The 72,089-nt window shown below is 34.1% G+C and overlaps 6 protein-coding genes across 8 annotated transcripts; 2 read left to right on the top strand and 4 right to left on the bottom strand.

Moving 5' to 3' along the window:
* Positions 1-4,780: 4,780 nt before the first annotated feature.
* On the bottom strand, positions 4,781-5,161 carry LOC120218956 (plant UBX domain-containing protein 5-like). Its single transcript, XM_039215827.1, has one exon. It carries the CDS (start codon positions 5,159-5,161, stop codon positions 4,781-4,783), a length of 381 nt encoding a protein of 126 aa, XP_039071758.1.
* A 6,349-nt stretch (positions 5,162-11,510) lies between these two features.
* On the top strand, positions 11,511-19,501 carry LOC120219012 (eukaryotic translation initiation factor-like). 2 transcript variants are annotated; one of them, XM_039215875.1, is made up of 10 exons: positions 11,512-11,880; positions 12,329-12,400; positions 12,732-12,827; positions 12,978-13,116; positions 13,171-13,187; positions 13,763-13,860; positions 14,215-14,302; positions 17,288-17,638; positions 17,738-17,980; positions 18,085-19,501. In XM_039215875.1, exons 1-10 carry the CDS (start codon positions 11,710-11,712, stop codon positions 19,108-19,110), a joined length of 2,301 nt encoding a protein of 766 aa, XP_039071806.1. In that variant the 5' UTR covers positions 11,512-11,709; the 3' UTR covers positions 19,111-19,501. The 2 variants fall into 2 exon arrangements, with proteins under 2 accessions (XP_039071805.1, XP_039071806.1); XM_039215874.1 differs by having other exon boundaries at positions 11,511-11,880; positions 12,978-13,187.
* A 17,468-nt stretch (positions 19,502-36,969) lies between these two features.
* Positions 36,970-44,618, top strand: LOC120219014 (adenine nucleotide transporter BT1, chloroplastic/mitochondrial-like). The gene is made up of 2 exons (XM_039215878.1): positions 36,970-37,001; positions 44,123-44,618. Exon 2 carries the CDS (start codon positions 44,129-44,131, stop codon positions 44,465-44,467), a length of 339 nt encoding a protein of 112 aa, XP_039071809.1. The 5' UTR covers positions 36,970-37,001; positions 44,123-44,128; the 3' UTR covers positions 44,468-44,618.
* Positions 44,619-45,003: 385 nt separating this feature from the next.
* Positions 45,004-46,749, bottom strand: LOC120219013 (uncharacterized protein At2g34160-like). 2 transcript variants are annotated; one of them, XM_039215876.1, is made up of 5 exons: positions 46,437-46,749; positions 46,150-46,198; positions 45,623-45,685; positions 45,465-45,529; positions 45,004-45,253 (listed from the first exon to the last, which is right to left on the bottom strand). In XM_039215876.1, exons 1-5 carry the CDS (start codon positions 46,545-46,547, stop codon positions 45,173-45,175), a joined length of 369 nt encoding a protein of 122 aa, XP_039071807.1. In that variant the 5' UTR covers positions 46,548-46,749; the 3' UTR covers positions 45,004-45,172. The 2 variants fall into 2 exon arrangements, with proteins under 2 accessions (XP_039071807.1, XP_039071808.1); XM_039215877.1 differs by lacking the exon at positions 45,004-45,253 and adding an exon at positions 45,337-45,374 and having other exon boundaries at positions 45,450-45,529.
* A 1,324-nt stretch (positions 46,750-48,073) lies between these two features.
* Positions 48,074-54,215, bottom strand: LOC120219011 (cellulose synthase A catalytic subunit 1 [UDP-forming]-like). The gene is made up of 14 exons (XM_039215873.1): positions 54,135-54,215; positions 53,502-53,697; positions 53,220-53,401; positions 52,745-52,859; positions 52,475-52,661; positions 51,900-52,166; positions 51,418-51,763; positions 50,809-50,946; positions 50,575-50,700; positions 50,176-50,388; positions 49,818-50,082; positions 49,295-49,491; positions 48,847-49,197; positions 48,074-48,737 (listed from the first exon to the last, which is right to left on the bottom strand). Exons 1-14 carry the CDS (start codon positions 54,213-54,215, stop codon positions 48,150-48,152), a joined length of 3,252 nt encoding a protein of 1,083 aa, XP_039071804.1. The 3' UTR covers positions 48,074-48,149.
* A 16,834-nt stretch (positions 54,216-71,049) lies between these two features.
* LOC120219009 (TATA-binding protein-associated factor 2N-like) lies at positions 71,050-71,806 on the bottom strand. The gene is made up of 3 exons (XM_039215870.1): positions 71,776-71,806; positions 71,273-71,658; positions 71,050-71,171 (listed from the first exon to the last, which is right to left on the bottom strand). Exons 2-3 carry the CDS (start codon positions 71,650-71,652, stop codon positions 71,081-71,083), a joined length of 471 nt encoding a protein of 156 aa, XP_039071801.1. The 5' UTR covers positions 71,653-71,658; positions 71,776-71,806; the 3' UTR covers positions 71,050-71,080.
* Positions 71,807-72,089: the final 283 nt, after the last annotated feature.

The following is a 72,089-nucleotide window of genomic DNA, read 5'->3' as shown; positions in this document are numbered from 1 at the left end:
CTTTTAGTCGTAAAGAGATCCTTCAAAAACCGGGCATACCTTAGAACCTTCCGAATAACCTCAAGGAGAGGTATATTAACTTTCACCTTCCGAAATACGTATAATATTTCCTTTTCCTTAGTTTTTTTTATCCTTTTTAACTAACCTTGATGGAAAATGTGGTGGCACGTCATAGGGAGATGGCGTCGGGTCGTCTATTTGTTCTTCGTTATTCTCTTTCTGGGACCCTGAATCATCAGTCTTTTTCTCCTTTTGGGTTGCTTCGTTTGATGGAATAGGTGGTGCCACTACTGTACCGCTCTGAAGAGTGATGGCGCTGATGTTCCCCATCGGGTTTACTTCAGTTTGAGATGAAAGTTTACCTTGTGATTCCAAACGACCTACGGTTTGAGCCAGTTGGCTCATCTTCTTGTCTATATCTTGTAAATGGGCTTCAGTATGATTCTAGAATTTTTCCTGGGAAAGTGCTAACCTCTCGACAATTGATTCTAATAATGCTTCTGCCGGTTGTTGAGGTGGTGGAGGTCTCGCTTGATAGCCCTGATTCAGTCTCGAGTTCTGAGCATAACTGAAGTTCGAATGATCCCTCCATCCTGGGTTGTATGTATTACCATAATGATTATAAACTCATTGGGGAGGTCCCAGAAAATTCCTGACTGCATTGGTTTGAGCTGATGTGTTGTCTTGAATCAGTGGACAACCGTCTGTCGGATGATCAGGTAATGCACATATTCTGCATAATCGATTTTGTCCTGTTTTTCCTGCAACAAGAGAGTTTACGATTTCAGTTAACTTATCTATTTTATTTTCTAATGAAGATGAACTTATCTCATGAACCCTTCGAGAAGGTTCATTATTTGTGCGAAACTGTTGGGAATTTGTAGCCATCGTCGATATTAAGTTCCTAGCTTCAGTAGGAGTCATATTTACCAAGGCTCCGCCGCTGGCAGCATCGATCATCTTCATTTCTAGGGGAAATAATCCTTTGTAAAAGTGTTGAAGGAGTGTTTGTAACCCCCTCAGACCAATACGAGTAGCCCGATCCAATTCGGGAAGTCACATTAGGGCCACCGGAGCGACCCACCGTAAAAATAGTGGAAATTTTAAAACTTTTTATCAGAACATATAAACTTATAAAATCATTTATCACTATTTAAAAATAAAACAGATTTCCAAACTCGTATATAAATCAAAATACAATTACATACCCCCTAATCACAAGTACCATACTCTGCAACCACGCCGGAAGAACTCCCTTACTGAAGTCGATAGATGCACTGGTACAATTGTTTTAACCTGAAAATGTGAGTAATAGAGTGAGCTTTGGAAAGCTCAGTAATACAGAACTACCAGATGATGCTACATGACATGTAGATAAATGGAAAGCCATATAATTTCCTTATTGAATCATATGTATACCAGCTTGCAGAATAATTTGGGGTTCCCTTAGAAGTTCATCGAGTAGAAGCCATGAATCTCAGTTCATAAGAAACCTTTCAAAGTATGACATTTTCAGGAGATCGAATAGGATGTCTAGTGTGTTCCAACAGTATAATAAAATCATAATAGGTACAAATCATAGTCCAATAAATCTCACAATTTCGTAAAAGAGTTTAACTTTTGAAAATCATAGTTTAAACCCTTTTCTGGTACACCATCAGTAGTTCCCAAAAATTATTTTCCATATAGCTTACTTTATGCACATAGCAAAAAGAAAGCCGACTTAAGGATAGGCTATGAAGCTTGTATCCTTAAGCCCAAGTCAATAAGTCCATATAGCTTACCCTAAGCACACAACAAAGGAAAGCCGACCTAATGAAACATCTTGGGGCCCTCAAGAGTCACATTAGGCCCATTTAGCTTGATCAGAGCTATTCCATCGTAATTCAATTCCAAAATTCAATTGCACCGTGACATAAATTCCATAAATCCAAAAACATGGTAATTATATACCATTTCAAAACAAAAATTAGATAGCAGCCATATTCCATAAATTGTCACATTAAATTGGTGCATCCATAAAACAATAACCAATGAATTTGGTGTACCACATATTAAAACAAATAAAACAGTTCAATAATAAGTAGGGAACACACTAGAGAATCCAAGTATTTCCAGAGGCCATTGTAGTTATCATTTTGGATAACATGAAACTTATGAAATTTGAACGAATTCCTGGAACAAGGTCCTATTGAGGAGAATCGATTACTAACCGATCTAGCCAGACATTTAATGTTGATACATTAGAATCCCACTATATTTTCGTGTGCTTTAGGAAAACGTTCATGAACCTTTATACATAATAATTCTAAATTCAGATTTACTGCGAGTGATTCCATTACCCAAACAATCAGGGGTATTCAGGAATATACTTTAAATTCATAGGATTTCAGCCCAATTGAACCAAATGAGATATTCAGAATCTTTTCCATCTGCGTTACTTGTTTTTTTTTTCAAACATGACCGAAGTGATTTTAGATGAAATATAGAATCGAAGATTTAAGTCATTTACAATCTACGACTATCGATCATATTATCAAACAACTCGAGTTACACAACTCTCAAACTGATGCATGTCAACAAGTCAATTCATTATCCTTCCAGTGTATTCACTCTTTAATACCATAGTGCAGATCCATAGATCATCCCCATAATCATCACTGAATAAATCTTCCAACGGTCTTTATTTCATTTCCACGTTTCAACAATATCAGGAAATACTGACGTACTTGATCCATGGCTCATAACCCATAATGATAATTCATCATGTAAGTTCAACAGTGTTTCCAAACTCATCAAATCACCTATTTAATCCTTAGTCATTGATGTTACTTAGTTCGTTTGGTAAGCAAGTCTATCCCGATTACTTTAAAGTTTTCCAGTATAATTCAGACGTTTCTGAATTTCAAATACACGTTGTACTTCATTTCATTTCAATTTATTCATATAATAAAGTCATTCTGGTATTCGTGGTTGATTTGACTAACGACTACCCACTTATTAGTACTGTATGCGCTCTAGAGTTGAGTTGCGCCAAGTACTTCCAGAATTATCATCGATCCAAATTTGAGAAGATGAACAAACATTCAAGTGATACTTATATCATTCAGGTAATGATATAGTACTAACGTTGGTTAATCACTTAAGTTGCGTTCCACAACTTTTACTGGTAGCACAACATCCATGTTTATTTAGATTTCTTAATTAATCCAAGACATTTACTTATTCTAGGTCATAAGGGCATTTTGGTCATTTTGGTGCTTAACATTTTTTTTTTCTATTCATTTCAAAGCTTGAGTATATCCATTCATTCTTGAGCTTGGTGACATTCTTGAGTCATTTCCATTCCAGGGGTAATTTGGTCATTTTATAATTCTAGAATATTTCAATCATTTCCTTCCATCCGGTCTTATTATTTAATTCAATCATATCATTTACTTCAGTCCTTTCAAACAATTCTATCAGCAGAATACCTCCGATAAATTACTCTTCAAGTATTTACTCCTTATTCGAATATTTTCGGGTCAAGTGTCTTCTCAGATTTTACAAACGGAATATTATAAATTTTTCTGTACAAAGACATGATCTTAACAATTAAATTCGTACTTAATCGAGTTAAGTAAAAATCCTCAAAGTACTCTCTTATTCAGGGTCAATTCAGACTATTTTTATCTCTCAAGGGCATTTTCGTAATTTCTTAACCAGATAATTTCAATATTAGCTCTTAACGAAAATAATTATACTTTAGAGATCCAATGGTTAATTTCTTTCCCGAACATTCTTTGATCTCGAAATGATTTCTTAACAGACTTCTCGTATCTTGCATAAACCTTATTGGGTTAAAACCCGGTTATCCAAATTTTCTAAGCAAACTAGTATTTCTTATGCACATCTTTAGTTTCTCAGATCAATATATCCTTTCAGAGTTATTAGTCATCTTCTAGGGGACAATTCTTATCATCTTACAATATAAGGGTATTTCTATAATTTTACCCTACCAGAATATTCTCATAATTTCCCATCCAAGTACCTTTGATGAAATAATTTATATGTTACAGATCCAAGATGATTCTTTTATCACTAACCATAGAACTTGAAATTTTAATTCTAACAATCCACCAATTTCTTATAAAAGTCATCTGAACCATAATCAGTTACCGAATTTTTATCGTATTCTGATCGAGTGTAGAAATTACTTAACTACATGTATGAGACCAATGTTATCATATTCATGCATTTACCAATATTCACATGTTCCATAAAGCATAAAGAGGTAGTAAAGTATTACCTCGATTTTCTGTGCCATACTGGTCGACCATTTAAATTCCATTTGAACGCCCTCGATCTTTAATTCAACTTCCAATATTTTCCTAACGATCCAGGCCATTAAAATTACTAACTCGTATCCAAATAATTTCTCTTGCCCTAAAAAAAATAACTTATTAGAATCTAAATAATAATTTGAGGACTCAATTGATAAAATTGAAAATTGACGTTGCCATCAGAATAGTTAATTACTTAAATTAGTGACTAAATTGATCTTGAAAAAAAACTATTATGTCATAACTATAATCACTTGGAACTAAGAGACAAGGTAAAGATCTCACCAAACTTGGGTGACTTACCTTGTGATTTACCACTTTATTTTCCTAGACATCTCCCACGTGATTTTTCATATTGGAATCATAACCCCATTTTCCTTTATCTTCATGTGCATTCATAAACTTATCTCTTTCATCAAAGGGTATTGAAACACTTATCACCAAGAATAAGTTTGACACTAGCTCAAGCTTTGCGGCCGAAACCATGGCCGTTGTGCATCAACGAACCCACGGACATCTCTGATTGTATGATGGTAATTGAAGCGTGAGACCATGAGCGTACCCTCCGAAAACCTTATCTGAATAGAGGTTGTTGGCAACGTTGAATCCATAACAAGCCCCATAGATTGGGGTGGTGCAGTGGTAATACTACTGGCAGCAACAGTTGGCTTAGAAGGAGTAGAGCTTGAGTTGTTACTTCCAAGAGTTCTTCCAACACCATGAAATGCACTTTGGGGCTTATTCGGTTCAAAATAGTTTTCATCCCGTCTAAGGAGATGAAGTTCCACTTTTGTTCTCGGATCAGCTGGTTGAAACTCTTTTGGACATTGAGACTGCATCACACTTTTGGTGTGATCCCATAACCGAGAACCAACTGGTTATGTGTTGAGACATGAGCAACTCTCAATCTCCCTCCAACCTCGCTGGCGACCACCTCGTGCTCCCACTGTCAAGGTAAATTTTGATACTTGATTTTTTTTTGTTCCATCAGAAGGTAGTTTGGTCAGGGGTGTTTGTAAGAAATGAATGAGGTCATATTAAGTTCAATTCAAAATGAGACCAAGATGTTGAATTTTGTAAAGAGTTACCAACTTGAGGAAACGCCTTTCATGGCCAAAAAGGAGGCAACAGACTCATTCTTTTGTGCGTAAAGATGAAATAATAGAGAGGGACGATGATAAAGAAAACTCTTGTTGGACTTGAAAGATAGAACCGGAAGAGTGAGGTCTGAGTGATTTAAGGTAGAGGTGGCGTGTGCTATCATCAATGAGAATAAAGGTGCGGTGCATGTAGCCATTATTACAAGTTCATGATGTGTCTATAAGTTATAGCTTCTTTTCTAACGTTTTTTTTAATAAAAACCAAACTGTCCTCACTTAAAACAAATATCTCTTATCTTATTGAGTGGTACTCAATTTCTTTAATAAAATAACAGTATGATTGAACCATTATTTGCCAACTACTTCATATCATTTCACAATAATGCACTAACGTATTTTATAATTCTCTTAAATTTATAATAAACAAGGGAGGAAAATTATAACTAATGTCCATGAATTTTCTCCATAATTCTTTTGAACATAATACTTTATAAATCTAAAACTTTTAGCCCCTAAATTGGGATGTGACAGTGTTTGCTCGGTTAACCCATGTTGTGGGCAACTAGAATATAATTTCTTAAACGCTCCAATAGTCGTAAAGTGACTCTCCATCAAGCTGCTTGATTCAAGTATTCTCCTTCGTAGTTCTCTTACTTTTGCCGCAGGAAAAAACTGGCAAGAAAAAGACGAGTCATTTGAGCCCATGTAGTAACAGAATTAGGAGGAAGATAAAATAACCACTCCTTAGCCGATTCGGCTAAGGAGAATGGAAAAACTCTAAGTTTTATTTGGTCTTCGGTTACTCTCTGTGGTCTCATCCTGGAGCAGACCATATGAAATTCCTTGAGATGTTTGTGTGGATCCTCGTTTGGTAGTCCGCGGAATGTAGGGAGAAGATTAATAAGGCCGGTTTTCAACTGGTACGAAGTTTCGCCTTGGGGAAAATCAATGCTCAAAGGCACTTGTTCAGTAGGTGTCGCAGCTAACTCTTGGATAGTAAGATCGGACATCGGATTTATATTACCTGAATTCGATTCTTCTTCTGGATTTGTTTGTTGTCTCATTCATTCCCGAAGTGTCTGTGCGTGGAGTCTCTTAGCTTTGACTTCAATCTTTGGGTCGTACTCCACTAATGCGCCCGGATTAGTCCTGGTTATAAATAAAAAAAAACAAAAATTAATAACTTTGGCGAAGTCCCCGACAACGGCGTCAATTTGACAACTGTCGTTTTCGATGTCAAAATAAATTCATTCTTCTCGGTTAATAAATAAGGAAATTCGTAGTAAAGAGAAGTAAGGGTCGAATCCACATGGACTTAGAAAATCACAAATTAATGTTTGAATGGTTTTAACCAGGCGAAAAATAGTAAAATGGGGGGTTTGATAAAATAAAATTAAAATGGTAAAAATAAATAAAAGCAATTTAAATCAAAAAATAAGAGAATAAAGTTTGTGAATAAATACGGTGAAAATAGCCTCAAGCTTCGCTTTTACTCAATTTCCTTTAGATCATCAAATAAGATTTTCTCTTCGGGATTAACGTCGGTTACTTTGTCTACAAGGGCTATCCCCGTGACTTTATCTTGTATACCGAATACCCAAGGCAATCTTTGATTTCGGCTTCGGTAATTGAATCTAACAACATCAATTGTCACATATCAATTACCGTTTAAATTCGTGGCGTCCAACTCAGATTGTTGCTTCAATAACCATCAATTCCGATCTCAATTCCCTCTTGGCGAAGCCATCTTGCCAAGTGTGTTCCCAGGAAGTCGAATTACTTTCTATAAGTCGAATCTTCATCCCACACATTTAATCGCAACAACCTCTTGACCAAAGTCAATCTTTGATTTTGAAAACTGTTTTGATTTTGAAAAATAAGCGTAAAGATTGAGAGAGATATTCCGAAGATATTAAGGGCCTGTTTTAATTCTCCCGATAGAATTGAGTCATCGCGACAGCTCTCAGCTTATGAAAAGTTTAGCTAAGCATGACAAAAGTCATACTTAGCATTTGAAAACAAAGCTTGAAAAATAAAAGAAAAATAAAAGAAAAATGAAAAGAATTTGAAAAGTAAAAAGAGAAAGCTTTTATAAAAACTAGAGAGAAAATAAGATTGTAATCCGAATGATGAGTTTAAGCTTACCCCAAGTGGGTATTTATACCCTCTAAAAGCCTAAAGGATAAACAAAGAAAATAAATAAAATAATCCTAAAGATAATTATTTTTTAATTTAAATTCAAACTTAAACTAATCTCCTAATGCAACTCTGCTCGTCAATCTTCCAGAAGGCGTGCGGAGGAAGTCTTCTAGAAACTGTCGTTGACTGGACCTTCTAGAAACTGCCACGTCAAACCGCGTCATGCCCATAGTTGTGCTCATGTCTCCAGCCGTAACCAAATAATAATAAAAAATGCAGAATGCGTCCGTTTTGTCACTAATTCTGGAAAGTAAGGACCTGGACGAAAATAAACATAACATGACCAATTTAGCAATAATAAATCCTCAAAACTGAAGAAATAACGAGCAAAGATTAACGATTCTGAACACTCGTCATATTCATATAATATCTTTTGATTTAAAAATGAAAGAGATTTAAATAGTTTATAATTTTATATAAGAAAATTAATTTTAAATATTACTTCAAAGAAATGTATTTCTCATTAACAATGATATTCAAACAAGTGAATATTTTGAATGCATTAAATGGTTTCAATGGTGAAAGAGAAAATAGAAGGTCCACAATATCTAGTGCATATTGACGTTGCATTGGAGAAGGGGAGACAATAGCTGCACCCTTATGGAAAACTCTTATGAAGTATTGTGGTTTGTTTAGGATCAGGACCCTAATATGGTTAATTTGTCGAGGATGTCTCCTGACAAATGCGGAGCGTCACCGATGATACTTAACTAACGATGTCAGTTGTGGTTGGTGCGGGGCAGCCATTGAAACTTTGTCACATGTATTCCGAGATTGCACGATTGTTCGACCGATCTGGGCAGAAATTGTTAAACCTGAACTACTTAAGGAGTTCCTTTGTATGGAAATCGAAAAATGGATTTAAATGAACCTACAACAGCCGCGATATTTTTCAATCAGTGAAGAAGAATGGGACCTATTGTTTGAATCGATTTTATGGTACTTATGGTATCGAATAAACAAACTAATCTTTGAACCAAAGTACTTAGAAGCAGAGATTATACTATCTCGAGGCCGCAGGTTCGTCTTGAAAGCAAAATATGCTATTGTTGCATACGTCGAAGAACGCTAATCGACCATCAAATGATGTGTACCCTTCAAGATGGAAGGCACCACTAACGGGATGGTGCAAGCTAAATACGGATGGAGCACGAAGGCCGACCAATGGACTCGTCACATGCGGAGGAGTGTTGAGAGATGATAGAGAAAACTGGATCGTGAGATTTACAAAGTCAGTCGTATGCTGCTCAATATTGGATGTGAAGTTGTGGGGGGGGGTATATGAAGGCTTGCAAGTAGCTTGGGAAATTAAAAACAAGGTCATCATCGTTGAGACGGACAACAAAGAGGTGTGGTTGTTGCTAGGGCAAATAGAGAACATGGAAAGGATGTTGTCAATGATACCACATATAGCGAAATTTCTATTACGAAACTGGAAACTGGAAACTTATGTTTCGATATGTCCCCCGAAGTGGAAATAAGGTAGCAGATGGAATGACCAAAATAGCCTGGAACCTCCCGTTTGGTTTTCGTGTGTTCCATCACCCCCTGATGCAACCTATATGTTGATTTAGGTTGACAAACGCGAGGGCGGAGCGTAATTTGTGTTAGTTTTAGTTTAGCTCTAGCCCTACTCCTTAGTATTAAAAAGAAAAAAGAGAATGTTACTTAAAAAAAAATTGGGTTCGAACAACTATGTGTCTACATGGCATGTATGTTATTAATATACTAAAATGATTATGAATCTATATTATTTTATAATTACCTCAAACTATTTAAAAAAAGTGAACGTCTTATCATACACTAAATTTATTGTAATATAAATTATTTATGACCATGGTCAAGGCTACTTAATAAAATTAATGAAATTATCATATTATTGTATTAAAGTTTTATTTAATATATTGATTATGTAAATATATATTATTGGTAAATAAAATATAAATCTTACAAATTCTTAATTGATCTAATGTCATTTAAGGGATAAATTATAATTAATAATAAGAGATAAAATAAAATAAATAAAATTGAGAGCCCAACTATGTATATATATTTTGTTTTTTTATTTATTTATAATTTTTAACATGAAAATAGGAATACATGTCTCAAGTTAAAGGGTAATTTCGGTCTAATGCGATAAAATATTATATTCTTAAATAAAATTTATGATTCTCAAATTATATTTATGATCACATAATTATAATTATAATTATAAATATTTTGAAGATGAAATTTTCTTGAAGAAATAGCATGTAATTAACATTGGGATTACACATGAATTTATTTCTTTATTATATTTTGATACAAAAAACTATTATTATATGACATAAAATTTAGATTTAAAATTAATTAAAATAAAAATAATGATGTTTGTCAATATATTACAAGTGTGATCGATAGTATCATAACGAGTTATTAAACACGTGGATATATATAGAATATTTATTTTTATAATTATATTTTAATCTTAATATTTATTTCCTATTAATTCTTATACCATTAAATTCTTTCTAAACTATAATGATATCCTATTAATTCTTGATATTTGAAAAATAACTTAATTATAAAACCTATACAGTGTTACTATAAAATAAAATAAAATAAGAAGATTTTTTAAAAATAAATATATAAATAAAGATAGAAAATTATATTATTATTTAAATAAATATGTGAATAATATCCTATTCTTGGAATTCTTTTATTAATTATGAATGAAGGGAGAAGAATTTACGATTTTTTCAACAACAAAAAAAAACTTTACAAGAAGAGGCTATTATTCGTAATATTAAAGAAATCATAAGATATACAGTGTTAATAATAGAAACTTTTTGTATTACAATTGAATTTTGAATATGATTGATTTATTTTGTTTTGTTGTATAGGTTGAACTATTGGTTTGTACTGTCTTGTTCTATATAAATAAAAGTATGCATTTATCATAAAAAATGTATATTGCTTTCTTAAAATTTTATATTTATAAATACAAGAGTATGTAAATTGTAAAACTTTCATACTGACTAACATTACAATTTTAAATAAACCTAGCGCCGCTGTATGCTCTATTTAGACTCTCTCCAATTGTTTTCGTTATTTTTTTATATCATATCTTTGTTTTATTTTAATTTTTAATAAATTTATTTTTATAGTATGTTTTTTTTCTGTTTTTATGATACGTTATCGATCGTTTGATCGTTATTTTCTTTTGTTTTTTTTTTGGGTTGGATTTGATAACACATTGACTGATCAAGATGACGCTTATTTGTTATCATGTTAATCTTCCCTACTTTGGATTATTAGATTAGATTTTGATATGTAGTTTGCGTTGATGGATATTTTTCTCACATTGTTCGATTTTAATTTGCAGTTTATCAGTGGACTTTCAATAGTTTGATCAATTTTATTGTTTATTTATCGATGCAGTCATATTTATTCGTATCTATCTTTTGTTCGAATTTTCGATTACATTTGAACATTTTACTTATATGGTACATATATAATTTTAAGTGCTTAGTTTCTTTCTTGTGTTAATAGTTAATAAAAAATGTCATAATTATATATTTAATTTACTATTATAATTATAACTATTTATTATTATTTTAAATATTTTATCTTTATAATAAAATTAGTTACTTTTTATTAAAAAACATTACAATTTTAATAATAAAATACACCACATTTTTATATAATAACGTAAAGTTTTAATCCTAATAACTATATAAAAATAATAAATATTTATTTGGCTATAAACGTATATGTCGTTTTTATTTCATAAAATGCACTTGCGATAATACTATAACGTATATGTCGGTTTTGAAAAGATAAAATTAAGTAGTAATTTAAAGGAAAAACCCTTTTCAAATCAGGGGTTTGTTTTTCATCTCTACCGTCGTTTCTCTTTCTCTTCTATGCGCTCTTGCAGAAGAGAGAGAAAAACAAGAAACTTTCTCGCATCTCGTCACACTCTAAATATCCAACCTCCTTTTTGTTGTTGTTTCTCTTTTTAAAGATTCAGATTCAGCGTTTTACATATCGCTGAGTTGTTTGGCTATTTTTTTTATTCTGACGGCGGAGATTGGATAGATCGAGGTATGCAGCAGAATCAGACGGTGTTGAGCTTAAGACCTGGTGGTGGTCGAGGGAACAGACTCCTTGGTGGTTCTTCATCCTCTTCTTCTTCTTCTTTATCCTTTGGTTCCCTTTCTTCTGACCTTCCTCTTTTTCGTCCCCACGGCGGTGCTTCTCCTTCGTTTTCCATTAAGGTTTTATCTTTTCTTTTATAATTTTTGTTCAAAATTAATATCTCAGTTTTTTTTCTAGATCCAGTCTTTTATTTAGTTGGATTTATTTTAGATGCTTTATTATTGGATTTATATCAATTATCTTTTCAAATTGTTAGTGTAGCGGCCGTTCCGTGTTGCTCTCTTGATATTGACTACTTTGGTAGTTGATTTGATTTTATCAATGTTATTGTTTTTTCATGAATGTTCTAAGATAGCTTTTATTGTTGAACATCTATATACTTTATCCTTTCCGTTTAGTAGCACACTTTCTATTTTCTCAAATGATTGTGTCGTTATTTACAACGAATTCGCAGATTTTTTATAGTTTATTTTTCACACCTTCCTAATTGTTAAAGAATAACTTATATAACTTAATGTTTTTTGGGGGTAATAAGTTACTAAGTTGTTAATTCCTTTACTGTTCTAGGCTGGAGACTCACGATTTGAGGGACGAGAACGAGTGCGGTACACAAGGGATCAGCTTCTACAGCTTAGGGAGGTAATTGCATGACCTTGTGCATTTTACTCCTAAAAACCAAAAGAAAAGAACAAGTAGGCCTTTTATTTGCATGCAAGGAGGTTGTTCAATGTTAGCATTCTGCTTCAATTATATTAAGCTGGCCTTGCAAATACGTTGTTCAGCATTGTCCTAATTGTTTTCGGTTCTATTGGGTTCATCACTTTTCCTAATTATTTTCGGTTCTACTGGGTTGTTCAGTATTTTTCCTAATTAGTTTCGTTCTACTGGTACTGGGTTGAAATTAATGGTACTTTGACTTTTCTTGATAGAATATCTGATTATGTTGTTTGCCATTGTGCCATCCCTTTAGCTGGTAGAAGCTTCTGATGAGATTCTTAAAATCAAACGGGAAATTGAAGTGGAACTCTTTGGTGAAGATCAGAACTGGAGTCGTAGAGAAAGCAATGTAAACTCCAAGTACTCTTTTGCATTTTTCTTTTTGAATGTCTTATTTTGGTAGCTAATAACCACCTTGATAAAATTCATGTACTTCCAAATATTACTGCTAAGGAATTGGTCTTTGTTAATACTTGTTTATTTTCTTAATTTTTGCTAGCCAACGAATCAGAGTCAAACTCGTTACTCTGAGCCTGACAATCGTGATTGGCGTAACCGCCCAGCACAGTTTCCTTCTACTGGAGAGGAGAGGTCTTGGGAGTCACTACGGGATAGAGAATCTGGAAACCAATATGAAGAAAATCAATTTAATCGTCAAGATCAACTCAACTCGCAGTTCTCGAGGGCTCAATTCTCTTCTAACCAAGGGGTAATTCTCTTTAAAGAGATAAGACTCTTTTTGTCTATAAAAGATTTCCTTTGTCTTAATGTTTGTGGTGGATGTTACCGAAATTATTAGCATACTACTTCTTGGAGTTGTTAGGTGGGTATCCAAGGCATGTTGTGACGTTTGTAAGTCAATATAACCTCCTATAGGTGAATTTACACCAGGAGATTCTTCACCTCTAGCTCTAGGTATTTAGGTTTATAAAAATATGGTTCATTAAGTTTGTCAATAATACCTTCAAAAAAAATAATAGAAAAATAAGTTCGCCAATATTTTTAAAAATGGTTTATGTATAATAATAAGATGGATCAACAGACTTAATAATCTTACATTGGGTTTTTTATTTTATTTTGTTTATCAACTCATCCGCTAATTTTCATTGCATTGTTTTCAGTATTCTATGGTGATAGCGTTCTAGGAACTCTGCTACTTATGTTGTCTTCATGTTAACTTCTTTGTATTTATTCCTGTTATTGTAAGAACCAAGTTTACCCCTCTAGTAATCTATGTATGTAATTTGGCTTTCACTTCAAGATTTGTTTCCTTTGTTGAACCAGGGAGGACCAGCTCCAGCCTTGATCAAGGCTGAGGTGCCATGGTCAGTTAGAAGGGAGAATCTTTCTGAGAAGGAGTGTGTTCTAAAGGCTGTAAAAGGGTAAATATATTGAAAATATGTATCTTGAATCTTATGTGTTCTATTTACTGGAGTGAGGCATTTCCATGAATTTCATTGGAATCTGTTATGGTCTATCAAGTTCTTGAAATTCTGAGTTAAACAGTTTTTAGAATGGCTGGTATAGATGTGCATTCATTTTTACAATTTGACAACAGTGAGAAATGCAAATGTATCTTATGATTCCTCCATTTTGCCATGGCTTCCATTTTGTAAAAAAAATTGTGAACTTGTTTAGTGGTTTTGATTTTGTGGAGTATGATCTTTTTTCCACAACAAATTTATGATTTTACTAATGAACTGATGTTATTCTGAATGGTTGTGTTATATGTGCAGAATACTGAACAAATTGACTCCTGAGAAGTATGATCTTCTAAAGGGTCAACTTATTGATTCTGGTATCATGTCAGCCGATATCTTAAAGGTTATTGCTTTTTAGCGTCTCTATTCTTTTTTATTACATGTGTGTATAATTTTATTTATATAAAGGTATAAACTCACACACTTTATGTAGAATTCAGAGTAATTCTCTGTAATTTCTTATTCTTTTCAATATGACAGATTACATATTTATATACAAAATATCTCTCTAAAGTAGGAAACTCTAAGAAAAAATAATAATAATCCTAGGATATGATCTCTTAAAATAAGAGATTGTAGAAATCTATTTACAAAATCATATCTCTATAGGAATGGTAACAAATCATATCTCTATAGGAATGGTAACAAATCATCTCTATAATTCCTACATTACCCCTCAAGCTGGAGAATATACATTGTATAATCCCAGCTTGAATAGGAATTTATTGAAAACAGGCTTTGGCAAAGCCTTAGTAAGACTGTCTGCAACTTGTTCTTCTGAAGGAATGTATGAAAGTGTGGCTGTCTTTTTGTTAACTTGATCAACAATAAAGTGCCTATCAATCTCAACATGCTTTGTCCGATCATGTTGAACTGGGTTCTTGGCAATTTGAATAGCAAATTGATTATCACACAAAACTTCAAAGTGATCCTCTTGATTAATGACAAGTTCTTTCAGTAGTATAAGTAGCCAAATTCCTTCGCATATTCCCAATGCTAGTGCTCTAAATTCAACTTCAGCACTACTTCTTGAAACGACATATTGTTTCTTACTTCTCCAAGTTGTAAGGTTTCCCCAAACAAAGGTGCAGTAGCCACTAGTGGATCTCCTTTCAGTAAGGTCTCCGGCCCAACTAGAATCTGTAAAGATCTTAACAGTTCTGTCTTCTGTCTTCTTAAACATTAAACCGTGTCCTGGAGTTTTCTTCAAGTACTTGAGAATTCTATTTGCTGCTGCCATGTGCTCTTCAATAGGATTAGTCATGTGTTGACTTATCACATTTACAGGAAATGCTATATCTGGCCTTGTCAAGGATAAATAAATTAGTTTCCCAACTAATCTTTGAAATTTCTCTTTGTCTACCAAGGACCCATCTTCTTTGTTAAATTTCAAGCTTGCCTCCACTGGTGTATCAATCGGCTTACAATCAAGAAAACCAGTTTCTTTGAGTAAATCAAGTACATATTTTCTTTGGTTGATCACAAGTCCTTCTTTTGACCTTGCCACCTCCATTCCTAGGAAATACCTTAGCTTTCCCAAGTCTTAGTTTCGAATTCCTTATTTAACAACTTCTTCAAATTGCAAATCTCTTTTTCATCATCTCCGGTAAGAATTATGTCGTCCACGTACACAATAAGGATAGCTTTCTTATTTGTAGAAGTTACCTTGATGAAAAGAGTGTGATCGGCGAGGGATTGCTTGTAGCCGTTTTTTAGGATGACTTTAGTGAACCTCTCGAACCAAGCTCTGGGTGATTGTTTTAACCCGTATAGAGACTTGTTGAGCTTGCACACCTTGTTACTTCCTTCAACAGACTTTAAGTCAGGTGGCAACTTCATATAGACTTCTTCTTCTAGCTTGCCATTAAGAAAAACGTTTTTTACATCAAGTTGGTGTAATTTCCAATCGCAATTTACAACCAAACTTAGGAGTACTCGAACAGTATTCAACTTCGCCACAGGTGCAAAAGTTTCTGTGAAATCTATCCCATATGTTTGTGTAAAGCCTCTGGCCACTAGTCTCGCTTTGTATCGTTGGATGCTACAATTTGAGTTATACTTTACAGTAAAGATCCATTTACAGTCAACAACCTTTTTTCCTTGAGGAAGGTCCGTAACAGTCCAAGTAGCATTTTTCTCCAGTGCACAAATTTCCTCTTCAACAACCCTTCTCCATTTTGAATCCTTTAGAGCTTCAGCTATGCTTGTGGGAATCTGTTCTTTATCCAAGTTTGCTATAAATGCTTGAAAAGACGGCATCAATGAATTATAACCAGCAAATTTTTCAATAGGATGCTTGGTGCACTGTCTAACCCCTTTTCTAATAGCAATAGGAAAGTCATCTAGAGTAGGGGAAGTGGACTTACTGATTTTTTCTTCTATTTCGGCAGCTGGACCCAAATCCAATTCTCGGCAAGCATCAGATTGCAAAACAGACTCAGGAATATGTTTTCTTTTCCTTGTATAGAAACAAAGCTGTTTGATTGGTGTTTGTGGAATATTTTGAATGGAGTAGGTGTATTTTCAGGAAAGGTATTTAAAGTGGGTATGGGTGAAGTAGTGATAGGTACTACCGGTGGATCAATGGGAGTAGTTACAGGTGACAAATCTGTAGGTAAGGACAAAATTGGTGGCAATTCTGAAGGATGAGAATGAAGAGTATGAGGAGATACCTGATGTGGTTGAAAATTCTTCCATGTCTCCCCTGAATTTCAGCCTGAGTGAAATAGGGATCCTGCTCATAAAATGTTATATCCATAGTGGTAAAAAATCGTTTTGAAGGAGGATGATAGCATTTATAACCCTTCTTAAGTGAAGAATACCCAACCAGTACACACTTTAATGATTTAAGATTTAACTTAGACTTATTAGGAGCAATGTTTTGGATAAAAACAGTACAACCAAATATTTTAAGTGGAAGAATGGAGGAGATAGGTTTAAAATGGGGAAAGTATTGCGCAGCGGAAGCATGGTGGGCCCATAACCCATAGGTCCCAGGATCGTAACCTGGCTCTGATACCATATAGAATTCAGCGTAATTCTCTGTAATTTCTTATTCTTTTCAATATGACAGATTACATATTTATATACAAAATATCTTTCTAAAGTAGGAAACTCTAAGAAAGGAAAAATAATAATCCTAGGATATGATCCCTTAAAATAAGGGATTGTAGAAATCTATTTACAAAATCATATCTCTATAGGAATGATAACAAATCATATCTCTATAGGAATGGTAACTAATCATCTCTATAATTCCTACACTTTATTTTCTTCCTTGCATCTTTAGTTATAATATATTACTGATGATGTCTCCCTCTCTTTATAGGGTGTTATTTCTCTGATTTTCGACAAGGCTGTTTTGGAGCCCACATTTTGTCCTATGTATGCACTTTTGTGTTCTGATCTTAACGATAAGCTCCCTTCATTCCCATCTGATGAACCTGGCGGAAAAGAAATCACTTTTAAGCGAGTCCTCTTGAATAACTGTCAGGAGGCATTTGAGGGAGCTGGCAAGATCAGGCAAGAAGTGGGACAGATGATTTCTCCTGAACAAGAGATGGAGCGTAGAGATAAAGAAAGGATAGTCAAACTTCGAACTCTTGGCAACATCCGTTTAATTGGTGAGCTTCTGAAGCAGAAAATGGTGCCTGAGAAGATAGTGCATCACATTGTACAGGTTATTGACAGTACTTTGTTTCTCATGGCCATGAATCAAACTTTGGTTTAAGTAATTTACTAATATATATGAGTGTATTTTGCTTATTCTGGTGAACAGGAGCTTTTGGGTCCTGATACCAAAGTTTGTCCTGCTGAGGAAAATGTTGAAGCCATTTGTCAGTTTTTCAACATTATTGGTAAGCAGCTTGATGAGAGTCCAAAATCACGGCGTATAAATGATGTCTACTTCAACAGACTGAAGGAATTGACTACAAATCCTCAGCTTGCACCAAGATTGAGATTTATGGTTCGTGATGTTCTTGATCTGCGTGCAAACAACTGGGTTCCCAGACGTGAGGAGGTAACTCATAAAGGCCATTGATGTTTCTGTCTTTGATTAGATACACTGTTGATATATCCATTTTAATGGGTTTTGGTATCTCCTTTTTTAATTGATTTTTGTAGATAAAAGCCAAAACAATTACAGAAATCCATTCGGAAGCTGAAAAAAATCTTGGGCTTCGTCCAGGCGCTACTGCAGGTATGAGGAATAGTCGTGTTGTTTCTGCTGGTCCAGTGAGTCCTGGTCCTGAGGGGTTTCCTATCAATCGTCCTGGTAGTGGGGGTATGATGCCTGGAATGCCAGGAACTAGGAGGATGCCTGGGATGGACAATGATAATTGGGAGGTTCCCAAAACCCGGTCAATGCCAAGGGGTGATGGACAGGGTACACAGCCTGGAGGGCGTGTCCCGTCGCCATTAACCAATAAGTCGACACCAACGAATCCAAGGTTGTTACCTCAAGGTAGCGGTGGCCTGGTGATTGGTAGGACAAGTGCCCTGTTGCAGGGTAGTTCAACTCCTGCTGCTAGGCCATCCAACTCGATTTTAGGTGCTGAGCCTGTTGCACAACCTTCTATTTCTGCCAAACCTGCTCCGGTGGCTGCTGTGTCTCCACCACCTACTCAGGCAGACAGATTTAATCCAGATGTTCTACTAAGAAAAACACAGGCACTGTTGGAGGAATATTTCAGCATTAGACTGCTGGATGAAGCATTGCAGTGCGTGGAGGAACTAAAATCTCCAGCATACCATCCTGAGGTTGTTAAAGAAGCAATCTTGATTGCATTAGAGAAAAGCCCACCTTGTGTTGAGCCAGCTTCACAGCTTCTGGAATACTTGTTTACAAAGAAAGTTCTCACGGCTAGAGACATTGGCGCTGGATGCCTGCTCTATGGTGCCTTGTTGGACGATGTTGGCATTGACTTACCAAAAGCACCAAATAATTTTGGAGAAATAATTGGGAAACTTGTTTTGGCTGGGGGTTTAGATTTCAGGGCGGTGAAGGAAATTCTCAAGAAGATTGAAGATGACTTCTACCAGAAAGCTGTATTTGATGCAATAATAAGAATTGTTAGCTCAAATCCTTCGGGGAAAGTGCTGTTGGATGCACAGGCAACCGACGTTGAGGCCTGTAAGAGTCTATCCTAGATTTTGGATTCTACTTTTAGTTACTATATCCGTCCGTCCATCCGTGCACACGGACTGGTGCTTTTTTAGCATCACTCACCGGTTTCCCCCCTTTTTGAGGCGAGAAACCATCCAATGACGGGTAGATTTTCATTGAGTTGTATATTTTTCTCCGGGTTTGCCAAGATGTGTTTTATTAAGGGGAAAAATCGTAAGTGTTATGTATTTTGCCCTTTGGCTAATACATGTTCCCGGGGGGGGGGGGGAATGCTCACCCTTCCTAAAAGAGGATCCAGTTGTTTGCTACTTTACAGTTTTTTTTACCGAGTTATTTATTTAGTTTGTTTTGGAACTTTGTTGTCTCATTAATCTTCAGTTTTTATATAACAATCTCTTGTATTTTATTTTTATGTATTTAATGTGTGCAAGTTCTAGTTCTTGCATTTTATTTTTATGCATTCGTATGGGAGTCGTTTGGGAAATAATTCAAGTTCTATCTTCTATCTTTTCAGAAACTAACTTGACGTCGATAGAATTTTACTAGTCTGATATTGATGAATTTGGTTTGTATTTGTTGATTTATCATTCAAAATTGAACTGAACCGAATATTTAACATGAACCCAACTTTGATTGAATAGAACGGGTACGAGGATGATATCCTTGCTATACGTGTACGAATCACAAGCAGGTTATTGCGGCGATGTTCTGTTCTCCCTGCTTGGTTTTCTTTATCCTATTTCGGGCGAAAATTTTCAAATTTGTATTCTCTATCCAATGTTGGGGCGTAAATTCTAACTGAAACTAAAATTATTGTATAAGAGAGGTGGAGTTTGAACAAACATTAATAAAAATTAAAAACATAGTATCTTTAAAAAAAATCTAAAAGACAGCTCAATAAAAAAAATATATGTGAAAGGATAACTTCGATAACAAATAAAAAAATCAATAGTTAAATGATGAAAGTAGAAATATAATAAAAAAGTGACCAAATAATTTACAGTAAAATAATAGCACTAAATTGGTGCTAATATATATATAAGGTCCAAAGCCAGCTATGGGGGTGGAGCCAAAAGAGGGGATTGTCTCAGGAAAGGCAGTTAATATACGGTTAATATACGGTATTACCGGATACATTAAAATGTATTTAATAAATTCGGTTTAGCGGTACCTATTATGTTGACAACTAATAATGTTTTAGGTAGAAAATATGAAAAACTATTAAAAATTTTGGTAACCGGTAAACTTTGGTTATCGGTAAGTATCTATCCTTTTTATAAAAGTGTCCATATTTTTAACATATCAAGTAAATTTTACCGGTTTTGTCATAATGAATCTGATTTTGTCATATTTTTACCTGTTATATTGTAAAGTATCTATCCTTTTTATAAAAGTGTCCATACTTATTTCACAGTGAAAATATATTTATTATTATCTTTGGTTAATATTGTTAAATTTAAATTCTAAATAATATTTTATAAAATATCAAAACAATCAAATAATTTTTTGTGTAAATGAAATTATTAAATTAATATTGTAGGTGGAAAACATGAAACACTATTAAAAAAAATTGAAACATAAATTACATAACTTTAAACAAAGTATATATCATTTTTATAAAAGTGTCTATACTTATAAAGTAGGTCTAAGTCATGAAGAAATATTAAAAAATTATACTACCGGTTCGTGTCGATCCAAATTAAAAATGTGTCGATCCAAAACGATATAACAGGTAAAACTATGACAAAACCGGTATAGAAATGATAAAACCGGTAAAGCGCTACCAGATACATTTAAAGTGTCGGTACTTTAATATAAGGATCGACACTTCGTGAATTTAAAAGAGAAGCAGTTTTAAATCCTATAAAGTGTCGATACTTTTAAAAAATGTATCGATCCAAAACGATATACCAGGTAAAAATATGATAAAACCGGTAACAAAATGATAAAACCGGTAAAACGTTACCGGATATATTGAAAGTGTCGATACTTTATATAAGGATCGACACTTTGTAAATTTAAAAGAGAAGCAGTTTTAGCACCTATAATGTGTTGATACTTTAAAAAAATATCGATCCAAAACGATATAACAGGTAAAAATATGATAAAACCGGTATCAAAATGATAAAACCGGTAAAATGATACCGGATATATTGAAAGTGTCGATACTTTCGTAAGTACGTGTAATAAATTATCGACACTTTCAAAGAAATAGGTAATTATCCTTTCGAAAGTATCGACACCTGACATAAAAGTATCGACACTTTTGTATTTGTATCGATTAAATATAAATAACATATCCGATGAAAATATAAGCTAAATATCCTCTGAAAATAGATAGAACGGACGAGTTTTTGAAATCGAAGCGTAATTGTTGCTGCATTTCTGAAGGCGTTTCTAAAGCGAAGTTTGTTTGTTTGTTGCTGCAGTCGAATCGAAAAGTATGTTGTCAAAACCTTATTTTTTTTATTATTACAATAATCGCGATAAGGTTTTTATGTTTTGGGGTTTTGGAGTAAAGTAGCATTTGGGACCGATTGCAGGTAGAAAGTGATATTCAAAGAAAAATATAAATGTCGATACTTTTATTAAATATTATAGGTAGAAAATTATATTATAGGTTGTATAAATGTGCCGACACATTTTGGTGTGGCCATTCAAATTCTTTTGAAGAAAACCGTTTTACCACAAGAGTAGTTATCTATATTTGTATATTGAATAAAGTGTATGTAACAAAATAATTTGATTTGCGTAAACTGATATATGAAGGAAAAATGGAGTCAATGGGTTGGAAAATTGTTGGTGGAGCAGATGACTTTGAAATTGAGGCCGAGACTCGAAAGTAACCAAATGGTGGATATATGTACTTCTAGTAAGTATCAATGTCTTTTTGTTATTATTGTTGAAATGGTAATTGGATTAAAGTATCGATAAACTTTAAATTAATTACAAATTTTAAATGTTGACAGTATGACTGAATGCAAAAGGATGAAGGAAGATGGCACACAGAGCGGTTCGGTATGTAAAATGAAATTGACATTAAGTAGTATTTAGTGTTAATGTATTGATTAAGAAACGTTTATGTTTTATATTAGGTGACAAAAGATGTGAGGTCCAAATGGAATTCAATGAGTGATGCTGAAAAGGAACCTTACATCACACAGTCAAGGAATGATAGTAAAGAATACAAAGAACGGAGGAAAGCACATGAAAATAAGGTATTCATTAAACTTGTAAATACGTTGATACAAAATATATAAGAACTATAACATTATATATTGTTAAAAAATGTAGGAAGTGTCGACAAGATGCAGCATTAAAAGGGTGAATTTATTAATTAAACACCTTAAGGAGAATTGTTCAGTTGAATGTGCTGGGAGAAATAGGTTTTGGATCGTTGGTAGGAGTAAGGGATCGACCTATTCGGAGGGAATTGTGTCGATCCTTGATGGCGCAATTTGATGTCAGTCAATGTATTGCTAAATATGGTGATTTTTCATTTCCTCTCGGGATCCCATGTGCTGCAGCCGTATTGGGGGTAGAAAATGAAGGCAAAAGTGTTGTAGAAGTCTGTAAGAGTAAGGACTGGAAAGCACTTGCCTCCAAATATGGTTTGAAGCATAAGGTGACATATGCTGAAATTGAAGAGGAAATAAAAAGTGGATCTTACGTTGGGGATGAGCTGAAGGCCAGAGTTCTATTATACCTTGTCGGTATCTTTCTTTGTCCAACGGGTAATACGTCAACGAACAAAGAACATATGAAGCTCATTTGTGATGAAGGCTTGAAGGGTGAATTCAATTGGGCTGAATATATCCATTCGAGATTGATTGAATCAATAATCACCTTTAAAAAGGGCAGCCAGAGATACCTCAAAGGGTGCATAGCAATCTTAGAGGTAAATGAGTTGAATAACTTTTTTGTGTTTTTATATAAAAATATAAATTTTATTATAAATGCAGGTTGCACTGTTCGATTTTTGGTCGGGCTGTGAGGCAGTGCCGGCTTATGAAAGAACCGGAGTGGCACGCATCCGTGCATGGGGGAAGGAAGAGGTGGTTAGAGTGATAGTGAAGTTGAAGTTGGATAGAGCGAAGAAGCAAGAAAGGGTAATAAATGTAATTAAATAATATTAAGAATATAATCAATGTCTTAATATTGTAATTTAATTTTGAAGGTTATTGGCAAGGATGTAGAGGAGGCAGTGGAGGCAGAGGAGAAGAAAGGAGGGATGGTTGTATTAGGGGATGACGGTGAGTGGGACGACGGTGAGGGAAAACATAGTAACTTCGACATTTTGATGTCTGAATTGGCTGATATCAAAAAAATCTAATTTGAAATCATGCAAAGACAATCAAGAGTCGAAGAGAAACTTGATAGAGTCGAATAGAAACTTGAGAGAGTCGAAGATACACTTGAGAGGCATAAGGGGGTAGTGGAAGGAAAAATAGATGGAGTGGTGAAAGAAGTAGAGGTGTTGAGGGGTGAAGTGGTGAAAGAAGTTGGGGTGTTAAGGGGTGATATTAAGATGGTGACGGGTGAAAAATTTGAGGGAGTGGTGAAGGAGGTTGTGGAATTGAGGAGTGAACTTACGGGGGTGAAGGGGGTGGTTGATAAATACTTGGATGAAGGAGATCAATTGAAGGGTGAAATAAAAGAGATGAAGAGCTATGTAGAAAAAAATACGATGAACTGAAAAATATGAAGAAGAAAAGAGGGAGGAGGAAGAAGAAGAGATGGAAGAAATGAGGAGGAAGGAAGTCGATGTCATTTATACACCGGAGAGTGTTATAGCAGCAGATTTGGATTCGGAATGTCCTGCACCCCAGAAGAAGAAGCAGAAGGTAAGTTGAATAAAAGAAAACTTAATTTGATTTTTATTATGTTGTTGTGATAAAAATTTGTATACAAAATTGTAGGTTGAAAAAGCGGATATTCCAAGCGGAATTGATGACATCGAAGCTGCAATTTGTGATTATTTATGGAATAGCGAGTTAGAATCGGAGTAAGTGAAATATATTGCTTTGTGAGTTATATTTAAATATTTCATGACAACATATTAATCCTAATGATTCATACAGGTATTATTAATATCAATGGGAAATCAATTCGCTAGTGTATACGACGTTGCAACGTTGAAGCCTACGGAATGGGTTGGCGGTGTGGTAAGTAGAAAGTAGAAAATGTTAAAACTTATTTAATATGTTCTGATTGTGTAATTAATTTTGTTAGGTTATTGATTTGCTCGCCTGGACAGTATGCTACGATTCTCAGAAGTCACTCCGGAGGATTGGCTACCTTCCATACCACTTAGCGGTGAGTTAAATTAATAAATGGAGATAAGTAGTGTTATAGACGGTAAATTAATAATGTTTGTTGCGTAATTGCAGCAGCAGGCGTTGGATGCCAACAGCAAAGAAAGTGTTGAGGGTATTGCTAGCTTATGGGGTCCCATACTGAATAACTATGTGAAATTCACCGACTGTAAGAAGGTAAGACACCATACCAATTGCAAATGATGTTTTCGGATATAGAATGTTGAATTTTGTCAAATTGGGTGTGAAATTTATTGCAGATCATGATCACAATAAACTACCATAATTCACATTGGTATCTGTTGGTGTTGGATATGGTAGATCGTGTTGCAACAATATATGATAGTATGTTTACAACTGAAGCAGCTAAACAGAGAGTGAAGGATGCTAAGAGATTGGTATGTATGTATGTATGAAAGGACATTATGTAAATTATAATGCATAATTTTTTTGGATCATAACTTCTTCTATTTTAATGCAGATTAAAATATTAGATTCTTATAATAAGAAACGCATTTGGGTTGAATCCTGTGGATCTCTAGGAAAGTATCCCTTGAAAAATTTCAAATTTGTGGAGCATAAGAAGAATAAGCAATTGAATGGGTATGAGATGTTATCACAAATAGAAAGCTTAATTTATGCAGTATTCATCATAATTGACATGTGTGGTTTTCAAATTTTGTAACAGACATGATTGCGGCATGTATGTGATGATGTGGATGGAATCGATCGGTTCTACAGGGGCAACTGGTGATTTTGTAAGTGGATAGAAAAATTCGTTTGTGGTAACATTGTTAAAAGTCGTAGATTGAATGTTGTAGTTGACAATACTTAACGTTCTGACAATTTGAATATAGGTTGTTGGAGACTGGGATCGATCGTGAATATTAAACGATCTCGTAAGCCACAATCAAAATGAACGAAGACAGGAGATAACAAAAGCTGCCATATTACATAAGAATAACAAAAGGATGCAATGATGTAAATGTAGGGTTAATTTTGTATAAGATTTATAATTTTGTATACGATTTATATTTTTGTATGTGAATATAATTATGAATGAGATGAGAAAAGTTAGTAGTATGTTGTTGTACATGTTTCTTATACACATTAAGGGTCATGTTGATACTTTGAAGTAAAAGGTAAATTTACAATATGGCCAACAGGGTGCAACAATAAAGTGTCGAACCATATATAAAAAGTGTCGATCCCAAAAACATCGAAACCCAAAAGTATAATGTAATATGTAATTTTTCAATCTAACTGGTACAAGTATACCGGTTTTATGAGAGAATATGTCTAAATAATGTGTCGACACTTTTTTAGTTTGTGTCGATATTTTTTGTCCAGAATGAATGGAAAACAGGGTGCAACCATAAAGTGTCGATCCATATATAAAAAGTGTCGATCCCAAAAACATCGAAACCCAAAAGTATAATGTAATATGTAATTTTTCAATCTAACCGGTACAAGTATACCGGTTTTATGAGAGAATATGTCTAAATAATGTGTCGACACTTTTTTAGTTTGTGTCGATAGTTTTTGTCCAGAATGAATGGAAAACAGGGTGCAACCATAAAGTGTCGATCCATATATAAAAAGTGTCGATCCCAAAAACATCGAAACCCAAAAGTATAATGTAATATGTAATTTTTCAATCTAACCGGTACAAGTATACCGATTTTATGAGAGAATATGTCTAAATAATGTGTCGACACTTTTTTAGTTTGTGTCGATAGTTTTTGTCCAGAATGAATGGAAAACAGGGTGCAACCATAAAGTGTCGATCCATATATAAAAAGTGTCAATCCCAAAAACATCGAAACCCAAAAGTATAATGTAATATGTAATTTTTCAATCTAACCGGTACAAGTATACTGGTTTTATGAGAGAATATGTCTAAATAATATGTCGACACTTTTTTAGTTTGTGTCGATATTTTTTGTCCAGAATGAATGGAAACAGGGTGCAACCATAAAGTGTCGATCCATATATAAAAAGTGTCGATCCCAAAAACATAGAAACCCAAAAGTATAATGTAATATGTAATTTTTCAATCTAACCGGTACATGTATACCGGTTTTATGAGAGAATATGTCTAAATAATGTGTCGACACTTTTTTAGTTTGTGTCGATACTAATTTAAATATCAAGTGTTTTTCCACCGTTTACTATATATAATACTCTTAATTGAGAAACCCTAAACATAAAGGCAAGTAGGCAGAAGATAACTCTTCCTCTTTCTTCTAGCGTTATTATAAGTGACGATCAGATATTCAGGTAAATTTATTGATATTTTATGGGTTTGATTGATTTCTATATTGGAGTTGTAATAGCATCCAACCAAAATGGCTCCAAAACGTCAGCGTCAGAAGCGCGGTCTTTCTCAAAGCTCTTCTCAACCCAGTTCTTCTCAACCACAACCTCCTTCTGTAACAAACGATTATTCTGAGGAAATCAGGTCCTTTGAAACTCTGAACTTTAGATCCGATATGGAGAAACAAAGATGGCAGACGAGTTTTAAAGTAAGGAAGATTCATCCTGAACGTGTCATTGACTTGGGTTTCTTGTTTGATGATAAATATGCATTTAGTTTTAAATCCACATTTACATCTTGGGGTTGGCTTGAATTCCTTGGTGTAGAACCAAGATATTATCCCAACCTAGTTAGATTCTTCTACAACAATGCTTCCTTACAACACGAGCCTAATAAGACTAATATAATAGGAATTAATACACATGTCATGGGGAAGGATATATATATATATCTCCATAAACTATTGCGGAGGGTTTAGGTGTAGCGAATACAGGGGATTCAGATGAAAATGGTGTAGATTGGTCTACAATTAAACGGGTTGCTAGAAATAGCCCAATTCACCTCGATGTAGAGTCGAGAGTGTTTCACAAAATGCTCACATGGTATATCCGGCCTAGTGGGGGAAAACATTCAACGCTTTGAGACAGCGATTATTGGTGGATAGCAAAGTATAAATCCAAAACGGCTCCAAACATTGCAAAACTCATATTTAATACAATTGTATATATGGTCACAAAGGGAGCAACAATTTCAACTACACTACCATATGGATGTGTCATCACCCATCTGTTAAAGAAGAAGGAAGTTGATTTTTCGCATGACGCCCCTGTTCGATTAACCCGCAATATTGACATGGTATTTATTAAAAAAGCGGGATATGATTTTGTTGAAAAACTCGGTTGGAAGCGTGTCAAGGAGGTCGGATTAGATCAAGAGAGGGAGGAAATGGACCCCGTTAGCCATGAAGAAGAGCAACCAAGTGGAGACGCAATGATGGAAGAAGCTCCAGTTGCAGAGGATATCACAATTAAGACCGTGATGGAATACATGGTCAATTTTCGGGAGCATATTGATTCCCTTGTGAGTGGAATGCGATCCGATATTTTATCATTGCAACATAAAGTCTCCATGTTGCGTAACGAATTACGTCAACGACATCAAACGAGTTAGGTAATTCATTGTATATCTTTCTTAACATTTACATGTTCTGAACTGTATTTTATTTTCTTTTAACAGATGTGGACAACCAAGCGGTCAATGAAGATGAAGCTGACGATGAAGATGACGATGATGATGACGATGAAGCTGACAATGAAGATGATGACGATGATGATGATGATGATGATCCAAACAAGTATATCGTGTCTGCAACGCCGTCTTCAAGAAAACTTTTAATTTTTGATCTCAATGGTGTCCTTGCCTACATCCCGAGACTGCCTGCAGGTTTTAATCCTATTCTTTGGTATCATTATTTTAACATATAAGCGTAGAACTTTAATCTCATTTTTTTCATGTTGTAGATGTTGTCCTCAGAAGAGGATTTTTTGAATTTATGTAATTTTGTGTCGACAATTTTGTTGTTTCCCTTTGGTCTTCAAAGATGAGGTTAGAACATATTTGAAGCAATTGAATTACTGTAGTCAAAATCGTTAATATACATTTGAATGTTAACATTCAAACTTGATTACAATCTCAGGCATAACGTCGACCGTGTACTTGAGAAACTACATGTATTTTCCGAGCATTTTCTATTCGTGTGGGTAAGATGAATGTCATTACAGTTTGCTGACTTTTCGTTGTCTATGATTCCTACATATTTATGTTCGACTGTTTGTGAACAGGATCAAAAAAAATGCAAAACATACGATTCTGTTACCTACTGTAAAGATCTCAATGATGTTTGGAACGCATGTCCAGATTTTAACGAGCTAAATACACTTTTGGTCGATGATTCAACGGAAAAAATGATTTATAATCCGGTAAGTTGCATTTATGCAATATGTTTTTCCAGTTGAACATGTGTTCAGACATTGATTATTTTAACAACTTATGTGTTTATATAGAAATACAATTATATATGTCCACATACCTTTGACGCTGCTTCTCATTCGAACGACAATGCTCTAGGTATGACATAAATTTATTCATGCTTATGCGAATTTAGTTTATTGTTAGTAAAATTGCACCTCATTAGTTTGATAATTGACATTATTTATGTATGTCCTCAGAAAAAGGCGGAAACATACGAGAGTATTTGGAAAATTTGTTGAAGTCCTCTAATGTTCGGACTTCGTTAGAAATAACCATTTTTCATCGGATTAATTTTGTTTGTCGGTACATTATTTGAACATTCTTGTGTATTTATATTTTGGTGTGATTATATTGTGTGTATATTTTCATTAATTATTCCATATACATATACATTTGAGGATTGTTGAAATATCAATACTAATGCATTTTTAAATCTGCTTGCAAATGTATCGAAACACATGACTATAGCATTGTTTTCGATGATATCCACAACAAAGTTTTCACAATTTTTAATATTGTGTCTTTACTTGATGTCCAGAATGGAAGAAAAATGTGTCGACACCATTTAAAAAAATGTCGATTGAAAAAATATCGGAACCCAGAATTATAATGTAATAGATAATTTTGTAATATAACCGGTATAAATATACCGGTTTACTTATAAAATAGGTAAATATAAGCGCTACCTATTACATAACTTACATATTATTAAATTAAAAACAATAAACATATATTACATATTTATTATTATCTTTGGTTAAATTGTTAAATTTAAATTCTAAATATTATTTTATAAAATATCAAAACAATCAAATAATTTTTTGTGTAAATGAAATTATTAAATTAATATTGTAGGTGGAAAACATGAAACACTATTAAAAAAAATTGAAACATAAATTTACATAACTTTAAAAGAAGTATCGATCCTTTTTATAAAAAGTATGGGCACTTTCAATATAATAGGTAAAAATATGATGTAATAGGTAGCGCTTATATAATGTAATAGGCTATCTTTTGAGTGAGTTTTAAGATATTAATTTAATAATTTCATTTGTACAAAAAATTATTTGATTGTTTTGATATTTTATAAAATAATATTTAGAATTTAAATTTAACAATATTAACCAAATATAATAATAAATATGTAATATATATGTTAAAAAAAATTGAAACATAAATTACATAACTTTAAATAAAGTATCGATCCTTTTTATAAAAAGTATGGACACTTTCAACATATTATAATAAAATAGGTAAATTTGCAATGCTATCGGTATAAATATACCGGTTTTATGAGCGAATAGGTCTACAACCTATATCGACACTTTTTAATATTGTGTCGGTACTTTATGTCCAGATTGGAAGAAAAATGTGTCGATACATTGTCAAAACGTGTCGACAGTTACACATCGGAACCCAGAATTATAATGTAATAGATAATTTTGTAATATAACCGGTATAAATATACCGGTTTTATGATCGAATAGGTCTACAACCTATATCGACACTTTCTAATATTGTGTCGGTACTTAATGTCCAGATTGGAAGAAAAATGTGTCGATACCATTTAAAAAAGTGTCGACATTTACACATCGGAACCCAGATTTATAATGTAATAGATAATTTTATAATATAACCGGTATAAATATACCGGTTTTATGAGCGAATAGGTCTACAACCTATATCGACACTTTCTAATATTGTGTCGGTACTTTATGTCCAGATTGGAAGAAAAATGTGTCGATACCATTTAAAAAAGTGTCGGTAATTTTAAGTAACGCGGTTTTTCTTCCTTCATTCAAAATATTTATATGTACATACAATAGGAGTCATGTTGATACTTACGATATATGGAGATCGTTGTCATTCCATTCCGTCTTCGAAAAAATCAGTTGATGTAGGCTGTGTGCTTGTACTCAAACTGAGCTTGACTTGAGGACATGTTAGTTTGTTATGTCCCTCACCGTTGCAGTACCCACATCGCCTGATTTTCTTCTCGACCTTGTTCTTCGGCACTTCTTTTCGCTTGCGTTGTTTTCGTTGAGGGTCACGAACATTGTTTACTACAATGCTCTGGTCGACTGAATGATTCAAACCAAACGAGTTTTCTAATTCTTCTATTAGTTTTTTCATCTCATCTCTTGCGGTTTTGAAAGACTTGTCTGTCTTTGATGCAATGTAGCATAACCTACTTGACGTTGAACGTAGAGCAGCGAACCTTGCCATTTGCATCACTTCTGGAGACACATTCAAATCAACATAGCTGGGTGCAGAAGCCTTCGCATCATTAGTCCACCTACTTTGAATCAAAGTCCCGGGCAAATATGTGTAGTCCAATTACTTCAAAATGTGAAGTTGATGGCGACACGGAAGTCCAACGGTCTCGAATTTTTTGCAGGAGCAAATTAGAGTTTTCGTACGAGAATCAAAACTAATTTCAAATTTCCTATTTTTTTCTGCGTACTTTGACAAAATATAATGTTGACATTCATTTGATAAGGACTTAATCTCTGCCTCAATCCGGTACAATGTCTCCCGTATAAGTTCATCTTGGAACACACGAAAAGATTCGCGGGTAAAAATCGCAGCGGCATGGCTTTCAAGGTCGACCATTTTTGTGATCTGGAAGGGCTTCGTATGGGAACTTAAGTAATCCGCTTTCAACTCGTCCATACGCATTATACTAATTCCATCTTCAATTGCACGAACAACATCTAAATATGTCTTCTTGTGTTTCAGTGCAATAGCTAGTGAAGCATTCATAGACTCGCACCTTTGTGTTGAGCGAATATTGGCAAAGAAATGACCGGTTAGATATGCTTGTGCCCATAAGTGTCGTGTATTTCCCTTCTCAATCACCCATGGATGCTTTTGGACGTTGAATTCTGAAACAACCGAACGCCATTGAATATCAAATTCCTTGGTTGTCCACCAGGAAGCCATGCATTTTGAGAATGCTGCTGTAAACTTTGGGTCACCAATGTTAGCTTGTGCATTGCGAGAAAGATGCCAAGAACATAATCTGTGCTTAGTATAAGGGATAACAGATTTGATAGCCCTCTGCATTGCCCTATCCCCATCGGTTACAACGGAAATAGGTGATTTATTCATCATGGCTTCTAAAAAATTCTGTAGCACCCACTCGAAAGATTGAGACATCTCGTCAGCGATTATGGCAGTGGCAAACACAATTGTGTTATGGTGATGATTGACACCAACAATAGGCATAATTGGTCGACCATACAAATTATCTTTGTACGTTGTGTCGAACGCAATTACATCACCGAAGCATGTGTAATCCGATCTCGATGTAGAATCCGACCAAATAAGATTATACAATGCCCCCGATTCGTCTACCGAGTATGTCATAAAAAACCCGGGATCATCATGTTTCTTATAATCAAAGTAAGCAATAAGCGCATTCACATCCCCATCGACGATTTCCTTTGCTTTACCTCTTTGAAGTGCATTGTAGAGGTCTTTATGTGTAAATCCAACATTATGATAGCCCCATGTCTGCTGCGTTAAATAGTTCATTACTTGTGACGTGCCAACACCGACCTCTTTCAATGTTGTTGCCTCATCGATATCAGCCTTACTTACAGCTCTATTAGAACGCATAAATGGTGTCATAGCAGGTGTGCACAATGCATGATTATGTTTCTGATCAGACTTACTTATAACCCACTGATCGTTTGTATTTGTTGCTGTAACTACGACTCTAGCCTTACATCCTGTTCTTGTGACTGGCGTATGAGCACGTTGACGATCAACAATATTGACTTTTGATACTCGAAACCCTTCTTTGGAATAACAAAATTCTTGTGTCTTCACATTCCCTTCCACGTCAAGCCGTGTTGTTCCCTTACGTGCACTAAACCCATGTTCCCGTGCGAATCCCTTGTAAAAGTACCAAGCTTGATCACGTGAACAGAAGAGCTGACCAACCAATCTGTCAGATTCATCAACATTATGTACTTCATGGCATTCCTCGGTTGGCTTAACATTGTCTACATCAATATTATCCATGGCAAAAATTTTGTTGTGCAAGTTCAGTGCTCCAGGAGTTGATGGAGATGTAAGCAAAGGTTCAAAAACATGTTTCAGTCGTGCTGCTTTCAATAGGATGTGGCATTGGTAGTGGTAGTTAAAGGGTGGGTACAACATTAAATTCGCAGTACATATTTAGGTATGTACAATAACTATATATTTAGGTATATACATCTTTTGAGTGAGTTTTAAGATATTAATTTAGTAATTATAGGCGTCTAATGATTTATTTTTTACGTTACGGTATATATTATTATTAAATTAAAAACAATACACATATATATTACATATTTATTATTATATTTGGTTAATGTTGTTAAATTTAAATTCTAAATAATATTTTATAAAATATCAAAACAATCAAATAATTTTTTGTGTAAATGAAATTATTAAATTAATATTGTAAGTGGAAAACATGAAACACTATTAAAAAAAATTGAAACATAAATTACATAACTTTAAACAAAGTATCGATCATTTTTATAAAAAGTATGGACACTTTCAATATAATAGGTACAAATATGATGTAATAGGTAGCGCTTATATAATGTAATAGGTATCGTTTATATAATGTAATAGGTAGTGGTTATATTGTAAAGTATCTATCCTTTTTATAAAAGTGTCTATATTTTTTCACTGTGAAAACATTAATTTAAGGTTATCTTTTGAGTGAGTTTTAAGATATTAATTTAGTAATTATAGGCGTCTAATGATTTATTTTTTACGTTACGATATATATTATTATTAAATTTAAATTCTAAATAATATTTTATAAAATATCAAAACAATCAAATAATTTTTTGTGCAAATGAAATTATTAAATTAATATTGTAGGTGGAAAACATGAAACACTATTAAAAAAATTGAAACATAAATTACATAACTTTAAACAAAGTATCGATCATTTTTATAAAAAGTATGGATACTTTCAATATAATAGGTAAAAATATGATGTAATAGGTAGCGCTTATATAATGTAATAGGTATCGTTTATATAATGTAATAGGTAGTGGTTATATTGTAAAGTATCTATCCTTTTTATAAAAGTGTCTATACTTGTTTCACTGTGGAAAATATTAATTTAAGGTTATCTTTTGAGTGAGTTTTAAGATATTAATTTAGTAATTATAGGCGTCTAATGATTTATTTTTTACGTTACGATATATATTATTATTAAATTAAAAATTCTAAATATTATTTTATAAAATATCAAAACAATCAAATAATTTTTTGTGTAAATGAAATTATTAAATTAATATTGTAGGTGGAAAACATGAAACACTATTAAAAAATTGAAACATAAATTACATAACTTTAAACAAAGTATCGATCATTTTTATAAAAAGTATGGACACTTTCAATATAATAGGTAAAAATATGATGTAATAGGTAGCGTTTATATAATGTAATAGGTATCGTTTATATAATGTAATAGGTAGTGGTTATATTGTAAAGTATCTATCCTTTTTATAAAAGTGTCTATACTTGTTTTGCTGTGGAAAACATTAATTTAAGGTTATCTTTTGAGTGAGTTTTAAGATATTAATTTAGTAATTATAGGCGTCTAATGATTTATTTTTTACGTTACGATATATATTATTATTAAATTAAAAATTTTAAATATTATTTTATAAAATATCAAAACAATCAAATAATTTTTTGTGCAAATGAAATTATTAAATTCATATTGTAGGTGTAAAACATGAAACACTATTAAAAAAAATTGAAACATAAATTACATAACTTTAGATAAAGTATCGATCATTTTTATAAAAAGTATGGACATTTTCAACATATTATAATGTAATAGGTAAATTTGTAATGCTATCAGTATAAATATACCGGTTTACTTATAAAATAAAGTAAATATAAGCGCTACCTATTACATTATATAAGCGTTACCTAGTATGTTATTGTACTTTATAATATTTCCGGTTAAATAATATAACATAACCGATCTAAATTTTAACCGATCACTTATTTAACCGATCACACCGTATATTAACCGTTTTTTTAAGCGTCACCGCAGAACTACCCCAAAAGAGAGCTATAAAATTCTAATATTAATGGATTCCACTGCATTTTTCTCGTAAAAATCAATATTCTAACCGCTGCAAACTACTGAAATCTCCAAAGATACAGAGAGGAGCAGCTTCATAATACTCCGTTTGTATCAGTGGAATTTGGAAGTACAACGAAAACCTTACATCGTCTTCCCTCCCACTCTGACCTACCCACCAAATCAAAGCAACCCTACCATTTTTAATATTTATTATACTTCCTTTTTTGAGTGTTGATTTTCTAATGCAAGGGATAGAGGAAAAAGGAAACCCCCTGCCTGCGAGAACGGATTCATTCACCTACCCTATCTCTGTTTTATCCACTTGAGGGTTGTAAAATTTTTATATCTCTTGTTTCCATCGCTGCTTCTCTTTAGGTTCTTTAAAAGTTTTTGTATTCTCTTATACCCTTTTCGCAAAAATGGAATTTATATGCTCCTGTTTGTTCAAATTCGATTATTTACTTCACAATCACCCTGACTTCTCTTAAAACAATGAAAGAAAACGGATTCTATAACCCTGGAAGAAAGGCTTTTTTGTCCCCTAACAATTTTCTCTGATTTCTATTTTTCAATTATGAGCAAGAGAGGAATGCAGCTGTTCGATGATAAGAGAGATGTGTCTTTCTCTATATGTGATTTGGGGTCTCAATGGAGTCTGGAACCTAGTAACTCTTATGTAGGTGGCTTATTTGCAAGCGTTGGTCAAATGGGAATGGGATTTGGCGTTTCATAGAACTCCCCAAACCCCCGTGACGTTGGTGGAACCAAACCTCCATTTTCCGATTTGTTTCTGAAGTATTTACCAATTCGGGTCGTAGGATTGGTGGAAGGTGAAGAAGAAAGTTAGCCTAAAACTGAAAATCAAGGTTTCCAATCCTCCATTAAGAAGTTAATAAGCGGTGGCATTGTTGGGGATGTTTCAAGGACTTGCGTTGCTCCAGTAGAGACAAGAAGGACACATTTGATGGTTGGGAGCAGTGGGAACTCTACAACTGAGGTGTTCCACAAAATATTGCAGACTGATGGGTGGGAAGGTTTGTTTAGGGGAAATATTGTCAATGTGATTCGAGTTGCACCGAGCAAGGCGATAGAGGTACTAAACCCCTGAATTGCAAATGGTGTTTTTATTTATCTATTGTCATTTTGCGGTACTGCATATTGCCATGCTGGTTAATTACTGGCTTGGTTTAGAGCTTTGTGATGTTCTTTATGCAGTATAAAGTAGTTTTGCTTCACCTATACGATAGTGTTTTCGTTTTCAAACTATTCAGATTGGTACTAAATGCAATAATGTGGTACGGTTTTAGCTTCTGTTTCTTGATGTCAATGTCCCCCATGTTTGTCATTGTGTCTAGCTGAATTTATTGTTTTATCTAGTGCTTTCGTAAACTGACGCATTATGGTTGCTAGTGTTATATCTTATCCTATTGGTTTCTTTATAATTTCATGTTAACAATAAGGGTATCTGTTCAAGCCAAAGTGTAGATTGATAGCTTAACTAGATCAAAGTGATTGATATCTTATCCTATTGGTTTCTTTATAATACCTTTTATATTGTTATTGCTGATCATTAAATCTTCTTTCCCTATGACGAGGTTGTAAACAAGCTTTTTGATGCATTTTTCTTATTCTGCAACATTGTTCTTTTTGGTTCTTAATCTTCTTCATGATTAAACTTTGAAACATATGAAAGAAATGTACAAGACAAGTACGGGTATTGTTTGTAGATTATTTATTGGCGAACATTGCTGCCATAAGTTCCATGCTTTGTACTATTTTGTCATCTTTCATCTTTGGTTATTCTACTAATTACTAATGGACTTTCTGCCAACAAAATGGCAGTGCAGAGGCTAAGCTGCATCTTTCTGATATTATGATTATATGCACTATTTATACTGAAGCATATTAGTTTTGTTTAGTCAAAAGAGAGTTGCAACTATTCCTGACATGTTCTTACACCTATTTCCCATGTACTGCAGCTATTTGCTTTGACTCTGTGAATAAGCTGTTGTCACCCAAACCTGGGGATGAATCAAAGACACCAATTCCTGCATCATTAGTTACCGAGGTAAATAGTGTAACACCCCCAACTCGTATCCGACCCAAATCCGAGTTCGAGGTGTCACATTGACCATTGAGGTAAATAGTGTAACACCCCCAACTCGTATCCGACCCAAATCCGAGTTCGAGGTGTCACATTGACTTTTCAAAACATTTACTTGTATAAAATAGTGAGTAATTTAAAATTATTATAACATATAACTTATTCAAAACGTTTACAGAACTATTCAGAGTTTATACAATATATTATTTTGAATACATGCCAAATAAAACTTTATATATTAAAATACATAATATTCACCTTTCTTCTGATCTGACCTTCAGTAAGGAGAACTGACCTGTCTTGCTCCACATTGCTCTTTACTTTTCTCACTTTTGTAACCTACGTGTGAAACAATCACACGTTAAGTCTATGACTTAGTGAGGCATTACATTTATAAAAGAACTCTAATTATTTAAACATGTAGGAACACATCATCTCATGATGTCATACCAAAACAAATTAACATTACATACAATGTAATATACACATATACATATTTCACACCATTTCCATTACTAACCTTATTCCACTATCCATATTCTTATCATTTATGTCTTATAATCATATACTCGTATGTCTATTCTTTTAAGTCACATATGATTCATTTAACCAAGCAATACACACATCATCATATAATCATATAATGCAATTCATATTACAAAAGCATATACTTTACATGTAATATATATATTTATTGTTCTCTCTTTGTTAGCCCATGTACATATGTGAGAACTATAAATATGTGAGTCTATTAAGGTTGTGCACTATGCTGTCACCACAGCTCGTATAGGGTCTCACTAGGGGCTATAAAATTTGTCCCGAATGACCTATCCAGAGGTCATAAAGAACCTCAGCAACTGTCCATAGGTCCCGAAGAACTTAGCTAAACTATCCATATGTTCCTTAGAACATACGTATATTGTCCATATGTTCCTTAGAACATAGGTATACTGTCCATATGTCTCGAAAGACAGGTAATTCTGTCCATATGTTCCGTAGAACATAGGTAAACCCTCGACTCTTGGCATGCCAGCTATACCTATCGCTCTCGTATCATATACCATGGGCATTTATCTTTATATCATTTCATATATACACTTTCATATCACATGTCATATAAGCTTATAGCTTCTTTTACATCATGTAGTCACATAGCTTCTTTTCATATTCTCATAGGATCACATAGCTCCTATCTTATACTTTGTTTTCTCATGTTCACATATATCATGTCATATGGCTCGTATCTTTCTCATGCAATCACATAGTTCAGTTTCACATATGTTCATATATATATATACATCACATAGAACATACTTATATCATTACATACAAAAGCATGTTAACACATAATCATACATACATACAATTCATGTCATCCATATATGTATAATCATATGATTCACTTTCACGTATCACCTATACTTTCTCTTTTATATATCTCATGACTCTTTATCTCATTCTCATATGATCACATAATTGTGTAGTTCACTTCTCATATCACTTTGCATGATTTTACATAAACATATATCATATCTTATTTATATATATATATATATATCTGCAAATACATGTAAGCACATATTTTCTTATCTTATAATTTATGTTACATATGCATGTAATCTTTTGACTCATTGTTATGTAACTCAAATAACATTGTATTATTATATACATTATTCCATAACCATATATTCACATAGCATATATATGCCCTCATACAATCAAGGATACATACATTTCATATTAATCACATACTTCACGTACTATACTATCGGAAATAGACTTATCACAAGTCAATTTCCATATAATTCGATGTAATAAGATGCACTCACCTTGGCCTCACTAAGTTTCAATCCACTTTTATGCTTTCCTCTCTTTCGATCGAATCTTAACTTGATAATCGTTCGAGAATTTGTTCGTGCTCGATATCTATATAATCATACATTGATACATATCAGTATCCAATTGATATATTCTAATCTATCATTTCTTAGACCAAAAGAAAAGTATAATTCTATTTTCCCTTGAAGTGCATCGATACATTCTACAGTGCATCGATGCATTCTTTAACATGTGCATCGATGCACTACCCATACATCGATACACAAATCACATTCGATGTTTTCATTTTAAGGGGGTGCATCGATGCACTCCTTATGCATCGATGCACTCCTTATGGATCGATGCACTAATTGCATTCGATGTTCATTTATTTGAGAGTGCATCGATACACATTGAAGATGCATCGATGCACACAACCCATAAATTCCATTTTGAGCCCGAAAATGCTTACTTTGTCCTCAAATTCTACTTATTAACCCCTCCTTATACCATAAAACTTATCTATACATATGTAAATCTTCTTATAACATTATAACACTTCACTATCCCTCATAATTCACCATAATTCTTGAATCAAAGAATTTCATCAAATTTTTCATGTGTTCTTAATTCAATTCTATCACCTCTAACTCGATGCATTCTTTAACATGTGCATCGATGCACTACCCATGCATCGATACACAAATCACATTCGATGTTTTCATTTTAAGGGGTGCATCGATGCACTAATTGCATTCGATGTTCATTTATTTGAGAGTGCATTGATACACATTGAAGATGCATCGATGCACACAACCCAGAAATTTCATTTTAAGCCCGAAAATGCTTACTTTGTTCTCAAATTCTACTTATTAACTCCTCCTTATACCATAAAACTTATCTATACATATGTAAACCTTCTTATAACATTATAACACTTCACTATCCCTCATAATTCACCATAATTCTTGAATTAAAGAATTTCATCAAATTTTTCATGTGTTCTTAATTCAATTCTATCACCTCTAACTTCTTAATTAGCCCTTTGACAAGTCAAATCCATCTTTAGAACTTCAAAAACCTTTCTATAACAAAAGTTAATTTCTACACCCTTCATATAATTTCCTTTTTAATTCTCTATTTTTGATGTTTAAAGCTTATATAAGCTCCTTAAGCTTATATAAGCTTTCCTTAAGCTTATATAATACTCAAAGAATCAAAATCAACTTATAAATCCAAGAATTAAACAGCTGAAATTAAACTCACCTTTAACTGAGGCTTACGGGGAGAAGAAGGAGTTGAAGAAGAAGACTCTGGATAGATTTCCTCATTTCCCACGTTTTTATATTCCTTAAAAAGAGAGAATAAAAATCTTCTCTTAGAAAAAACCATAATACCCTTGTTACTTTCCAACTTTACTATTAAATCCAACATCAAACTTCTTCAATTAAATCCATGAACTTTTAACTTATTTCAAAATCAAGCACATAGTTTTCAAAATTTGCAATTTAGTCATTGACCCTAAATTTTGGGATGTTACAAATCTCTCATCCTTTAAAGAAAATTCGTCCTCGAATTTTCACTGAACATATCAATAAGAACATATCTTCTAATGTTCTCATGCTACCTCCTTTACTTAATCTTTCATTCCTTTATTTCTTCAACTACCTTTTTCCTTTATATATTTATCTACTGTCACTTATCATATACACAGTAACCCATAACCTCAAATCCATTTATATCTTTTCTCTCCTTAGATTTTGCATTTTCCTTTGACCTTTCTAAAATCCATATAATGTCACTCATTACATAGACAGTAACATCCATTTTCATCACTCAACATCATAAATCCATCTCTAACTACCTTATAGTAATAACCAAATTCGTTTTCCATCCTCATTTAACCAAGAATATGACCTTAAATCTTCTTCCAATTTGATTAAACATACATTTTACATAATCGAACAATCTTTTCACCTCACCTTGCACATTTCTCTTACTTCTATATCAAACTTATCGTCTACTTTTCCATATAACCTTTATCATATCTGATCCTTTAAACTCAATCTTTTTCATTCTTTATTCCCTTATTCCTTATACACAAATCATATCTTTCCTTTCATGTTCACATACTCTTGTCCTATCATCATCAGATTTGTCAGCTATCGGTTCACTTCGACAATTTCTATAATCAATTTCTACTACATCATACAAATCTTATTCTATTAGCAAGACATGATACTCCTTACACTATCAGATCAGAAATTCACTTTAAGTTGGCATATACACATTTTTAAACCTCATTTGACTTCGGTTTAAGCCTAGAATCGCCTAAACCTTAGCCCTGGTATCATTAAATGTAACACCCCAACCTGTATCCGAACCAAATCCGAGTCCGATGTGTCACATTGACTTTTCAAAACATTTACTTGTATAAAATAGTGAGTAATTTAAAATTATTATAACATATAACTTATTCAAAACGTTTACAAAACTATTCAGAGCTTATACTATATATTATTTTGAATACATGCCAATTAAAACTTTATATATTAAAATACATATTATTCACTTTTCTTCTGATCTGACCTTCGGTAAGGAGAACTAACCTGTCTTGCTCCACATTGCTCTTTACTCTTTTCACTTCTGTAACCTACGTGTGAAACAATCACACGCTAAGTCTATGACTTAGTGAGGCATTACATTAATAAAAGAACTCTAATTATTTAAACATGCAGGAACACATCATCTCATTATGTCATCCCAAAACAAATTAACATTACATACAATGTAATATACACATATACATATCTCACATCATTTCCATTACTAACCTTATTCCACTATCCATATTCTTATAATTTATGTCTTATAATCATATACTCGTATGTCTATTCTTTTAAGCCACATATGATTCATTTAACCAAGCAATACACACATCATCATATAATCATATAATGCAATTCATATTACAAAAGCATATACTTTACATGTAATATATATATTTATTGTTCTCTCTTTGTTAGACCATGTACATATGTGAGAACTGTAAATATGTGAGTCTATTGAGGTTGTGCACTATGCTGTCACCACAGCTCGTATAAGATCCCACTAGGGGCTATGAAATTTGTCCCGAAGGACCTATCCAGAGGTCATAAAGAACCTCGGCAACTGTCTATAGGTCCCGAAGAACCTAGGTAAACAATTCATATGTTCCTTAGAACATAGGTACACTGTCCATATGTCTCGAAAGACATAGGTAATTCTGTCCATATGTTCCGTAAACATAGGTAAACCCTCGACTCTTGGCATGCCAACTATACCTATCGCTCTCGTATCATATGCCATGGACATTTATCTTTATATCATTTCATATATACACTTTCATATCACATGTCATATAAGCTCATAGCTTCTTTTACATATACATGTAGTCACATAGCTTCTTTTCATATTCTCATAGGATCACATAGCTCCTATCTTATACTTTGTTTTCTCATGTTCACATATATCATGTCATATGGCTCGTATCTTTCTCATGCAATCACATAGTTCAGTTTCACATATGTTCATATATATATACATCACATAGAACATACTCTTATATCATTACATACAAAAGCATGTTAACACATAATCATGCATACATACAATTCATGTCATCCATATATGTATAATCATATGATTCACTTTCACGTATCACCTATACTTTCTCTTTTATATATCTCATGACTCTTTATCTCATTCTCATATGATCACATAATTGTGTAGTTCACTTCTCATATCACTTTGCATGGTTTTACATAAACATATATCATATCTTATTCATATATATATATATATATATATATCCGCAAATACATGTAAGCACATATTTTCTTATCTTATAATTTATGTTACATATGCCTGTAATCTTTTGACTCATTGTTAAGTAACTCAAATAACATTGTATTATTATATACTTTATTCCATAACCATATATTCACATAGCATATATATGCACTCATACAATCAAGGATACATACATTTCATATTAATCACATACTTCATGTACTATACTATCGGAAATAGACTTATCACAAGTCAATTTCCATATAATTCGATGTACTAAGATGCACTCACCTTGGTCTAACTAAGTTTCAATCCACTTTTATGCTTTTCTCTCTTTCGATCGAATCTTAACTTGATAATCGTTCGAGAACTTGTTCGTGCTCGATATCTATATAATCATACATTGATACATATCAGTATCCAATTGATATATTTAATCTATCATTTCTTAGACCAAAAGAAAAGTATAATTCTATTTTCCCTTGAAGTGCATCGATACATTCTACAGTGCATCGATGCATTCTTTAACATGTGCATCGATGCATTCTTTAACATGTGCATCGATGCATTCTTTAACATGTGCATCGATGCACTACCCATGCATCGATACACAAATCACATTCGATGTTTTCATTTTAAGGGGGTGCATCGATGCACTCCTTATGCATCGATGCACTAATTGCATTCGATGTTCATTTATTTGAGAGTGCATCGATACACATTGAAGATGCATCGATGCACACAACCCATAAATTCCATTTTGAGCCCGAAAATTCTTACTTTGTCTTCAAATTCTACTTATTAACCCCTCCTTATACTATAAAACTTATCTACACATATGTAAACCTTCTTATAACATTATAACACTTCACTATCCCTCATAATTCACCATAATTCTTGAATCAAAGAATTTCATCAAATTTTTCATGTGTTCTTAATTCAATTCTATCACCTCTAACTTCTTAATTAGCCCTTTGACAAGTCAAATCCATCTTTAGAACTTCAAAAACCTTTCTATAACAAAAGTTAATTTCTACACCCTTCATATAATTTCCTTTTTAATTCTCTATTCTTGATGTTTAAAGCGAAAGCTTATATAATACTCAAAGAATCAAAATCAACTTATAAATTCAAGAATTAAACAGCTAAAATTAAATTTACCTTTAACTGAGGCTTACGGGGAGAAGAAGGAGCTGAAGAAGAAGACTCTGGATAGATTTCCTCATTTCCCACGTTTTTATATTTCTTAAAAAGAGAATAAAAATTTTCTCTTAGAAAAGACCATAATACCCTTGTTACTTTCTAACTTTACTATTAAATCCAACATCAAATTTCTTCAATTAAATCAATGAACTTTTAACTTATTTCAAAATCAAGCACATAGTTTTCAAAATTTGCAATTTAGTCACTGACCTTGAATTTCGGAATGTTACAAATAGTCTAGAATTCACAATTCATAGAGTAAAAGTGCGCTCTCACTTAAATTTGAGACTTGTTAATTTTGCAGAAGAATATGTACGATGGTATACTTGATGCTTTCTTAAAAATACTGCAAAAGGAGGGCCCTGCAGAACTTTACAGAGGCCTTGCTCCTAGTCTCATCGGAGTAATTCCATATGCCGGCACTAATTATTTTGCATATTATACTTTACGGAAAGTGTACCGTAAAATTTCTAAAGAGGAAAAAATTGGGAATATTGAAACTCTTTTAATTGGATCACTAGCTGGGGCCATTTCAAGTAGTGCAACATTCCTGCTGGAGGTTGCTCGAAAGCACATGCAGGTTGGAGCTCTCCATGGAAGACAGGTCTACAAGAATGTGGTGCATGCACTCGCAAGCATGCTTGAATAGGAAGGGATTCGTGGTCTGTATAAAGGTTTTGGTCCAAGTTGCATGAAGTTGGTACCTGCTGCTGGGATTTCTTTCATGTGCTATGAAGCATGCAAAAGGATACCGGTTGACAAAGATGATGATGAAGCATAGAGTTTCCGGTCAAAATGGAATAACTCATCTTTTGAACACATGAACGAGATGGCATACGTTTTACGTTCATTAAAAAAAAAACTCCTGAATCATTTTTGTTAAGGATCAGTTCAGGCTGTGGCGTTTTTGTGTTCGTTGAGCAGTGTTTTAGCAACTAGTTTGAGTGGGATTACTCTTGGATCCATTTTTCCTGCGAGTGATTAACATGTTTTCCGGTATACAAAAAGTGTTATTCTCTAACTTTTTACTGTGTTATTTTAACTTTAGTTTCCCCTTGGGGGCCACTGCAATGCAAGAAAATTTATAAGCACTTTGAGAGCAGGACGTTAGGATCATCAAGGTGCCTGTTATGATTTCCATCCGAAAACCAGATGCCTTAGTCATATAGGACTGCAGAAGAAAGGGATCGACAACAAATTTGAATATTGAATAATAAACCGCAATAGTAGTTTACAAGAATTCCTAAAACTCATCACAGTGACAAAGCTTCACTCGCAAGCAAACAAGAACAGAACTGTTGAAGATGCTCACAATCAAAGTAACACAGCTCACAATCTTATTCCTAGCTTAGCTTTACTCATTATCTAAGGCTTCCTCAGCAGCAGCTGCCATCAACTCGTCAAACTTCTCTGACTTCCTCAGCAGTATTTCAATCTACAATATAACAAATTGCAATAAGAAAAGTTCAATGACCCTGAGAATTAATGTTAGTATTAAATGATTAAAAATGGACGAAAGTAGTACATGTGAATTTTACTATATATTAATCCCAAACCTACCAATTAATAGAATTTATGTCCCATAACTACACAATAACCAGAGGCCTCACTATATATCTAATTGGTTTAACAGTCTTACAACTTACTTTAGCTTTTTGTACAGGTCGTCCGCCTGATTCCTCTCTCATGTCAATGGTGGAAGTCATGATTTCTGTCATATAATGCATATATATCACGATACAAAGTTTGAGTTATCAAAATGAAATGAAGCTAAAATGTATATTTTGTTATGGGTAAGACTCACTTTTCTCTATGGCCAGCCCATTGTTCTTCAATATCTCAGCAATGGTAACAACAGTAGCAATAGCTGTCAGGCAGCATAGAAAGTGAGTTAAAAGAAAAACGAGAGAAACAGTTATGTTTTCCTCGACATTCAAAACCAAGAGCCGCATTGCAACACAATCATAAATCACGTTCCATAAATATACACATAGCATGTTTGTATGTCAAGGTAATGTGTTGTATTTCAGCTCGAGTGGTGTAAAACCAATCCTTCAATTTGTTCCTTTGATTACATTGAAGTAGTCATGAAAGGTAACAAGAATAAAACAGTTTGCGAGCTCCATGATAATTTAGCCACACAGGTTGAAGCTATCAATTTAGATGACAATTCCATCTCTCAAAAGCTAAACAGATAACATTTAATAAGAAATCCAGAGAGCAACAAAGCAAACTGCCACTTCGATACTGAAAAGAACATCCGAATAAAAAATTTCCAAGAATGAGTAAACCAAGCAAGTGAAAGTGGAAAGAAGAGCGAAGAAAGAATACCCATTCCAAGCGCTGAGAGTTCCACCTCATTGTATTGCTGCATGTACCTCTGCCAAAAGGGAGCAAAATAAATGTATAAACAACTAACCAAAAAAACACTAATTTAAATCATTTTTGGTTCATATAATTCCCATTTGTCTTGAAAATTTTCACATCATGATCAACAACAACAACAAAATCCGAAAGGAAAAATCAAATGAAAACCCAAAGTCATAACTCAAAGTCTCATATTATTAATTAATCACCGAGAGATAGAAATTTAGAAAGAACAAACAAAGTGAAGGAACCTTGGCGAGATTAACGTAGAAGAAGAGGGGTTTCTGGGTATTGGAGACTTGGATACGGTTCTTCTTGTTGTTGGAGGCTGATGAATCCACTGCCTCTGTTGTGCCCACCATTCTCGTTCTTTAGAGAGACAGAAAACAAAAACCCTAAGTATTTATATCACCTCAGGTTCCGTAACACAAACAAAAGGGGGAGCAGTGGAGCTCAAAAACCCTTGAATTCAATTATTCAACTCCTCATCACCACTTCCCCTCCTCTTTTATCGGCGATTTCCATGCTTTTCGATGGAATCGATTATTTTTGGTAGTACAATCAAGTGATTAGGATTGGTTTCAAACAAAACCATACGTGTCAGTATCATTTTTTTTTTATTTTATGAAATTTTAAGTGAATACTCCATAGAACCAACAAAAGCAAAATTGGTTTTAGTTTGGATTTACTTTTACAAATTACAAGTAACATTATATAAAATTAGGTATGCTATGATCAATCTATTGGTTAAATTTGGTGTTATTAAGTTCTTGAGAATTTTTTAAAAAAAAATCCTCAAAAAATATTTTGAAATTTTAGAATAATGATATAAAAATCCATTTTACTTTTAAAAAAATTATGCATATAATATATTTTATATATTTTTGGAACAATCTTTTTAGCTATAATTAAATATTATTTTTTAGCACTGAGTTTACATTATAAAATTTATTGATAATTAGTAAAAATTGTATACTAATTATATTAATCTTTATTAATATAATAATTTATTTATTTTTATAAAATTATCAATATTCTATCTTTTGGGTGATTAATTTTTGGATGATTTAGATCAATAACTTTAGTGAAGGGATCTATGGTCTTATCCCATGAAATCAATTAATAGTTGATAATATAATATTTGATATCATTTTGATAATTTTGAATGAAAATCAAATATAATAATTTGAATTATATTTTTCAAAAACAACAAAACTTGTATTTTTTTTTCAAATATAACTATTTTAAAAATAAAATTAACTTAATATTTTTAACATTAATACTAAGTAGCAATTTAACTAATTATTCTATCCAACAATTTTCGGGGAAAAGTTTAGATAAAGTAAAATTTTAATATAATCATCAAATATCTAAAAATTTAAATATTGATTATTTACATAAAATAAAAAAAAATCAAGAGAGGCCCTTAGTTACAACACGTTGCTTTTATTAACAAGAAATCTTAAAAATAATAATATATAGATATATTTGAACATTTGGTACTTAGACGGTTGGCCCATTCTCTTCTTGACCAGGCATATTCTATGATCAAACTTAAAAGAGCATCAGAGATTAAATTTCATATTGGAAGAGCCTTTACTCCAAATTCTCATATGAATGGTAAAATAAAGTAAAACATAAAGTCAAGAAAAGGACAGTAGCAAGTCTCTTCCATAGCATTGGATATGAATAAATATCTCTACATAATCCAAACAAGGAAAAGAAGTTTTAAAATTACACAGCATCACCAATACCTTGTAGAAGAAGAATGGAAGTGAACAAAATATATATATATATATATATATAGGTTTCTTTGTCTTAGGTCTCCATCTGCGTCATCAAACATATAATAAGCATATATCGAGCATATGTGGTTGTGATCTCTCACTCTTCTTGGTTATATACACAATAGCCAACTTGATGGAGAGACGCATTTACTGGAATACAATGATCCGGGAATGAAACTAACAGTTGATGCCACACTGACCGTTTGCAGCAGCTTTTGTGGCATCTGAGGTGAAGGGGTCGATACGCACCCACAGCAACGAGAAGATAGAAGCGAGAAGTATAGACCAAACGATGACAATTGTAGGGGTGCGGTTCTGACGACCCAACAGACCTTTCAAGAAAGGATATAAATGGGCTATCACCCAGATTGCAAAGAAAAGCTTTCCAAAAAGAGGCCCCCAGGATTGGTAACCACTGTTTATAGCATATGATACGCCGGCCACGATGCCCACCAGGTTGATAATAAGTACCGTGGTTGGAGGAATGAGAAGCGATGTCCATTTGAAAACATAAAGCTCCGCAAACTCACCATCATCGTCAGATGCCTTTGAAGTGACAGTAAAGTTGGTATCAATTCCAGCAAGAACTTTCAGAAGACCCTGGAAAACAGCAAAGAGATGAGCTGATGTTCCACCAATGACCCAGAATTGTTCATTTCTCCACCAGTCTTCGATACTGACACCACTCCACCTAAGCTCAAGTATTCCAGTGGCAAAAATGGAAACAAAAAGGAGAATGAACCACATGCTAGCATAGTTGCTTATCTGCATAAATTTGGAGGAAGAACATTAGTGTCAGAAAATAGTTTTTAGAGGATTGCAGGGTTAGAAATACATTTTAAAGCAAGAAAATGAAGCTATAACAACCACTAACCTCGGGAATGATAAATTTTCCTGTCAGAAGGCAAAAGGCTGGAAGCGTACAATAAGCAAGCAAAGGAATAGAGGTAAGGGGATAAACAATGGTGTTAATGTAAGCCAGTCTCTCCAGAAGCCTCAATCTTCCTTTGTAACCATACCAGATGGGGCAATGCCTGCTCAGCAAAATCTCAATTGAACCCAAGGCCCATCGAAGAACTTGGTTCAAACGATCAGAAAGATTGATAGGAGCAGATCCCTTAAATGCTGGACGAGGAGGCATGCAATAGATTGATATCCATCCACGGGCATGCATCTTAAAACCAGTCAAAATATCTTCTGTAACAGAACCATAAATCCATCCAATCTGGCCACAGAAGAAAAAAAAACCGAAAGAGTTAGTGCATACAAAAGGGAAAAAGGATTATGCAGCAGTAAAAGGCCATGATACTTCACGAACTGACCTCCTTGCCCCATTCAGTCTTGTCCTCGTATCCACAACTAATTACATGGATTGCTTCTTTTAAAAGAGTTGCAGGATTTGTTGATGGTGGAATGCCTCCTTGTTCCATGAAGGTAGCTGCAATAAATACCGGGGACTGACCAAACCGCTTCTCTAAGCTCTTCTGAGACATAAGAAGAGACCTTTCATCATCATATCCTGCAGAAAACAATGTATACAATTAAAATCACATTGTGGACGCACATTCTAACACAACCTTCATCTTCATGCTCACTTAATCAAAACGGAATCCACCAGTATACTTCTTCGCATACTGAGTGAACTTTTTCTTTTTAAAGAAGACGGATTTCATACCGAGTGAACTTGAATAATATTGATGCTGAAGATATTCATTCAATATAATGAAACTTTATGGCAGCCATGCAGAAGCGGAAAATAAAGTGATATGATCACGGACTGGTGTAGAGAACATCAAATCAATACAAGATAAAAAAATCAGAAATAGTTTTGACAAAAATGCCCACCTTCAACACCTTCCTCAATGTCTTCCATATTGAAAATAGGGATGGTCGATTCAGTTCTCTTAGCTGCCCTTTTCTGGTCAATATATTTTCTATTTCCACTCTTTCCCTTCTTTCTTGAACCGCAACAACTCTTAATGATAATATTTGGTTCCAAATCAGCTTCTGTTAGAACTGGATCGTAGCCATATAGAGCTTGCCTGTTGAAACAACAACCAGTTCCCACATAGACTGGACCTTGGATGCCATCTAACCCTTTCAAGTTAATCTGCAAAATACAAGTACAAAGTAAACTACAATTCCCCATTAAATAGTAATTGGAAAGAAACATTATCTTGAAGACAAATTAAGTGGGTCTTACATCAAAGAACACAATATTTCTGTTAGCATATCGATCGTGCAAGTCGATACCATCAAAACGTTGAGGGAACTGCACATAGCATGTCTTTCTTCCATATGCAGGATCCATCATGAAACACATAGCTTCTTTAAGAGCTTTACTGTTATTGAAGTAGTGATCACAATCGACATTCAACAAATATGCTCCATTGGTAAGAACAGCTGAAACTCGAATCTGTGAAGCATAAAATGGCAAGATTAGAAAGTGGAACTGAGGTTGCAAGTGCTGAAAATCTAAAAGGATATATTCCTGATGAAAAACTGGCTAATATTCATTGTGAACATATGTAACATAAATATTATACTCTAAAACACTTTTGGTTACATGCTGAAATTGAAGAAAGGGCTGAGAATGGCATACCAAAGCATTCATGGCTCCAGCTTTCTTGTGGTGTTGGAAGCCAGGTCGTTTCTCTCGAGAAACATAGATAAGGCGAGGTAGTTCATTTCCATCAGTATCAAGCCCTCCACTGTGACCTAAAAACACCTGTTGGTCCACAAAAAGGATGTTAGAAAATGATGGGGGGGGGAAACATGATAGTAAGGAATCACACGACCAACTTTACTGTCAGACAACTCAGCTCAAGAACAATACCTGTATCATTCCTGGATGATCTCTTGGGTTGTTTCCAGGCCACGGAGTACCATCCTGCATTGTCCAACCTTCTTCGGGCATTTTCTGAGCTTTGGCAACAAGGGCATTGATCCGCACCTTGAATTCTTCATATTCTCTCTGTTGAAAGAAGAATTCACCTTTATCAATGTTAAAGTATGTGGCATCATTTTTTCTAAGTTTAATACGAAGTAGTGAGTGGAAGAAACAATTCTTCAGATTTTATAGGAACCCTCTTTAAGCCTTCTGAAGATTTCTTTGGTTATATATTTATATATGCAGTGTCTAACTACAAAGAAAATATATGAAGGTGTTGACTATTTCAAGCAAAGCTTACAAGTAGGCACGAAACTATGTTTAAAAAAGGCTTGTGCTTTACCAATCCATTTTCTTTCCTATATTTTTACCAATTCAAATAGACTATTATTTTTCCTCTATTGCATGAATCTCAAGATATAACCACATTTTTATCATGTTAAAGCAAATTTAATTCTAGGCTAATACACTCAAATCTAACCTCAATGCTTTGGTGATATCTAGAAAATCATTAAGTTCGTTAAAAATCAGAGCACTCCTCGGAAATACACTTACCTTCATAGCACGACGCTCCTTGACAAAGGATGGCTGTATCTTGTCCTTTAGATAATCAATCTTTTGAGCAAAATAAAACTCAGGAGCTCTAGGCTCTATGTTGTGCTTCTTGCAGAAAGGCACCCACTTCCTTGCAAACTCTGCAGTTTCAGAGAGGGCTTCAAAAGTCAACATAGCTGAACCATCATCTGAAACATAGCAGGCTACTTTGTCCACAGGATAATCCACTGCAAGGATTGACAAGACGGTGTTCGCAGTGACAAGCGGAGGCTCTTTGAGTGGATCCACAGTACTGACAAAAACATCTACAGGGGCTAGCTGTGATGGTTCCCCATCTCGGTCATATCTAGAAAATAGAGCCAATCACTATTAATAGTGTAATAAAGGACAACACACCAAACACACACAGGCAGACAGAGAGAAAGCAAGGTAGTTTGCCAGCCACATAGGAAATGATCCATCAGTTAAGTAACAGAACTGACCTCAAAGCTAGCCTGTCAAGGTAGGTCTCACGATTTATTGGATACCATTTTGGAAACTGATCTAGTAGCCACGATAAGGCAAACCAAATCTCACAGATAACAGATGTTAGCCACAATGGATATGCATCTTTCACTGGATGTGTTGCACGATATTGCAAGAAAAAGCCCAAAATGATGAGACGGAGAATGATGACAACACGATAAGGGGTCAGGTGAGAGGAAGAAATTGGCACCACACGACTCAAAGGTTGACGAGCATCATCAGCCCTGCAAAACAAGAACTGTTAAACTTGAAAAAGAAATGCATAGATGACATCAGCTGAGCAAAAAAATATATATATCAATGATGTCTGTAAAGTCAAAAGGAGTGGACACAATTTGCATCTAGAGATAGAAATATGACAAAGTGACAATACACCAAAATCAAATTAACCCAAAAAAATAGAGTAAAAAAACAAAAACAAAATTGAAGATGAAAAATATAATGTAATTTACAAGGTCCTAAATATATATACAAGCACTCAAAGGAACATAGTAAATTGGTTTAAGTTCTATTATAGACAAGAAAAACGTACATTTGCAGTTCCTCTCCATTTGAACCAGTTCCTTCTAGATCTCCCTTCCCTTCAGTGTATCTATTGTTCATATGCAAGACATTTTTATCCTGTTTGAGTTTCCAACTTTCAACCCTTTCCTTCCAATCAACATTCCCAAGTCCATAAGAATTCAAGTCCTTTGTTGGGTCCACAATTCTCACCGGGACTACAAGAATAGATGCATTAGCAATTCAGATAATACACCCTTCAGGAGGGGTCTTCTAAACAAACACACAATATCGTGATTACCTGGTTGTCTTGGGTCAACATAGGGCGACGAACTAACATTCTTTTCAGAAGGGCCCAAAGGACCTGATGTCGTTCGCACGGATTGATTGTCAGGTGTAGCAATTTCTCCAGAAACCTGAAAATGTTGACCAATCAGTTAGACAGAAATGACCATTTAAGTAGAAGAAAGCATAAATCACCAAAGACTATTAGCAAAAGCTGGTCACTTTCCCAAATACAAAATGCTTTTGTTATGATTTAACCAAATGCGGGGATACACACAAGAGTTTGTCAATTAAATCTGATTAGCATAAACTGCAATGGGTGACTTGATTTTTCCAATTTTGACATTGAAACTCAGGAATTGAACAGCACTGCTCGCTCACCCAATAGACAAATGAAAGGGTATTAAAAGAAGAAACAAATAATCACATCATGGTAAAGATCATGCAAACTTCTTAGCATGAATAGGGACATAATCACATAAAATGCCTACCGTACGGCCACTGGTTAGAAGGGGAATTGGTTGTTGAGATTCATGTCTTGAGGATGAAGAAAGATCCACATCTTCACCCTGCCATTGACGCTTTGCCTTACCGTTCCCTTGAGGATAGTCAAACTCATTTTCCAAATCATCAACATCTTCCTCATCATCATCTCCTTCCACTCGAGGGCTCCCTGAAATATTCAGATATTACTTACTTCACACATGATTAAATCTTAGAAGCAAAATCATAAAATGGAATTCAACTGCAAAAAAACAAAGAAACATACAGACCTTTATGCCTCTTGTATCTAGTCTTGCACTGGGGACAACACTGAGTCCCATCTTTTCGTTCATACTCATAACAAGGCCGGCAAACCGGGAAGGCACACTCATTGCAGGCAACAAACACATCACCGGCAGCACCAACTCCAACACTATCACCACAGATCTGACATGTCTGTTCATTCATATTCTTTAGCGGTTTTGGCTGCATTTAGAAATGAGATTTGTCGCTGTTAGAAATCTTCTAAAAATTTGCAGTTGAACCAAATAGAGTCATTGTCTTAAATAAAAACTAAATAGCCACAGAAAATTATCGATCATGAATAAGACAAAGTATTAAATGAAGAACTTCAAAAGAATGGATTCCACAGATGAGCTACTAGGATAAAAATCAGACCCGAATCTCAAAGATCCGATTGAACTCACTATCCAGTCATTCTGAGTCAACCAACCCCCTACTAACATCTAGATCCTAACAATGACTACCCAATATCAATATCAAGAATAATGGTCTATACTTTTAAGCTGAAAAGTCACTTTCCATGATAAAAAAAAAACTCAGATCTAAACGCCACAATGCAAATCAAATAAAAAATCAAACTAAAGAATGAAATGAGAAATGGGTAAGTTTAAGAGACAAACCCCGCTATCAGAATTATGGCGAATTCGAACCAACTCGTTACTCCGGTGAGAACCGGCCACCATTCCTGCACTCGCTTCCATGGTTATTTGTTCTTTCTTTCACAGATCGAGAGGTAGGAAATTTAGCTGAAAATGTAATTAATGTGCAGGCTGAGAAAAGACTGTCGGCAATCTTCTCCCATTCAACACGCCATCTCCATTTCCCCTTTACTCATTCCAGCTATGATCTTTGTGGATTGTTCATTTGCTCTTGGGCTCAATGCCTTGCCTTTTTTATCACTTATTTTTAAATTTATTAATTTATTGTCTTTATTCTTTTTTCATGATGCAACGATTTTCACCGGCTGAACCAGTTGTTATCGATTAACCAATTGTGCTCGGCTTTTGCTCATTCCATCAATATGGCTTGGCTGCCTCAGCTTTATAACCAATAAGATTATTACACGTATCGAGCTAACCGTTACTTAATATCTTTCATGAAAATGGACAACAAAACATTATACAATTTTTTATCCGTGCTGGTAACAGCCTGTACTTAAAATTACCGGCTATTTCCGGTTACTCTTCATCTACCGCTCCTCTGGCTGTCGGTGGACTCAATTTTTTTCCAACTCAATTATATTATAAATTTATTATTTCAACTAATTAGGTATTTACTATTATACACTCATTACGGTGTCCTGAGATTATCGTTTGATTAGATATGCGATGAGGGTTTATTGTATTCTACTACACTCATTATTGAATTGATTACTTATATTATTTATTTTAAATGAAATTAATTTTTCAAAAAACAAATTTAATTAATGAAAACATTTTAATTAATTGAATTGTATTTATTTAATGAATAAGTTACTTTTATATCTTAATTTTCATATATAAATATAATTATTTAACAAATATTTAAACGTCAAACTGGTAAAAGAATCAAGTATGGAGCAAATAAATATATATTTAAAAATTTAACAATGTGAAAATCAGAACATTAAGCAAATTGTTGTATACATTCATACTCTCACACTAGTTTTAATCAAAGAAAAGAAACTAATATGGTAATTAATGTCGTGTTATTATTAGTCGTGAAAATTTTAAATTGATATCAAATTAAAATAAAAGGAAATTAAAATTATATAACTATGGACGAGTTTGATTTCTATTCTATGGCTGATTAAACTAATTTACCATTAACTAACAAATGAAATACATAATTAACGAAGTAGCTAAACAAGTCGTGTGAATACAATTATAGGAGTTTTAGCAACGGATTCGTTGTGCGTTGCCGACAGTGCGACGCCCTAACTAAAACCATAATATATATATATATATATACAGCCACTGCCTTTTTTTTTAATACTATGGTGCAAGCCATTGACAAAATTTTGGACAAGTTAAATTACGATTTTCCCAGCATTAATGGGCCCTACAAAACTCTATTTTAATTCAATTAATTTATATTGATTTTTTTTAAAAAAATGCAATTATAAAACACAATCAAAATTATAAATAATATTTATTTAAATAAATTAAAATCAGAATAAATCATTATAAAAATGATTATACTATTACTAAAGATCAAAATATAAAAAAAATCCCATATAATGAAAAAAATTAAAAACAACACATACATTATTTAAATATGGTAAATTTTTATTTATATAATATAATGCCACCAGTCTTTACTGAAAGATTTTATTAAATTACTTAGCTTAGACTTTTCCTTTATATACGTGTTTACATTCTTCCACTTTTTAAAATTTAAAAATTAATAATAAAAAAATCACAAAATCCTGGTGGAAGGTGAGATCGCTTTATTGAACCTTAAAAAGCAATTTATTTTTAATATGTATTTTGGTACGAATAATATCATAATTATATTAGTTGATAACAGTATTGGGTATAAAAAGAAAAGGTCAATCACGGCGTTCGTTAAGCAAGTGGACAAAGTTTGTAGGGGTAGGTACAGAATTTGAAGGGCCATTTATGGTGTGTAAAGCCCAAATCCGATAAAAGGTCAATCCCCCATTGGAAAAAAAAAACCATTTGTTTGTGGATGGGTTCGGCCTTGGACCGAACACCATCTCATCAAACATGTCTATGCTGTTTTAAGTTATTCAAGTACATGAACATGATGTGTTGTCTTGCTTCATTTCAAATATGTTCAAGCCTGTGAATCCACTTGTACCACAAATTTCAAAGCCTCTTCATTTGTTTGTTCTGTCTATAAATTAATGGCATCAATTAAAAATTTTAAAATATTTAAACATCAGTTAAATTGGTTTATTTATAAAAATAGTTAATCAATTAAATTAATTGAAATTATTTTATTCGTTAACATGATTAGTTTGATTCAAATCATTTAGTTAAAACCAAAATGTACACACCCATTGTTTTAATCTAGAATTATTGAGTAAGAGTATTTGGTCGGTTGATTGGTTGATTAAGTTGTTCATCTTTATTCTCTCATATTCCATTAGGTTTTGGATTATAGATCCACTAAGAACACTCCCCTTCCTTCCCCCGAGTCTTTCTTCCTCTCCTCTGTAGATAAGATCAAGATTAAATTTAGAATTTATCTGGAAAAAACCTTAGACTTACGTGAAACTCAAACTTTAAATCTATTAACACAATATTAAAAATACAAAGTATGGAGAACCCATAAAGTGACATAAGTGATAAAAGAATTTTGTTCTCTCTAAAGAACCTAAGTTTGAGCAGTTGTATCAGAATATGTGTACGTGTTATTTTTATTTTCATATTTGAATTCTGGTTTATTTTTTATATACAAAAAGGCTTTGATCTTTTGTCATTGCTTTTAATATTGACCATCACAGTGTTCATTTTTTTTCAAATCATTTATTAACTCAAAGTAAACCAAATTTATTCAGTTTTCAAGGGCTTTTGAGGAGCCCTAAGGGTGTTTCAAAACCATGATTATGCTCTTTATTCATCCACCAATTTACCCCATTTATCGGCTTTCTTTTCTTTGTTGCTTTTTGCCTATTCAATATTCTTCACCTTATTAGGTTTAATACTAATTGAAGTAATTTATAAAATTCATTTTTGCACATAATGTTTAAAATTGATAAATATTCAATAATTAAAAAAAGTTTTTGATTTTATTTTGTTGATGGTCCTATTTTGGGAGAATTAGTAGACCAATCATGAGTACTTTTACTACTAAATAGAGTAATGACGGATTCAAAAATATTTTTTAAGATAGATACATATATATATTAATAATAAAAATTTTCGTATGAGACGATCACAAATAAAATTTTAAGATTACATAATCTATAAAATAATAACTAACGTAAAAATATTCAAGATTTTAGGACAAATACATACCCATCCCATAGTACACATACACTGCCACCAGAATAGAGCCAACAAACATCTCTCATATTCATATCGTTGTTGAACAATGATTGCATAAGTGCACTGAAAATGGGGGCAAAAACATAGATAAGCACGTAAAAACTATAGCTCCAGAAAAATCAAAAGATGATTTGAAATTTAAAAAATTTCGATTTTATTTATATATATATAAGTTATAGAATTTAAATTATTTATAATCTTTAATTTTTTTTAAATAAAAAGTAATTATGTTTAAATGCTCTAAATTCTAGATGAATGTTTATCATTAAAAACAACTTATAAAACTGTTTAAAATACAAAAATGACATATAAATTTAGTTAAAATGATCTTCGAATTTTTTAGGTCAAATTCATCTATGATCTTAAAAAGTTAGATGAAATTGACTCATGAGTTTAAGTTTTTTAATTAAAATTATTTATTCATAACAATTTATAAATTTCACGACATAATTTGATCATTAAAAGTTTAAGGATCAATTTAAACAAATTTATTAAATTTTAAAATTAATTTAACCTAAATAAAAAGTTAAAATCTAATTTCATTAAACTTATTCAATTTAAATCAAATCAGTTTTTAAAATTCAATAAAGATAATACACTAAATTTAAAAAGTTTTTTAAAACAATAATGAAATGGCTTTCAATGTTAATGGCTAAAGGCCAATAGAGAATTTATGGGGTAATTATATTTTGCAGTAGCCTACTTTAAGGTTAATTTAAGATGATTTCAACCTAAAATGTTATCATCTTCAACCTAAAAGTTATATAAATTTGTAATATTTTCGGTTGCAATCGAAAAATTACATTACAAGAGGTTTAGAGCTTATAACCGAAAACGTTTCTATGTCCAACCTAAAAAATTAGGCTTATGATAAGATTTTCGGTTATAATTGGTTTATGCCGTTTTTAATTTTATGTTAACAAATGGTATTTTAGAATTCTTGAATTTATGACAAGATTGTGCAATGCGAAGTACTTTCACTTCACAAACATCAAAAAAAGCAAATGAGGATGGGGGAGTGAAATAACCTAAAGCTTAAGCTTAAAGTGAAACAAAGAATCTTACTAAAAGCTAAATCATGGTTTGTAGTAGTGCACACACACTAATGAATTGCATGCTTACTTTTTGACCAATATATTTTCTCATTTTATTTATAGATAATTATTATATTAATTATAAAAAATCATTTTAACCTGCGTATGTAACTACAAACTTTTCACTCCTTATATTACACCCCAAGTCTTTGGCATTAAAAAGTAACACTTTTCTTTATAGATATTAGTTTATTTTGAAAACTATATAATATATGGTTTTTTAAAAGAGAAAATAACCTCAGTGACCAAAAATCCCAGATAATATACGATTTTGACCAACTTTTTTTGGATTTGCGAAAATGACCAACAAAATCGTAATGCGATCTCTAATTCGCATTGCGATCTCCACTATCACAAATTCGCGTTGCGATAGTTGAAAATTGCGTTGCGGTTTTCCATTTCGCGTTGTGATAGTCCAAGTTGTCGTTGCGATAGTTTCCAAATTTGTTGCGATAGTCTACAGTTATCGTTGTGATTTTCCAAATTCGTTGCGATAGTAAAAAAAAAGATTTTGTTTCTTAAGAATTTTCTCTAAAAATATAGTATTCGCGCGTACATGCCGAAGACACGTATTACCACGACCACGACCTGAGACGAGACGGCGGCGGCGACGGCGCGCGAGAGTCCCCCTTGTTCTCTTCCACTCAACAAGGAAGTGAGAAATTCAAGCCTTAAATACCATTCTCAATAGTGTTTCCAATACTATGTGGGATTGAGCATTACCAACACCATAAAATCTTAGTTCCCGACCACATATCAAAACCGTTTGATTATTTCAGATTCATTCGATTAAAGAACAAGAAAGATATATACCAGACCACAGATTTGAGATCTCTTTCCATTATCACTTGAAAGGCATGAGTCATATCTAGTTCACAGCTACTTCCCTAACTTGAATTTCAAAAACAATGGAGAATGAACATAGACAACTATTGTTAACTCAATCAATAACAGACGACACCGCAAATCAAGCCCTTGAACCAATCATTTTAGCGATTAATTTCCAATAAGTTACTCTTGATATTCATAGATAACCATCATAAGACGCATTAAAACCATCGATCAAGTAAGATTATCTAATACTTTCACATGTTTCGCTACCATAATATTAACTGAATAGAAATGTTTTGAGGAGAAAACAACTGCATGTACTTATTTACTATATTCTATTAGCATTTTCCTATGCAGAGATTTAGAAAAATACATATATATCAAAGAAATGCATGCTCATTACATAGTCAAGGAAGCACTAAAATAGATGCTTATGTATGCAGTTTAACAGTCCCTTCATATTTCGATCTCTTTGATTAGTAAGTGGTGGTCGGGAACTAAGATTCTATGGTGTTGGTAATGCTCAATCCCACATAGTATTGGAAACACTATTGGGAATGATATTTAAGGCTTGAATTTACCACTTCCTTGTTGAGTGGAAGAGAACAATGGGGACTCTCGCGCGCCGCCGCCGCCGCCGTCTCCTCTCATCTAGGGTCGTGGTCGTGGTCGTGGTAATACGTGTCTTCGACACGTCCGCGCGGATACTATCTTTTTAGAGAAAATTCTTAAGAAACAAAATCTTTTTTTTAACTATCATAACGAATTTTCGCAACGAATTTGGAAAATCGCAACGACAACTGTAGACTATCGCAACGAATTTGTAAACTATCGCAACAACAACTGTAGACTATCGCAACAAATTTGGAAAGTCGCAACAAATTTGGAAAATCGCAACGACAACTGTAGACTATCGCAACGCGAATTTGCGATAGTGGAGATCGCATTGCGATTTTGTTGGTCATTTTCGCAAATCCAAAAAAGTTGTCAAAATCGTATATTATCTGGGATTTTTAGTCACTGAGGTTATTTTCTCTTTTTAAAATGAAAACATTTTGAAAATATAATATGTGGTTTTTGAAAACATTTTTTGAAAACATATATATATAGTTTTTGAAAATATTTGTAAAAACATATATATTATATAATTTATTTTAAAAAATATTTTGAAATATATATATTATAATTTTTGAAAATATTTTAAAAAATATATATAATATATAATTTTGAAAAAATCAGTTTCAAAAATATTTATAATATATAGTTTTTAAAATCATTTTGAAAACTATATAGTATATGATTTTGAAAACTTTTTTAGAAAGTATATATATAATATATAATTTTAAAACATTATTTGAAAATATGTATTATATGATTTTATTTTTTTAAAAAAAACCTATATATAATATATATATATTTTAAAATATTTTTTATTATTTTTTATTATTTTTTTAATTCATTACTTTTTCAGGTCCAAATGGGTCTACTGTTCGAGTATGGTCCATCAAAAGTCCAACCAGAACGGGCTTGAACCAGCCCAGAAAGGGATTAAGGTTTCCCAGTCTCAGTTAGCGTCGTATAGGGAAGTTACACAGTCAAAGGGAGAACGGCCGACCGAGATCCCCGAGACTGACCCATCTCGGGATGACAGGCCAACCACGAACAGAACGACGTAAGGCTCGAAACATACGGGAGCACCCCCATATCATCGGAAACAGACCCCATCGGGGCTGTATAAATAGACACGGAGAGATCATCGGCCAAAGGGGGATCAAAGGACACAACCAACAACAGTACACACATCATCGAGCAAATCCATCATCAGCCAAACATACATAATCATTAACCCATACTGCCAAAAAACGAAACCAAACACAGTATCATCGCGAGAACAATACACCGAAAAGACGACCACAAAGGCCACATCAGACACCGACAGCAAAGATCGAGCCACAGTGAACATCAACACCATAAAAAACAAGATATAGCCACAAACCCACAACAAATACAGTCGAAAATGAAAAACCCAAACACAAAAAACCAACAGTAAACAAACCACAACATAAGCATCAGCCAAGAAGCAAAACAATAACACAAGAACACCGGGGAAGCGAATGGTTTTCATGAAGAAAGGTAAAAGTCGAGGGCTGGAAACCTAGATCTACGCCATTTAAGAACGGTTCTACGTAATCGGGGAATGAGGTTAGGCTGAGGGTGTTGAGGGCTTTCGAATGGTAGGTTTCGTTGGGATCCGACCACCGTGGGTGGTGGCCGGAGGGTTTTCCAGGCGGCGGTTGTCGACGAAGTTTCATCGGGGAAGATAATCCGACTAGGAAAGCTTGAGAGAGAATCTCTCTCTTGGTTTTGAGAGAAGTGTGGAAAATGATAGGAGTGTGGGGAATTAGGCACAGTTTGGGGTTTTATGGGTTCAGTGAAACAACGCCGTTTTGGGGTCATTAAAACTACGATGTTTTCCCCTCACCATCCATGTTTTCTGAATAAAATAGAATAACTCCTTTTTAGTCCCTCACACTCTGTAAGCTTAATTATTTAATCATCCATGGATATTTTTAAAGTTATGTTTTGGGCATTTTTTTTCTCTCGTTTATGTTTTAGTCCCCTACTATATATTAAGCCATGTTTATTAATGTTTGAATTTGGGTAATAATGTTTATGACTCTTCCATTTTCATTATTTCTGTCTTTTAATTTTGTTTTCTATTTTACTTTATTACATTTTTATTATTTTTTATTCTTATTTATTTATTTATTTTTTAAAACTAATCTTTTATTTTTTTATTTTTTTATTAGCTTCTTTTTCTTTCGTACTAACTCATCCATCCTGCTTTATTATTATTATTATATTAATATACATATACATATATTTTGCAAATTTTTTTCTCTTTGTATTTATTCTTATTTTATCATCTAACATTTTCTTGGCATTTTAAGAGGGAATTTCAATCGATCAAAGGTAATTATTCGAATTGATGTTTTAAATTTTAATCTAAATTTTCTAATTTTCGCTAATTAAGACAACCGGCAAATTAATTGGTACCGACTCCCGAACCCGACACGTTTCTAGTACAACGCATATCATGTAAGATGGTGTCCGACCCACCTAAATTCGTTTTAAAGTGGTCGGTGGCGACTCCAATTCATTTAATCCAAGTCGAAGCCCAATTCGGGGCCCAACCGAAAGACGGTTCCGACAGCTTGGCGACTCTGATGGGGACCGGTAAGTAAGTCAGGCCGAAATTAATTTTCGGTTGTCTTTTTTAGCAAAAGTTATAAATTTAAATTTATTTATTCGATTCTAATTATTTACCTTGGATTATTTTTTCAAGTAAATAGTTGTACTAACATTTTTTAATGATTTCAGAATTTTCAAAATTGTCATCTCTAGCTCTATACCTGAGCTCTGAACCCTATTTAAGTGGGGGTGAAAGCGACACTTTCGTGTTAATTTATTCACCGTGCAGGCCTAGCAAGTAGCTTTCGGGATTCATATACCTTATGTCTTCGTGTGAATTTATTCACCGTACGGGCATAAGGGAATGTTTCCTCTCGAGTTAAACTTGGTCCACACAAGCTTTTAATGGGCTTTGGACTAAGGGTCTGGAAAGCCCAATAGGGCACCATCAATGAGAACTCGAGTACCTTTTTAGAACCTAAACCGGGAGAATACAGGGAATTAGAGCCCACCCCAAGACCTCATTCTAAACCCTAGGTTACTTTGTTTCCTATTTTATTTTCTGTTCAAAGCATGCGAACTATACAAATATACGGTTAGGATTTGTTTGAAATTAGCGTGTTGGATAGAGATCATGTCGGGTAGGAGTTAAAGAATGTGGGGTAGGATTTTTCATTTTTTATTGTATTGATTTACCTCACTAACCCTTTTATTTTTGTTCTATTTTATTTTGTGTTCATCGTTTGCATCATTTAAAACGATGTGTTGATCCACCAAAAATGTGTTTGTTAAACATGAATAATCTGCATTAAAGGACAAAAGAGTTATAATACAAAGAGATAAAAAGGTCAGAAGCCCAGCCGTGGTCAAATAATACTCAGAGACAAAGGTTACAGGGGCAAGACGAGGAAAATGTTACTGACCCGAAGAGTCATTTCGAAAACTTCGAGAACAAGATGGCGAAACCCCAGCTAAGCTGGAGACCATTATTGATAAATTCTAGAAACAAGTCGATAAACTTCGGATGGAGGGCTCCGATGGAACTTTCGTTTGGAACAAGCTCGACATAGAGTAAATGTCGGAGGTGTAGTCATTCGAGACTTTTTTTTTGGGCAAACAACTCGTCATTTGCACGGTTCATCCAGAGAAGCCATAGCAGTTCGACAAGTTATTCAACCGGTGACGGATGAAGGCGGAAGACTAGTCAACATGTCAGAAGCTGTCAGAATATTTTTTGTCTCTTAATTTTGTCCCCAATAAGGATTATTTCTAATAACAGACATATATTTGGATTAATGCCTCAAACATTACATACATTATGCATCTAGACATATTTTGCATTTTGTTATTTTTCTTTACATTCGCATTAACTAATATACGCATGTCTCATCAAAAGGGAACACATACTGGATACACCACCTCAAGCATTGGACACACCCCATCCGCATAACACCTGCCTGAAAAAGAAGAAGATGGAAGCAAGAATCGAGAAAATCGAGGAGAACATGGCCAAATTGCAGAAAGAGCTAGAAGATAAGATAAACCAGAGCAGCTGAAATACTCTGGAAACAATCACAAAGAACCAAGAGTCCTTGGTTGATCAGATCGTTGCCAAGTTAGTTGGCCTACAACAGACCAGTGCGCCTGGGGCAAGTTCACCGGAAGGGGTAACTATACAACCTACCCCGCAAGTGGTTATCTCACCTGAAATCTTACCAGAACTTCGAGGGGACTCATCTGCTGCAAAAGTGAAGCCCTCATCCTCTGTATTTAACCCTAAGAACAATCTGGGTTATTACCATATACCGGATTTGGACGAAGATGACAAAGCAAAGAAGATGGAGGAAAAAATCAAGCAGTTGGAGGAGCAAATGAATGTAGTTAAAGGAGACTATGACTACCATGGAGTCGATGCCGCAAAACTCAGTCTAGTCCCAGACTTAGTTATTCCTCCGAAATTCAAGTCCTCTGAATTCGAGAAGTTTGACGGGAACAGTTGCCCATCCGCTTACATCACCATGTTCTGTCGAAAGATGACAGGATATAGAGAAAACGATCAACTCCTGATTCACTGCTTCCAGGAGAGTCTGTCGGGCTCAGCCGTTCGGTGGTACAACCAGTTAAGCCGATCAAATATCAAGACCTGGGAATGACCTGGCCAAGTCATTTCTGGAACAATACAAGCATATCAATGACATAAGGCCAGATCGAGTTATGCTACAAAGCATGGAAAAGAATCATAATGAGAGTTTCAGGCAATACGCACAAAAATGGAGGGATTTGGCTTTGTAAGTTTATCCACCGTTGGGAAACCCGAAAGCTCTTCGTACAGACCTTGAAGGCTCCATACTTCGGGCACCTGGTTGCGATCACATTAGGAAGCTTTTCAGACTTGGTTATGGCCGGAAAAATGATTGAGTTGGCCATAAAGCAAGGCAAATTTAAGGATGAGGAGGCCAATATGAAACCTCCTATACGAGAGCGGGATGGAGAGATTAACAATATCAACCATGCCAGTAAAGGTGTTACGATCTCCAAACCAAAATCAACTGCAGTTGTACCGTCAGGTACTTCTAAACAAGATTCCAAAGAACTAATGAGGGAAAGGGAACATTTCAACCCTATTCCCATGACCTACAAAGAGCTTTACCATCAACTTCTTGGCACCCATGTAGTGTCACCATACCTGGTGGAACCCATGAAGCCCCCATACCCCAAGTGGTATGATGAGAATGTGCATTGTGAATATCACGACGGTTTCCCAGAGCACACAATTGAGAACTGTTACGCATTCAAAAGAGTCGTACAGAAGATGTGTAACCAGAACTGGATCGACTTCAACAACTTGGGGGCATCCAAGTGAGGAATATCATTTCATCATTTGAGGCATTTTATTTGAACTTGTTTTTTTCCCACTTTTTCTCAAGTTTTTGTAAGAACATTTGAATAAATTTTTGTTACTTTAAAGATGTTAAGCAATGAATCACATTTGCAAATTTGCAATTCTTTAAATATCATTTGAATTAAGAAACTCTGTAAATGGTTCAAAGTTACTGATCTTTGACGAAGTAACATGATTTAAAACAAGGACTTTGTCCTTATCCAGAATATACCCTTAAACACCGTACCCTACTCTTGCAATTAACCAATATAACATTTTCCTTTCATAAGGTGCGGACAACATGGGGCATCATTTGCATATGACAATTACTGTGCTTTTCGTTTAAGACGTTCAGTGATGATCATGATCTTCACAAATGGAATAGTCGAGTAAGTGAATCTAGTTTAGGTCAATTGTTTGAAAATTTAACTCTAAAGATGAAATTTTTTACTTTCAACAAACACCTAGGCTATAACAGGTTCTTCTTGACAATCTTAAGAAATTAAATCCGTAAAGCTGAACTATTCCACTAAGGCAATTGGTTATAGAGGAAACTTGAAAGCCCTGGCCTTATGAGTAGATTACGTTCAAACCATGATATTGCTCGAACACTTTTGCAATTCGGTGTTTTCTCCACTGCTTTTGTCAGGCCGAAGACTTTGTGAGAAGATGAACCCTTCAGTTAAACCTGATAAAACTGATTATAATGTTAAGTTGTCCCTCTAAAGTAATTGGTTAAACGCCCCGGCTTTATGGATTCAACTAGCCAGATAACGGCAAATTAAATCAAATTTATCTAAGAAAGAAATTTCCGGTAATGATGGACTAAGAGAGTTAAGGAACACCTGTTATAGTCAAATACACACGAGCACTCAAGAATTTCATTTTTAGACCAATATTTATGCACTACCTTTATTAGAAGAGCTTACAAAACTTGAACAAATGGAAGATTTCAGAGGATTAAATAGAGGGTCTAATAATTGATCAGGCTAGTTGCGTCATTTTGTCCGCATCCAATTAAACTACCAAGCCAAAGAAAAGCCTGTTGCAATAGCAGTCCAAAAAATGACCTTTTTATGGCTGAAACCTTAGGTCAACCTAAAGCCAACTCATCCATTTAAATATTTGTCAAAGAGCTATAACTCTGGAGGCATTAAGCGAGCTATTGATTCCTTTGATATACTTTGAACTCATGTTTATAATTTGATTCATTTGCGAGCCTGAATTAAGGAGCAACATTTTTCCCCTCCTAAACAAGAAAAAAACATTTTCAAACAAAACAATCTCAGATTTGAAAAGTCTGTAAAGCCAAAGCTCGAAAAGAGAATGGGGCACGATCGATTCCAAGGACCATATTGGCAGACAAAGCACGAGACTCCATCCAGGAGATAACACATAATTCATTCATATTGCATGCATCTTAGACATACTTAGGTGCATCACATTCATCATTTTAGCATATACGTTTTTTGCAGCTTTTAGAGTCAAGTTTTAACTTCAGGATGAATGATACTCGATTCTCAAAACGCCTTCAAAGAAGAATGGTGGTTGCTTAACTCGGCAGTAAGAAGCTACACCTCAACCGACTTGACATCTCAGAACCAATTTCAGATAGGTTTGAGAACCAATTCAGATCAAATCCAGTTCGGCTCAAACTCACCATGAGCAGCATGTTTTCAGTTAATACTTTCAAGCCAGATTTCAATTCAACGACAGAAGATATTTGGCTGACAAAATTTATCTGTGGGCTTTCCTGTGAAGGGGAATCATCCAAAAATAATATTTGGTTCAGACTCGCTCAGGAGAACACCTGAAGAACTACGACCGGCTTAGACCTGTAAAGGGAAGCCATTTTTTAAGACATCATTTGCAGCATAACTTAAGTCAAGAAGGGTTATCTGCCAATAAAATACCTTCGAGTTCGACTACGCTCAGCTCCAAGACACATCATTTGCAACATAGCTTAAGTCGAGAAGGGTTATCTGACAAAATACCCCCGAGTTTGATTACACTCAGCTTCGAGGGCACATCATTTGCAGCATAACTTAAGTCAAGAAGGGTTATCTTCCAATAAAAGACCTTCGAGTTCGACTACGCTCAGCTCCAAGGCACATCATTTGTAGCATAGCTTAAGTCGAGAATGGCTATCTGCCAAAGACCCCCGAGTTTGATTACACTCAGCTTCAAGGGTATATCATTCACATCATAACTCAAGGCTAGAAGGGTTATCTGTAACCAAAGACCTTCGAGTTCGACTACGCTCAGCTCCAAGGCATATCATTTGCAACACAACTTAAGTCTAGAAGGGTTGTCTGCCAACAAAAGACCTTCGAGTTCGACTACGCTCAGCTCCAAGACACATCATTTGCAGCATAGCTTAAGTCGAGAAGGACTATATGCCAAAGACTCTCGAGTTCGATTACACACAGCTTCGAGGGCACATCATTTGCAACATAACTTAAGTCGAGAAGGGTTATATGTCAATCAAATACCTTTGAGTTTGACTACGTTCAACTCCAAGGCACATAATTTGCAGCATAACTTAAGTCGATAAGGGCTATCTGCCAAAGACTCTCGAGTTCGATTACACTCAGCTTCGAGGGCACATCATTTGTAGTATAACTTAAGTCGAGAAGGGCTATCTGCCAAAGACCTACGAGTTCGATTACACTCAGCTCAGAGGCAAACCAAATTTACAGAATAACTCAAGGCAGGAAGGGTTATTTGCCAATAAAATTGTCGAGTTCGATTTCATTCAGCTCGATGACATCTAAATCACAGTAGTGTTTGGTTGCAATCAAGGTTTTCAAGTCAAGAAGAAGACTCGGGTTAACTGTGCCTCAGTGACAAAAAAACTATTTTTCGGCAGCATAGCTTAAGTCGAGAAAAGCTATCTGTCAACGAATACCTTTCGTGTTCGATTTCATTCAGACCGAGGGCCTATCTACCACATGGTGGACTCAAAGAACTATTTCCAGTTGAATTTTAACCAAGGTCTTTAAACCAAGAAGAAGACCGAGGTTGACTACGATTTGGTGACGAGAAGCCACGTTCTGATTCAAATTCCGAACTACGACTTCAATTCCATATCATTTCAAGGTGGACTGGCTTCGCGACGGAGGAGCCATCTGCAACCTAATTCGACAGGGAGTTATTCATCAACTCCACCGAACGAAAATTTATGTCTTTTTATCTTTGTCATATTTTTCGCTCCACGAAAAAGGACAAAGAGGGGCAACTGTAGACACTCATTTTCGTCCATCTTTTTTATTATATATATATATATATTATAGTTTGAAATCATTTTGAAAACTATATAATATATGGTTTTCTAAAAAGAAAACATTTTGAAAATATATAATATATGGATTTTGAAAACATATATATCATATAGTTTTTGAAAATATTTGTGAAAACATATATATTATATAGTTTTTGAAAAAAACATTTTGAAATATATATAATATAATTTTCGAAAACATTTTAAAAATATATATATAATATATAATTTTGAAAAAATCAGTTTGAAAAATATTTATAATATATAGTTTTTAAAATCATTTTGAAAACTATATAGTATATGATTTTGAAAACCTTTTTTAGAAAGTATATATATAATATATAATTTTAAAACATTATTTGAAAATATGTATTATATGATTTTAATTTTTTTTTTAAAAAAAACCTATATAATATATATATATATATATATATATATATATATATTTTAAATATTTTTTTAATTCATTAGTTTTTCAGGTCCAAATGGGTCCACTGTTCGAGTATGATCCATCAAAAGTCCAACCAGAACGGGCTTGAACCAGCCTAGCAAGGGATTAGAGTTTCCCAGTCTCAGTCAGCGCCGCATGGGGAAGTTACACAGTCAAAGGGAGAACGGCGAGCCGAGATCCCCGGGATTGACCCATCCCGGGATGACCGACCAACCACGAACAGAACGACGTGAGGCCCAAAAAATACATGAGCACTCCCATATCATCAGAAACAGTCCCCATCGGGGCTGTATAAATAGACACAGAGAGATCATCGGCCAAAGGGAGGATCAGAGGACACAACCAACAACAATACACACATCATCGAGCAAAACCATCATCAGCCAAACACACAGAACCATTAACCCATACTGCCAAAAAGCGAAACCAAACACAGTATCATCGCGAGAACAGTACACCAAAGAGACGACCACAAAGGCCACATCAAACACCGACAGCAAAGATCGAGTCACAGTTAACATCAACACAACAAAAAATAACATATAGCCACAAACTCACAACAAATACAGTCGAAAACGAAAAACCCAAACACAAAAAACCAACAGTAAACAAACCACAACACAAGCATCAGCCAAGAAGCAAAACAATAATGCAAGAACACCGGGGAAGCGAACGGTTTTCACGAAGAAAGATAAAAGTCGAGGGCTGGAAACCTAGATCTACGCCATTTAAGAATGGTTCTGCGCAATCGGGGCTCGGGGTTAGGCTGAGGGTGTTGAGGGCTTTCGAAGGGTAGGTTTCGTTGGGATTCGACCACCGTGGGCGGTGGCCGGAGGGTTTTCTAGGCGGCGGTTGTCGGCGATGTTTCATCAGGGAAGATAACCCGACTGGGAAAGCTTGAGAGAGAATCTCTCTCTTGGTTTTGAGAGAAGTGTGGAAAATGATAGGAGTGTGGGGAATTAGGCGCAGTTTGGGGGTTTTATGGGTTCAGTGAAACGACACTGTTTTGGGGTCATTAAAACTACGACATTTTTTCATCACCATCCGTGTTTTTTGAATAAAATGAAATAACTCATTTTTAGTCCCTCACACTTTGTAAGCTTAATTATTTAATCATCCAGGGATATTTTTAAAGTTATGTTTTGGGCATTTGCTTTCTCTCGTTTATGTTTTAGTTCTCTACTATATATTAGGCCATGTTTATTAATGTTTGAATTTGGGTAATAATGTTTATGACTCTTCCATTTTCATAATTTATGTCTTTTAATTTTGTTTTCTATTTTACTTTATTTCATTTTTTTTTATTCTTATTTATTTATTTGTTTTTTAAAACTAATCTTTTTTTTATTTTATTAGCTTCTTTTTCTTTCGTACTAACTCATCCATCCTGTTTTATTATTATTATTATATTAATATACATATACATATATATTTCAATTTTTTTTCTCTTTTTATTTATTCTTATTTTATCATCTAACATTTTCTTGGCATTTTCAGAGGGAATTTCAATCGATCAAAGGTAATTATTCGAATCGATGTTTTAAATTTTAATCTAAATTTTCTAATTTTCGCTAATTAAGACAGCCGGCAAATTAATTGGTACCGAAAGGGCGGTTCAAGGGTGCTAATCATTCCTTGACCGTAACCGACTCTCGAACCCGACACGTTTCTAGTACAACGCAAATCATGTAAGATGGTGTCCGACCCACCTAAATTCGTTTTAAAGTGGTCGGTGGCGACTCCAATTCATTTAATCTAAGTCGAAGCCTAATTCGGGGCCCAACCGAAAGACGGTTCCGACGAGAATGATATACCCAAAAATGAAAAATTCATTTTATTGATTTAGTATGAAGATTTGTGGGTGGAGTCCCTTGGTGCATTGCATCTGAAACATTCCATCCTGCTGGCAAAGTTGTGCTCATTGCAACCCGACCTTATGTTCAAGCATGTCAACAACTATTCATCAATTCTTACGTCCAAATTTATTTTCAAACAAGCATTTTTCATGTGTGTCAATCAATGAATGAAATGAACCTGGAGCAAATCCAGTCTCCAGATTTCCAGTTAGAGCGACTGGAGCTGCCACTGCCAAGGCCATATCCCCTCATACGTGGGATGTCACCTTCAAATCCTCCAGACGGTTCATCTTTGGCTGCACCATATTTGAAGCAGATTGATCTGCTGGCGAAGTTGTGAGCCCCGCAGTTGCCCACAGTGCAATACCAGTCGCCTGGCCTAACATCGGGTCCAGTGAACAGCCCGAACGACGACCCGGACCCACCCCTAGCACCAAAGCTTCCATAGTCGCCTCTCTCGCCACCGGGCCTCGGTTCTCCACAGCGCTGGCATGAGTCCCTCCTTTGGAAGTTGAGGTGCTGGCACGACCTGCAATTCCAGTCTCCTGGCCTGTTCATATTTTTCTACCCTACAACACGGTTAAATAAATATATAATCAGCCATGCATGATGCATGCAATAACTTCATAATGAAGCTCTGAAAACGCTACCCAAAACCTAAAAGTGCAGAGAGATACAGACCTTGAGAAAGCAGATGACAGTGAAGAAGATAAGATGTTGCGGGTTTAATTTGATAAGGGGGTTTGGGTATTTATATAGCGGATTAGATTAGACCTTGAGAATCGGGAGAATTGAGGAAGTAGATTGGTTGGCCACTGGAGGGCTTAGGGTTTTCTTTTTCATATTCTTCATGTCACTTCAATTTCCTTGAACAATGGAATCATAATAAACTAAAATTGGAAAAAAAAGAGAAAAAGGAAATTTGAAATTAGATTCCAAAGGGGAAGAAAAAGATTTAAAAAGCCCCAATCTCAACTCCTTTTTAGGGTTTCTAG

This window comes from Hibiscus syriacus, unplaced genomic scaffold (assembly GCF_006381635.1).
Source record: "Hibiscus syriacus cultivar Baekdansim isolate YM2019G1 unplaced genomic scaffold, ASM638163v2 tig00110202_pilon, whole genome shotgun sequence".
Classification (NCBI taxonomy): Eukaryota; Viridiplantae; Streptophyta; class Magnoliopsida; order Malvales; family Malvaceae; genus Hibiscus; species Hibiscus syriacus.
Note: the sequence above shows the minus strand (reverse complement) of the source record. Positions and strands in the feature narration are given on the sequence as shown.

Bases quoted from the DNA above. Each gene is read 5' to 3' on its own strand.
- LOC120219011 (XM_039215873.1), bottom strand. From the start codon at position 54,215: ATGGAAGCGAGTGCAGGAATGGTGGCCGGTTCTCACCGGAGTAACGAG. The intron at 52,860-53,219 runs GTAGGCATTTTA...CAACATTTTCAG, and splicing joins TTCTAACCAGTGGCCGTACG to GTTTCTGGAGAAATTGCTAC. The intron at 50,947-51,417 runs GTAAGTGTATTT...TTCTTTCAACAG, and splicing joins AGGAGCGTCGTGCTATGAAG to AGAGAATATGAAGAATTCAA.
- LOC120219009 (XM_039215870.1), bottom strand. From the start codon at position 71,652: ATGAACAGGCCAGGAGACTGGAATTGCAGGTCGTGCCAGCACCTCAAC. The intron at 71,172-71,272 runs GTTCATTTCATT...CTTGAACATAAG, and splicing joins GGAGACTGGATTTGCTCCAG to GTCGGGTTGCAATGAGCACA.
- LOC120219012 (XM_039215874.1), top strand. From the start codon at position 11,710: ATGCAGCAGAATCAGACGGTGTTGAGCTTAAGACCTGGTGGTGGTCGA. The intron at 11,881-12,328 runs GTTTTATCTTTT...TTACTGTTCTAG, and splicing joins CTCCTTCGTTTTCCATTAAG to GCTGGAGACTCACGATTTGA. The intron at 13,861-14,214 runs GTAAATATATTG...TTATATGTGCAG, and splicing joins GTTCTAAAGGCTGTAAAAGG to AATACTGAACAAATTGACTC.
- LOC120218956 (XM_039215827.1), bottom strand. From the start codon at position 5,161: ATGCAGTCTCAATGTCCAAAAGAGTTTCAACCAGCTGATCCGAGAACA.
- LOC120219013 (XM_039215876.1), bottom strand. From the start codon at position 46,547: ATGGTGGGCACAACAGAGGCAGTGGATTCATCAGCCTCCAACAACAAG. The intron at 45,686-46,149 runs GTATTCTTTCTT...GCTGCCTGACAG, and splicing joins ACTCTCAGCGCTTGGAATGG to CTATTGCTACTGTTGTTACC. The intron at 45,254-45,464 runs GTAAGTTGTAAG...GTTATATTGTAG, and splicing joins GACCTGTACAAAAAGCTAAA to ATTGAAATACTGCTGAGGAA.
- LOC120219014 (XM_039215878.1), top strand. From the start codon at position 44,129: ATGTACGATGGTATACTTGATGCTTTCTTAAAAATACTGCAAAAGGAG.